Below are 60,948 nucleotides of genomic sequence, written 5' to 3' on the forward strand. Positions count from 1 at the left end.
CAATCTGAAATTTCAATGAAGAATAACTATAATATATATCCAATCTATTACAAGGCTTGTGGTAAATGATGCCAAGAATAGCCAAGAGGCTTTACAAGGCTCAAATAAAGTGCACAATAGCAAAAAAATAGCCAATAGGCTTTACAATGGTGGTGTGGGCTACTGTTTAGAATTTTGGGAGCACGTTAGCTGCTGTAGGTGCGCCTTTAGTTACACATAGGTCGAGTCTATAAGCTTGTTGTAGTTGAGCTTACCTAGTAGCCAAAGAAAGCAAAGTCTTTGCTTCCTTAGTTGCTAATAGCCTCTAAGGAGATCTCTGTTACTCAGAGGAAAGAGACCGAAATCCTCTCACACAAAACACCAAAGAGACTCTCTCTCACAATAGAAGAGATGAAGCCTCTTCTCTCAAAAATCATTATAGAGCATAAATCTCTCTATCTCTCTCAAAGCTCAGACTCTCTCTCACAATACAAGAATGATGAAAAATTATTTCATCAATAGAATGAAAGAATAGAAACCTCTCAAAAGACTGAATGGAAGTGAAAGGACTTGCAAGAACTTGAGAACTCTCAATCTCTCCTATGAATCACAATGTCTCAACGGAAGGCAAGGAAGCTCTAATACCATGAACAAATATTGAGAGAGGAGAGGAGAAGAGTGGAGATGAGGAGAGAGAGCATAACTAGAGAGCACACCATAAATGACTAACTGTACACAGGATTTAGTTGAAAATAATGAACATATACAAACCGCTTTAGGGTTAGGATTAGGGATTCTAACCCTTTCCTTTATAGCACTCTTTTGGGTTAGTGCTATGCACATATCGAACATGATGTTGAGGTGAATCCTCAACATGCACTACTTGCATAAAGAATTTAGAGATTCCATATGATATGAAGGGCCTGCACAATAATTATTTTTCATTCTTTAGAAGCTCCACCTTTTTAGTCGTACCTCATTGCCTTCCACCCTTTACTTTAGCATTGATTCTATCCTCCTTAATAGAGTCAATTTGGTTTCTATGCTCAAGTGTCTACTCATCTAGACTTCTTGCTCTAATAAATTGCATATTCACAACAACCTAAAATCTTAATGAAGAAAAGAAAAGACTTTTATACTAAAAATTCGTCAATTTTCAAGCTTTTTTATGCTCAATTTCACTATATGGGCATTTGCATGGCTAATTTTGGCCACCATTTCTATTGTTCATGACCATGGCTGGGTGATCTCGTGTTCCGAGATTCAATTCTTGTGTGAGTTTTGGAACTAACTGTTCAATTTTGAGATTCAATTCTAGTGTGTATCACCGGGTTGAAAATTTGTTGCCCGTGGCTAACTTATCAAGTTGTTTTCTCCTTATGGTAATGTGTCAAGCTTACACATTCTCCATTTTGGTGTATTAAGCTTACTTCCTTACAATATAAATAGTTGATGAGGAATCAAGTTTCAATATTAAATATAATTAATTTACATACAAAATTCCAAGTAGGTGAACCCATTTCACTAGGAGTAAATCACACCCCCACTAGAACCATTGACGTGTGTAGGTAGCTTATCAGCATTTTGTAACTCTTGATAGAGATCTCAATGGTGTATCCCTCTAGCACAGAGCCTATGTGTGACGGTTTTCAAGAGGTGTGTCACGTGGGATCACGGCTTACATTAAAGCTTAATGCAAGACCTTAATCAGGTCTTAATTCCTATAATATGAGCACCATTCAGCCAACATTAAAGAACCTAATGGCATATGGAAAGAGAAAAGGCCTCTAAACAAGAGCCGAGTGCTTACCTCACCTAATGCAAAGGGAAATTTTTTGGGGCCGAGCAGGTAACATACATTATCGGATCATACCGAGAAATGTTCGACCAACGTTTCCGATGGGGGGGACGTCGTGGCATTGTCCTAGCATGAGAGTCATCAGCAGCACGGTGGGCTCACTGGGCTGGCGTGAGAACGTGGCCAGCAAAGAGCTATTGCAGGCCACCGCGCTTTTAGTGTCTGGAGGGCATGAGGATATAAATTTTATAGATCCTGGAAAATCTGAGTATGCAAATCCCTACTGCAGCAGCGGTTTTGCCTCAATGAATGGGCACGCCTGCTTTTTATTGCGGTTTTGCCTTCTTGCCCTGCCATGCAGTTTTAGAATTTTGGCTTTACTCATGCGCCTTCAATCCATGGGCTCCGCCTCCCTGCAGAAAGACTCGCCCAACCTTCCCCGATATTCCTCATTCCAGCTTTCCATATTCTGGAATCTGCAATATATTGGTTTCTTATTTACACCGCTACACTACTCATCATTCTGATTACGTCGCTTCTTATTACATCCTTATTATTACATCACCGATCTGATCCGCAGATGATGGATCCTTTGCAAATCAGTACTCTCGCTGCCTGGATCAAATGCCTAGTCACTAGAGCTCCACTTTGGGAATTCTGTGTGGCTCCCACTGTCCCACGCAGTTGTTGCTGCATTTTTACTCTTAAGGAGGACAAGGTGACCAAGCTGAACGACTTATAATTTGCCACGTTTTGTCTACCTGCAGGTCACAGACGCGCAGTCACAGTTCCAAAGGAATCCAACCGTCTCTGCAAGTACAGACTCTAGAAAACCAGCCATACTCGTAGAGAAGACTTATGAAATGTATTTTCTTTGTAGACTGTACGTAAGGCATCACTTGTAGCTAGGCTGTAGCTTCTCAACAGATTTTCCACCGCTTCTATAATTGCCATGAAGTTACAACTAGAACGATAAAGGCAAAGGCAAAGCTAATGTGCAGCCCAAGAAGGAAGAGAAATCCACGGTCAATATAGAGGAAGTGAATGCCATAAGTAACAATAGTGATGAGGGTGACATTCTTTATGCCAGCATGCTTTTCTTGTGACTAGGTGACTAGTGATGATGCATTGTCATAGAATTGGATACTAGACTCAAGAGCATCTTTCCATGTCACTCCACATAGGGAGTGGTTTACCATTTATGATGTAGGAAGGAAAGGAACCATGAGACTTGGAAATGATTATCCATGTGACATTGTTGGAGTGGGAGATATCCACTTGTCTCTTCCTAATGGTTCTACATTTGTATTCAAGAATGTTAGGCATGTTCCAAATCTGAAAAAGAGCTTGATAAGTACAGGATAGCTTGATGATGATGGCTATCATGTGTTTTTGGCAACAATACATGGAAAATTAGCACCCGTGTTTAAATTTTCAGATTTTAGCATGTGTGAGCATTGCATGTATGGGAAGCAAACACGGTCTTCACATAAAAAATCTTTGGGCAAGAAGAGGCTTAAACCATTAGAGTTGGTTCACAGCACTTGATGTGTGTGGACCTATGCCTACTGTCTCATTGGGTGGTGCTTCTTACTTTGCTACTTTCATTGATGATGCTACATGGAAAGTGTGGGTCTATCCTCTCCGGAAGAAGAGTGATGTCTTTGATGCATTTCAAAAGTTCTTAGCATTTGCTGAAAATCAATCGGGCAAGAAGCTCAAATGCTTGCGCACTGATAATGGAGAAGAGTATACCTCTCATGCATTTAAGAATTTTTGTGAGCTACGTGGCATCAAGCGGGAGTTGACTACTCCTGAGAATCCTTCTTAGAATGGGGTTGCTGAGAAGATGAATAGAACTATTCAAGAAAGGAATATAAGCATGCTTTCTAATGCCGGTCTACCTCATGGCTTTTGGGCTGAGTCTATCAAGATAGTAGTACATCTTATCAATAGATTGCCTAGCAAGGCACTAGATGGGAAAGTGCCAGAAGAGGTTTGGTTAGGCAAGCCACCATCTTATGGGCATCTTCGTGTATTCGGCTGTGAAGCTTATGTCCATATCCCTAAGGAAAAACGTAGCAAGCTTGATCCAAAGTCAATGAAGTGCATTTTTCTTGGATATGGTGATTCAGGCGAGATGGGATACCGATTGTGGAGAAGCCAGAAAAGAGTGTTGAGATACGCAGAGTGGTGTTTCAAGGGAATGGACAACCACCATATGAGAGGCATGCACAACTTGTTCCACGTGATGTAGAGCATGGACAACCCATAGTTCGTGAGGTGGGAGAGCCACATCTAGGTGGATAACCTCAGGTTATGTAGGAAAATCAGTTGGGATAGCAAGATGCTCATGGTGAGCAAGTGTTGAGATGTTCCACTAGAGTCTCACGACCTCCACAGAGATATGCTCCATCTCTAGATTATGTCATGTTGACAGATTGTGGTGAGCCTTCATGCTTTGAGGATGCTATATCTAGGAATGACAAGCATAAGTGGGAGAAGGCTATGCAGTCAAAGATGGATTCTTTGATGAAGAATGCTACTTGGGATTTGGTTTATTTGCCCAAAGGAAAGCATGCATTGCCATGCAAATGGGTTTACAAGTTAAAGATGTCTCTAGGAGATGCATTGCCTAAGTATAAGGCAAGGTTGGTAGCCAAGGGTTTTAAGCAAGAGAAGGGTATTGACTTTGATGAGATCTTTTCCCTAGTGGTGAAGATGACTACCCTTCGTATAGTGCTTGCATTGGTTGCCAGAGAGGACATGGAGCTTGTCCAAATAGATGTAAAAACAGCTTTTCTATATGGAGATCTTCATGAGAACATCTATATGCAATAGCTAGAGGGGTTTGTTGTGTAGGGCAAAGAATGGATGGTATGCAATCTTCTGAAAAGTCTTTATGGGCTGAAGCAGGCTCCTAGGGAGTGCTACCATAAGTTTGATGCATTTATGCGATCCCAAGGATACACACGGAGTGAGACATATCATTCCCTTTACATAAAGAAGGCATCAGATGGCAGCCTTCTTATTTTGATTTTATATGTTGATGACATGCTTATTGCTGGGAAATCTACTTTGGATGTGGATGCCTTGAAGAGGTTGCATGAGACCTTTGACATGAATGATTTGGGTGATGCCAGTCACATACTTGGCATGAGGATTGTTCGGGATAGGAACAAGAAACTCCTTCATTTGTCACAGAAAGAGTACATTAGCAAGGTACTTGAGCGTTTCAATATGGAGAGGGGGAAGTCCATAAGTACTCCTGGGCATCCTAATGTCATCCGACACCCATCAATACTCTGCAATGTGCAAACTGCTTTGAGGAAAGACTCTTTGTAAGGAGATCTGCAGGGTTCTCATCTATGTGAACCTTGACAAGCTAGATGCGCTTGTCCTTAATCATTAAGTGCCCTGAGTTCTTTGTGTCCCTAGTAATAGAAAATGTAATCTCTGATTTGGTAGCATTCTATTCTCTATCTTTTGAGATTACTCTCCCTACCAAACCTACTTTTCTCTATCTTATGGGGACTTACAAGATACATAAAAATGCTTTTAGGTGGCTAACCAATGCCCATATTTGCATGTTCTCCAAGGTTACTAACCTTATCACCAAGCTACTTAGAGCACTTGATTGTGGTATTCGAGAATATTCAAAAACACTTTACAAAGATATTTGGGTTTTTACAAGATTGCATACTAATGCCTAGTATTCGATTATCCAAAATCAGTATGACTTGCTGATTAATTTACCTAAACACATCTTCTCTGTTTCTACCTTTGACATCAAATCCTGTTATGAAGGGATTCCACACCAAGGAGATAAAAGCCTTATTGACTCGATTCAAAATTTTATCAAACTCTTACAATCTTCTGGCTATCTTGGGTTTAAAAAGTTTAAGAAAGGTTTTGTGCTTACTACAAAAAATAAAGGATGTTCTATTGATTTTAAAGATTTTATTAATCTCAACATCTTTATTTTAGAAAATTGTTATACGAAACTTGGGGAAACTGTCTTTCTACAAACCAAAGGCATCCCCATGGGTTACTCTTGCTCACCTCTATGGTGCAACATATGCCTAGCATGGTTTGAGTTGCAATTTATCATTATAGAGAAGTGGAAATGCTTAAAGCTTTTTATTTATCTGCGTGTTTCATGGATGATCTAATTTTTATTAATAATGACTTTGTGGTAAATTGTATTTCCCTTAATAGATCTAGTGACCTTACTGATCCACTGAGTATCTACCCATTGGAGATCATTACTATCAAACCCACTTATGACACTTATCATACTACTTTTCTCAACACTTCAATTACAATTTTGAGACCTTTTATTGGTGATTATGATACACACACTTTTGAGAAAAATATAAATTACCTTGTCCTAATGTCTCTTTCATCCATGTTGCAGGTAATCGATCCAGAAACTGTGCATATAAAGTGTGTGTGTCACAAGTTCTTCCACTCATTTATAATGCGTCACAATGTTCTTGGGCTTATATTGATTTAACTAGACTAATTAACTTATTTGCTAAAAATGGATTTGATTCTAACTTAATCACCAAAAATATCCTGAACTTCTTGAAAAGAAACAAGTATCCTGGGTTACACTTTGACATTTCTACTCTTTTATTGCTCTTTGGTAAGGAGTAAGTTCCACATGGTGGGCTTACTCCTCACCATGTGGTCTTATCCTCTGGGTTGGGGGTGCCCCCCCCCCCCCCTTCACCCGCCACCCACACACCCCCACCCCCCCACCCACCCACACCCACACCCACACTTACAAGTTTACTACTCCTCACACAAACATACACACATGCACTAGCATTTGATACACTCACACAATGGTTATAAAAACCTTTTTAAGAGTTCTTTTTCAACCTCTTATTGTTATATGTGTAGGGAACTATTTCTCCCGGGGGATTCACTCTTCATGAAAGGGGGACATCACCTGCGTGCATGAACTTCAAGAAAACCCCCTATTTAAGATCCATGTAGGATGATAAAACACCCCTATTTAAGCTTATAAGATACCACCAAAATTCTATTATGTCCCCCCTTTCCTTAAATCTATGTTCTTTCTCAAGCATTTAGATCACACAATAAGAAAATTTAGATTACTTTCCCTATGACTTTTTAAAACCATACACAAAACCAAACTTGTTTGGACTATTTATCCAAGGTAGTCTATACTATGTCCCCCCCTCTTAAATATGGCATGGGCCCCCTAACTTAAATTCAATATTGGGAAAAAATAAAAGGCCCCCCACCCCTAATGTATAAGCTTATGCCTCATTTAAAAAAACCTCCCTATTGTACACTCACGTGATATCATAAGTTTCCTCTTGTGAATTCCCCGGGCTATTTCTTTGATGGATGATTGACATTTAATGGCTATCATGATCATGGTTTCTACTTTTTTGGTAGTTATGGGAACTTGTGCTTTGATGGAAGATTGAAAGCTTGTACTTGAAAAAAAAAAAACAAGTAATTCAATTCCTCTAGCATACTGATGTACACAACTTTTTTTTGCTCTACCTTGGCTTGGCAATAATATAATGATTCTTACCCCTTGGCCTTTCTTGTAGTTTATTAAAATTAAATATATCTATCCCTGTAATTTGTTGAGTAATTAATTTGGATTGTGAAAATAATAATTGACCCTTCTTATGTTCGATCCCTCTTTTAGTTTCTTTCTTAGCTAAGTTCTCCCTCAGTATACATTCACTTTTTCGTTCGATAAGTTTATGTTTATAAATGGACAATTTTTATGTCAATATAAGTAGTACCTACATGAAAGTTTTCCATGTATACATACTCCTACGTACCCTCAACACTCACAATGATGTTTTCAAATAGGAATATTGATCTAAACTTTTTTTAACTACCCCTAATTACCTTGTTTATTAGGCTATGTCAATATAAGTAGTACCTACATGAAAGTTTTCCATGTATACATACTCCTACGTACCCTCAACACTCACAATGATGTTTTCAAATAGGAATATTGATCTAAACTTTTTTTAACTACCCCTAATTACCTTGTTTATTAGGCTTATAACCCCCTACCCTTTCTCTATTCATGATAACCTTTATATTATAGTTTTTTTGCTAGCTTCCTAACAATTTTTATAATGCTCTCTTGTTAGCAACGTTCATTCTACTTACACACAACTACTATTTATATCTATCGTGACTTACCCTTACCTGCACTCTGTTCTCCTTACCTTCTTGCTTGCCTGATCGTCCAGTTTTGCAAGGCCTAGTTATGGCGACTCCTAGCGCACATGTCCCTCCTCCTTTACTTTTTGTTTCTTGCTCAACGTTATGTACTTTGTGTTTCGTCCCCCTGCTTCGCTGGCTATTGCTACTCTGCAAGTTTCTTCCGGCGTGATCGTTTCCACTTGATTAGTATAACCTTTTTTTACCTTTTTCGCTTGAATGCATACTCCGTAGTTAGTTATTGTGTTTCACTTCGCCTTGGTAGATGAGAGAGGCGGCGTTTGTTGATCGTCTCTTGCTCTTAGCTGCTTATAGTTAATAGATTCTTTGAAAGCGTCCGTAGCTTTTTACGGAGGTACTTCAACTCTTCTCTATAACTGTCCGACGCCTAATATACTGACCGTAAGCCTTTGACTCTCTCTATGACTGTCTTTTACTTTCGGTGGCAGCGCAAGATGTCTTCTCGTATTGCCAAGCTCTTACTACTTATCCTTACTGGCCTCTTAGCTAGCCAGCACCGTAGTTGCTTGTCTGCATGCCAGTTTTTACGTGTTGCCATTAGTTGTGGGTTTCAAGTTACCACCTTTGCTTGTTGTGTTCGTTACGCGTTTTTGCCTACTGCATGCTTGCTTAAAATTTGACACTGCTCTAAGTTCTTGACTCCAAGTTCTTTGCAACCTCGGCTGGTTGCCAGTGTCCCTTTCTCTGATTCTTTTTCTTTTGATGGTACTTCTCTTTACGTTATGGTTTTTACGCCTCCGTTTAAGTTGCGATAGACTTCCGTTTCGTCTTGTCACGCCACGCTTACTACGTGTTTTCAAACCTTATAGTTTGACCTTAGTCCTTAATCCTTTTAACCTCCTCTTTTGGGTTAAATTAAAAATAATTAACCCCTTGCTCCCTTTACTTTGGCATTACCTAACTAGTATAAATTTCCCTTAAAAAATTGTTTTTAGGTAACGTTAATGTAAGGGTACTTATAACCGAAATAGTCTTATAGAAAGCTTTGTAAATAGGATTAAATAAACAGTTTGTACGTTAGCACATTATTACACTATTAGGAAAGTTAGGTTTTTCTATGAATTGTCTTTTTAAACTAGTTTATTTTTTTCATTTAATAGTAATTGTTAATTACTCTACTACTTTTTGTAACTAACCTTAGTTTTTAACTGTGACTAAAACATTTTTAAAACCTAACTCCTTAATTTATGCTTGTTTTTGTGTTTTTCTCTAGCATGTTTTTCATTAAAACATGTGATATTTAATCAAGTAATAATTTGCAACACACACATTTGCACAGTTATTTAGTTTAGCCTCACAACAATTTTGCATATATGTGCCCCTAGTTATGCTATATTAATCCCTTTTAAGTTTTTACATTAACTAATGATATTTTAATTACTAAATGCATAAAATAAAAATTTATTTAGGACATGGGTGTGGATTACCCCCCTGGATCTTAAGATTTTTTTGTTTATACTTTTGTTGTTACTAATGATGTTTTGATAAAAAATGTTTTTTTAATTTTGGGTGTGGAATACCCCCCATTTCTTTAATAGTTTCTCAAGTACGGGAGCGGAATACCCCCCTAATATTTTTATAACATAAATAACCCCCATTAATCTTGATTCATTTTCTTTAATGCACTTAGTTACTAAGGGAAATTGTATAACAGTTTCTTTTCTTCACATGAGGGTGGATGACCCCCCTTAATTGAATTCTTTTCCCAGGTTACTTAGATTCTTAACTCGTTCTTTTGTTCTCTTAAATTTGGTTATGAAGTAACCCCCCATTGTTAGTGAATCATTTTGATTACTACACTTAGTTACAAAGGTTAATCTCCAAAGGTGTATTTTTCACAAGGGAGTGGATGACTCCCCTTTTTCCGATTTTATTTGATTTAAACCTCCAGAATACACTGTTATATAAAGAATTTTTTTGGTCTCTTAAGCTTGACTATGATTTATTGACCCCTTTTTTTTGTATGTACCATAGTATTAGACCACCCCCCTCCACCCCCCTAATTTGGTTGATAACTGAATTTTATAGGAAATTTCAGTGAAGAACTCAAACAAATTCCGCAAGACCACTAGGATGTCTGCATGTTGTGACCTTGCCAAAATTACCTTTATTTGTCAAAAGTTAGCGGAGGGACGAAGGGAAATGGAAACTATTGGACCAAAAACTAGAACTAGACCTTTGTGAAATGCAAGAAACAATAGATTACTTTTGCCTTCCAAGCTTTCTTTTTGTGGTACTCTTTTTGAATCTTTCTAATGTTCTATGTTTCTTTCATATAAGCGATAACAAGCTGGGAAACATAGGCATTACCTGTCTTCCTACATGATACCAATTTTGTTCTTTCTGTGGATGGTGGCAGGTAAGTGATCCCCAACCAAGGTGCCTGGAACTTCGGAGAGATTCGGCACTTTAAGATATTCTTGTATTAGTTTCTCAAAGGCATTTGGAAATTTTAATAAAATTATTTTTGGATATCTCTATAGTGTCTTTAATGATCCATATATCAATATATAAGTCTTGATTATCATGGTTTAAATTTCAAAAATCATCCTATGGATGGATTTAATTGTATGACTTAGTAAATGATAGGGCTTTTTAAATTTAAAAAAACACACAGACACACAGACACACAGACACACACACATAGACACACACACACACACACACACACAGACACACACACACAGACACACACACACACACAGACACACACAGACACACACACACACACACACACACACACAGACACACACACACACACACACACACACACACACACACACACACACACATACACATACACACACATAGAGCTATGGAAAACACAAAGGGGTGATCATGTTCGTGTAGTTAGACCTTCCTCCAACTCTTTTTAGATTCAATTTTTTAATTTTGCAGTATGTAATAATGCACATCTTTCATTGATAAGAACTTCTTATCAATTGATCCTCATTGTATGCCTGAGAAGAATGGTATTGAGCCAGTTTATCATCTTATTTAGACTTGTCTAATTGTTAATAAAGTGTTGTATAAGATCACATTTAGGTGTCCGAGTTAATGGCATGATTTTGGCCTAAGAGGTAGATTGAGAATCTAGTTGATATATATAGTTGCCCCCATCAAAGCAAGTGACTTGGTAGTGGGCTCAATTACTTCTCTAATATTTTTGTGGACAAAAGAAGCTCTTGGGTAGGGAGGTGGGATTCATGTGGCTCACATGGTTTGTGGGATAAAGCATGCCTCATTGTCATAAGGGAGAAATTTTGTGATGTGGTGACACCTATGAGTTTCAATCTTCTAGTAGCTAAGCTTGTTAAGAGTTTCTTCCCTCTTTTACTTGGATTACCTAATCTCATGCTCTTGAGCGCTTTTAGGGCAAACCCCACCCTTTTCATATATATTATAATACATATAGAATCTTCTAACAAAATAATAGTTGTAATAGCACAAGAGCACTTCTAGGGCAAAGGCCACCCATTTCATATTATAAAACATATAGAATCTTCTAACAAAAATAATAGAAGCATTCCAAATCCTTTTTGGCATGGGATTTTCCTCTAGATTTTCTTCTAGACTTGCTTGTATTTCTATCATGGTATTTCCCCCTAGAATATGGCCTCCCTCTCACATTGATAGCACTTGAATTTTTAGTTCCAGCATTGTTCTTTCTATTTCCCTCCTCAGTGAAAAGGCTACTCTCAACATCACTGCTTGTCAGGCCTCCTACATAGACTGAATTGCTTATAGCAGTCCCTAAAGTGTCCCAACTTTTAGGAAGGGTGACCAATAAGAACATTGCCTTAACTGAGTCATCAAAGGTAATTTTCTGCGTTGAAAGTTGACTGAAAATTGTGTTAAACTCATTTAAATGGCTAGACATTGAAGTCCCTTCTTCCATGCGAAGATCTATGAGTTTCTTTTCAGCTAATACACTTGACAAGCGGCACTCTGCTTCTCATAAAGATCATGCAACTTTGTCCACACACCATAGGCACCACTTGTAGTATCTTTCACATTGAAATACACCGATTTTGAAAGTGTGAGCATGATCGTGGGGCATGCAAGCTCATCCAATTCCTTCCACTCTTCATCATCTTCCCAATCCTTTGCTTTATGCCTTTGCGTTTTATAGGCTTTACTTGCTTCTTCTGCTCCAGAACATTGTAGATTTGTTCCTTCTAATAGGAGAAGTTTGTGCCATCCAACTTCTCAATGTTAAATAATGCATTCTCTGATGCCGAAGCCATCATAATGGATGACAGAACAACCAGGATACGTTGCACCAATGTACCAAACTCAAGCCCAAAAAATATCAACCGCAATGACAACAGCCACACTGTCACTGTCACAAATACATGTTCTATTGTAAGTGACCTCAGGGCATACAACTTCTCAGTTTATAGTAGGTCCAAAATCCTTATTGATTTTTTAAAATTTTCTGTTGAAAATAGCCACTTGCTCACTTTGTACTGCTGTCACAAGCTGCAGACCGCAACTCTGCTGTATTGCAGGTCTGATAACTTTTGATAGATAATCCAGATCAAAAAACTTTCAAAAGCAAAGTTGTAGCCTTGAAAAATCTACAACTTCTCCATTCAACTTAGATTCTAAATCCTAACAGTTTGAGAGATATTCTCTTCTGAAAGTGACTTGTAGAGCATAAACCATGCATTGACTGTTACATCAAGAGCATAAACCACTCTATAATTGCACACCAGAGAATAAAAAATGCCTTGCAAGTGCCCCCAAAATGCATTTACTGCATGTACTTGGCCTCACTACATAAGAGCATCCATTTAGGCATCAAATATATGCATTTGCCACTCACCAAGCATCCAACTTAGTGCCCAAAAATGCCTGCACAAGTCAAAAAATTGCTTTTGTTGCTCCAAAAGTTGCATTACCTCCCAAATATGATAGGCAATGATGTAGTATTCACATCCAAGATTTGTGGTGCTTCCACACGCTATAGGTGACCTTCCAAAATGACAAAGCAAGGCTTCCTGCAACAATTCCAGCCACTATAGATGGCAATGTAGCAACTATGGCTTGTTCCCAAATGAACTTCTAGCTCCGTGGAAGGCTAGAATATATAGAAAACAATTTTTAGAGCCTAATAGAGCTCAATTTAGAGCTTCCAATGTTGAAAAATAACACTTTTACTGTATCAAACTGTCAAAAAACTACTTGAAGAAATTTCCGGCCTACTAGTGTGTGCTTAAAATTACCATTTATAACTCCTCCAAGCTTGCTACAATGCTCTGAATTGTCGATCAGGTGTCCAACTAGTATCCAAAGTTTGGGAAAATCTCAAAGAAGATTCTAGATGCAGGAAAGAAGCCCGCAACCATGTGTACCTGAGTTTTATTGCAGTTTTGTAGGAACAGCCTGTAGCATAGATAAGTCACAGAACACAACTCATTACAGCCTGGTTTTGGATCATTCTAGGCTGGAGTTACTACAAAAACTCTTCCTGTAGCAAGGCAAGCTGAAGAACATCTTGTTTGCAGTAGAAAAGCTTGAGAACTCCTTGTCTAGAGCTCAATTTTGTCCCTTGAGAGTTGAGAAGCAGTTCAACAAGCTTGTGGGAAGATAGAACAGGATCCCGAGAGCTTTTCTAAAGCTTCTATAGTGAAAAACGAGTTGTTCTTGAAGAGGAGAAACTGTCCTATGCTTCGCATTACTCTTCAAGAAAACTGCTACGTAATAAAGATGAAGCTGCAGCTCACGAACGAAAACTCCACAAGGTTGTGGATGAGATCTCCACCAATGCACGAAAGTCTCTTGCCAATCTCCATGGTGGCAATGTCCTCACCGACCTCGTTTTGCAAATGCCTCTCCCTCGGAGATCACCAAGTACATTGAAGGCAAAGAATGTTTTGCACCACCTATTGTAATCTCTTCTCCATCTCTAGGATCTCCATACACTATGAGCTCTGATACCCAGGTGATGGAGAGGAGGTCTTATCGGAGAGCAAAAAAGAAAGGGAGAACATCAAAATTGTGGGTGCTAACTCACCCAGATCAAGGTAAGCTCTTATTATGTATGTATGGTACAAAGGGGTATATACTAGACCATTGGCCTTTACCCCAACAACCTCCCACTTAAAGGCCAATGCACCTTTAAGGGAGAAGATGGGCATCCTAATGTCATCTGACACCCATCAATACTCTGCAATGTGCAAACCACTCTGAGGAAAGACTCTTTGTAAGGAGATCTGTAGGGTTCTCATCTATGTGAATCTTGACAAGCTAGATGCGCTTGTCCTCAATCACCTTTTTGATGAAGTGATACTTCACATCAATATGCTTTGTCTTCGCATGGAAGATAGGATTCCCTCTGCTAACTATCACTTTGCCAAACTGGAACCTCTCCTGCAATGCTCAAGTCTCCCACTAGACGAGTAAGCCATATAGCTTCCTTGCATGCCTCAAACTCTGCCTTAGTGGTAGACAAAGCCGTACATGGCTGCAAATGAGAGACCCATGAAACTGCACCTCCAGTGAATGAGAAAACATATCCTGTAGTAGACCTCCTAGTGTCTACATTCCTTGCAAAATCAGCATCTGCATATCCAACAATAGATGTGTCCTTCCTCCCAAAGAAAATGCACATGTTCTTTGTACCATTCAAGCATCTCATGATACCTTTCACTGCCTCCCAATGCTTCTTTCTAGGATTTACCATATACCTACTAACAGCTCCCACTGTAAAAGCAATATCTGGACGTGTAGCAACCATGGCATACATCAAGCTTCCCTAAGGAAGAAGAAGGGGGAGTCCATTCTCTAAGGAAAGTAGCCCTCCTAGCAGAAGCTACTCAATAGGACCCTGCATGCCTATCTAGGTGGCCATCAGTGTGTATAGTATATGTCCATATATAGGCCATAATCTGAGAGGGGTGAACTTGGGATCCATCCGATACCTTTGTGCACCTGGCTCTCCATATATGACACACTGATATGCTCGCTAGTATCTCCCAAGAAGAGTCCATCGATGAATGCACATGCTTGAAGGGTGACACAAGAACATCGTCCAAAGAACATGTCTCAATCATGTGTCCTCTAATAGCTATAGCCCATGATGAGTCATGCCTCTCAAAGAAGACCTGAGGTCTCAAAAGGGAAAGCCAAGCAACTGAGCCCCAAGCATACATCAAGCTTCCTACTTCGGATGCATAAGATATCTTTGCCATTTCAGCGTGCTCCTCATCTGACTTAGGGCTGTCCACCTAGATCAAGGTAAGCTCTTATTATGTATGTATGGTACAAAGGGGTATATACTAGGCCATTGGCCTTTATCCCAACACTTAACTCTTTGCAAAGCAGCAAGTCTCATTAGTTTTTTGCACATAAAATTCGGGGTTTGTGTGTATTTATCTAGCCCAGAAATATAGAGGTGTTGAGTAAGAAACTCCACTTCATCCATAATATGTAGGTCAAAGAACCAAGGTTTTTTATTAAATCTATGGTTAGGAAAAAGTGAATTGAAGTCTCTAAGGACAATTTCCTTGATGAAAATCTCATGGTCTAAAATGGCGTTGAAGCACATCCAAATACCGAGTTTGGACCAAGCCAAACATAATTCCTTTATAAGTGGATAAGGATTAACTAGGACAGAGGGAATATGGTTAAGCCCCTTTAAATTTTCAAGAAGTCTTGAAGAATCAGGTGTCTAAAAAGGTGTGGGTCTATTGATAAAACATGAGCCCCAAAGTCATCAAAGTTTTGTAAAAAAGGTTTAAACCTTTTAGAAGAAGCACAAATGCACGATAAGGAATTTGTTGAAAAATTACAAAACGTATCAACGGGTTTGTAGAAACATGACATTGAAAAGCACACATAAAATTATGAATATACCTAGTCTAGGATGGTGCTTAACCACAACCCCAGCAGAGTCAATTCCATTGTCTTTTCTTGTTGGCCTTTACTCTTATCTTTTTGATCTGGCAAGAAAACATATTTCAAAAGCATAAACAACCAAATAGAGAGCAGAACCACAACAGAAATTGTGTTTAAAGGAGTAATTTGACAGCAGCTAGAGACCTTATGAGGGCACCAAATGTATATGACTAAAAAATGCAAACATCTACTTACGAAAGAACAAATTCCAGATTTGTGCCGAAGAAAGTGATTTGGCCTGTTCGACAGTACTCCAACAACCAAAATTGCTTTCTTAAGCACATTTTAACAATGCTTTGCATCCACATTTAATAGAGGCCCCACACTTCTTAAGGACACATGACATTAAAAAGCACACATAAAAAGATGAACGTACCTGGTCTAGGACACACATGACATTAAAAAGCACACATAAAAAGATGAACGTACCTGGTCCTTGACCACAACCTCAGCAGTCAACTCCATTGTCTTTTCTTGTTGGCCTTTTACCTCCCTTTTACCCTTAGATTTTTGATCTAGCAAGCAAACATATTTCAAAAGCATAAACAACCAAATAGAGAGCAAAACCACAACATAAATTGTGTTAAAGAAGTAATTTAACACACTTCAAGAATTAAGCTCAAGAAAACAATTTGGCTTATTGGACAAAATCCCAACAGGCAAAATCGCTTTCTTAAGCACACTTTTGCTTTACATAGTATCTACATTTAGTCAAAATAAAACCAGTGAAAAGGAATAGGACTCTTGACACAAAGAGTGATGATTCTACCTGGTATAGGATTTTGCCTGGACACAATCTGGGAGGTGAAAATTAGCCTCCTTTTTTGGGATACTCTACTTGGATCCCTTTGATTTGAAAGGAAATAGAATAGTTTAGATTGCTGAACCTATGAAATAATCTAATCCAAGGGATACTCAAGAATGTGCTTAACAAAGCAATTTTGATTGTTGGCCATGTCTCTAGATTCCAAAATTGCTTTCTTAAACACATTTTTAGGATTTTTCTTAAGAAAGCAATTTCATGCAGTGGGGGCGTGGCCAATAGGCCAAAATGCTTTCTTAAGCACAATCTTGAAAATGTGCTTAAGAAAGCGATTTGGCCTATTAGCTAGGCCTCCACTACATGAAATCGCTTTCTTAAGCACAATCCTAGGATTGTGCTAAAGAAAAGGATATGGCCTGTTGGCCAAGCATTAAAAAAAATTTTGCATTCTTCCAAACATTTGGTCAGTGCATACCTCTTGGGTTCCGCTCCATTCCAAGCACAGTCAAAGCTGTTGCTACTAAAGTCTTAGAGTCGAGGTGGAAGAGCATACATTGTGGGAAAGAGTAGAGTACAATAGTGTTGTAGGAGGTCGAAAGGGAGAACAAAAGTAGGGAAGTGAGAATTGGAGAGTAGGAGACGTGAAGTAAACCTATCCAGCCTTGTATACCCATGGGCACTACTCCGTATTATAGCCATTGATGGGGCACGATTCTTGGTGATGATGCCTTTATTTTGACATGCTTTTATTTATGGAATGTAATATGATAGTCGTATCTAGGGCCTAAATTCCTTTTATTTATGGCACACACATGTACACGCATTCCCAACAATTCATAATAATGGTCATAGAAGAAAATACCTGTCTACGCTAATTGGGTTGTAGATCTGCTTGATATTGTAATTCTCCTATTGCTCCATGCAAGACATCCAAGAATCCCAAAGTGCACTCTACCTACTGCCATTCTTCATATGATGATGGATACTGATTGAAAACCTGAACACGTTTTATTTTACATAGAAAATAGCAATGTTCAAAACTACCCTTCCGAAACTCCAAGGGTTTGAAATTCACAATTGGGCCTGTGTCGTGGAAGTTAACTTGGATAATCATATATCACAAGTTCAAATTGTGCATATATACATGCTCGACTAGTATTTCCTTAATACTTTTCTTACCATCTATTGTACTGAAATCTTTGACCCTGCCTTTCAAAGAGGCTAGAAATATATTATTCGACTATGGTTTTTTCCTCCTCATTGGTTGCATTAGCACCCAACTACCTTTTGACACAACCATCTTTTGCGAGTGACCATCTACATTCACCCTATTGGCAAACTCTGTAGATGATATCATGTTGTACGTTACCGAGAAACAACTCTCACATCTATGTCTTGGTCTTCTGCATTCTGAGTTACACACCGCTTCGCATTGGGATGACTTGGGTTCCCTGTTGCCATGGATGATTCATGAAAGAGAACCAACCTTACAAATGGGTGAAATGCAATCATAGGAGGAAAAGTAGGAATGCAAGCAACAAAGCCCGTTTAAGCAAGGAAGATGCCCTAGGGTGCCTATTGCCATGAATAGAAAGTGCAAGCAGGAAAGCACATTTAAATCTTTGATTTGTACAAGTGGGAAAACTTGTTAGGAGGGAAATCATATTTGAGTCCATTATCTTTTTTGAAATGACTCCGTGTAGGGTTTATATAGTTGTACATCCGTATAGTTTTGTTTCTTTCTCTTATTATGCGAAACTATTTTGTATTATCTAAACATTATGTTGGCCTTCTTGTGATTGGTGGAGAAGGATTTTTCATTTTGTCCAAAAGGCCCCAAAATGAGTTCCCTTTTTTCCTAATGCATAAATCCTAGCAATATTCATTTTCTCTCTCGAAGTCTACATTATCATGTCTATCACGTCTATCAAAGTTTCCATTATCATGTCTATTGTTGTCAAAAATGAAGAGGGATTGTTGTTTATTGTTTGTTAGTTTCTTTATTTTATCCTTTCCCCTACATGCCATCCTCTAAAATGTTCCCCATATCCACTTCTCCTTTCCCTCATTTAGCCTCCCCCTTTCCCCTCTTTCTCTCCTCCTTTTCAACTAGCTCTCTCATGAAGTTAAACTCAACATCATCTTTAGTACTAGAATCGGAGGTCCTACCATATGACCTCTCTAATATCTTTCTCAGTCTACATGTGGAAAACAACCAAGGAAAGATAATGACCTATAAAGCAAGTACATATTGTGCATTTTGTAAGCTATACTTGATCTCACTTGATCTAGGCAGACTATATAAAAAATGTATTATGTGTGGAACTTTTTCAAATGGAAATGCTATAAATCATTCGCTATATATCCTTAAATGCTATCAATCATTAGCAATATATCCTTAAATATCTCAAAAGCAATTACACCCTTAGCAATAGGTACATACGGAGGAGTTCAATATTAGACAACCCATTAATATGTTGGGGTCACTAGCAGAGGTTCTGCAAAACCCAATAACGCTATTGTCCACAACGAAGCATATACATCCTTTAATTCTAGAATGAATTGAAGAAATACTTAATGATGAATGAGTGACCACATCTAAAACTAGGAGTAAGGACCCTTTCCTCAAAATCCCTTTTTGATATGCTAAAAGGAACTTTGCAAACTACCCCTTCAATCTTATGAGAGTTGCATACGAGGCAATTGCTTATTACTAGAGCATGCTGATATGTTGCACATAGCTCATCAACTCGAGAAGCATAAAGTTGGCATGATTGCACTTTGTGATTATCGAGAAGCATGAAGTTGGCATGATTGTACTTTGTGATTATCAAGAATTATCAAGCATCGATCAATCGCATTCATGGATGCTCTATCTAATCACTCTAACGCGCTAACAGTCAAGATTGCATTGTTCCTGTTCCTCTACTCTTTTGGATACAATGTCCATGATGGCAAAGTTTTGTTTAACCTCTACTTAAAACAAGTGGAGAGCTTCTGACCAACAACGATGTCAAGATCCAAGAATCTCAAAGCATGAGAATCAAGCGAGTTCTTGAGTTTGAGATACCGAGGTCGATCTTTGGATCTCCTTTGTGGCACTGTAGAAACTTGAAAGATCTACTAGTGATGGTTGATAAATGGGGCCTTCTTAATATATTCCTCACACTCAAGCTACAGATGAGGTATCAAGCATAAGATAGTGTGAGAGTCCTCACTACTACAGATGGGGTCTTCTTAATATATTTCTCACTACCACAAATGAGGTATCAAGCATAAGATAATGTGAGATTGACAGGGTAGAAATGATCACAAAAATAGTTCAATCCAAATTCCACATGGAGGGACTATCAGATTGAATGCACGATATTGTTCCATGTCAGATTGTAGCGGTTCTTATCTAGATATATTCTATGTGAGAAATGGGTGTTGGGTAGAGTCAAGCATCATATAATCAAGTACGAGGAGTAGAACCAAGGATAATGCATGCTTACATAATGCTATGGATCGATGAGCAAGAAAGCAAAATCATAACAAGCTAGATTGATGCACACATCCTTCATGTGAATGTCTTGGATAGCTAGCCTGAGGATATATTCTAAAAGAAGCTTCACCATGTGATAAAAAGAAAGCAAATGGATACATACAGGCTAGCATATCATTTGTTTGACTTGGCTGCTCTAACGAGCCAGATTGATTCCCACATCCTTATGTGAACAACTTGGATAGCTAGCCTAAGGATTCATTCTAAAAGAGTCTTTACCATGTGGTAAAAAGAAAGCAGATGCATACATGTAGGTTGGCATATCATTTGTTTGACACAATTGATCTAACGAGCCAGATCGATGCGCACATCCTTTATGTGAACGACTTGGATAGCTAGCCTAAGGATTCGTTCTAAAAGAAGCTTCACCATGTGGTAAAAAGAAAGCAAATGCATACATGTAGTTTGGCGTATCATTTGTTTGACTCAACTGCTCTAACAAGCCAGATCGATGTGCACATTGTTTATGTGAACGACTTGGATTGCTAGCCTAATGATTCATTCCAAAAGAACCTTCACCATGTGGTTAAAACGAAAGCAAATTCATATATGTAGGCTGGCATATAATTTGTTTGACTCGATTGCTCTACACAGATGCAAACATGGATTTTCATTCCCTCCTATCAGTACAGAGACAATGCGTACATGAGGTCATCTCACACAAAGATGGCTCTATTATCTCTAAATTTTGCAATTGTCTTCATATCCCAATGTGACAAAGAAACCCCTATAATTTAAAAAGTGTGTAACAAAATATTGTCTGGTTTTTGAGATTTGGTTTTACACAACCTTGTTTGTACATCTATATGCACTTCATACCATTTCTTTCAACACAAAATATCATGACAATTGTTGGCCCGGATCTACCGGCTCAGATCTAGATAGATAGTTAACTCTTTGAAGAGCTCCAATAATCCACAAAAAAACATCTTATGTATTCATAGTTTAATGGCACCAAATGAGAGGATTAGGGTGAATCCTTTGTGCAAGTGAAGCCATAGTCTTTTGTCTTTTATCCAAAATTTACTAAATTTGCTACCACTTTTTATGACGCATGAATGAAGGTTTTTTTATTCTTGACTGCTCGTGTTTTGATATGCTTTGATGGGTTCTTAATTAAAGCTCTTCTGACGAGGGTATTGCCCTTATACAGAGAGAGAGAGAGAGAGAGAGAGAGAGAGAGAGAGAGAGAGAGAGAGAGAGAGGGAGAGAGGGAGAGAGGGAGAGAGGGAGAGAGAGAGGGGGGGAGAGAGAGAGGGGGGGAGAGAGAGAGAGAGGGGGGGAGAGAGAGAGAGAGAGAGAGAGAGAGAGAGAGAGAGAGAGAGAGAGAGAGAGAGAGAGAAATATTCACAAAGAAGTGTGTGTATGTAATATTCATCGACCATTTAAAGAAGTATCTCTACACAGATTTTATGTACCACTTCCTTTCCAAATCAAAATACTTAGAGTGTGTGCATGTGTTTGGGATTTGTTGTCATATATAAATGATATTGTTCTCTCTCTAGAACTCGAAGTGCTCTCTTTACACATGTCACCTTCACAAAGCTCCCAAAAATAAGATTAAAAATAAAAAAAGAAACAATGAAAGAAGTTGTGCAAAGGGCTTGCCACATGGCACCCTCTCTAGCCTAGGCTTGCTCAACACATTCCCATCCACTCACCACTCTATGTAATGCACATGGTTTGTTGTTGCTTCTAGGTCCGTTGCTTCCACGAACTAGGTACAACCATATTTTACCGCCGCAACAACACGTCGATGCCCTACTAGTGTTATGAAAGTACCATGGTAGTGGTAATGGGTGGCTACAATCATATTATGAGGGCTCGTGCACATGGGACAAGGGATGCACGGCTGGGGACACTACAAACCAAGCTACATGTACCCTCAAGTGGTGGTTTTGCACCTCCATTTCGCAGGGTGCTCAGTTGGGCATTGCAGCGTGAAGCAAGCTCACTGGCATCGTTCAGTCAAGACTGTACACCTCACCAGTGCAGAGGGGAGGCAGAGTGGACACTAGAGCTATATACAACAAAGCATCTTCTGGTGAACCTCATGATTGCTAATCGAGGAAGATAAATGCGCATGAATCAATTTTCTCCATTAAAGGAGTCCCCGAAGATTGTTCGAGTGCACATCTGGTGTGCAAACCAACTGTGATGAAATGGGTGCATGCGCAAGTTAGGTTGGGCATATGTGTCATTCTGATTGTAGTCTATCATGAAAGTTGCATGCTGAATTGAATTGAAATCAGGGGCACATGACAACCTGAAGTCAGCTAGACCCTATCGGAGTTACAGGCACATGTTCACATTGAAATCCGAGGAGTGTCCTTGGATACCCCCTTCTTGCTAGCGCTTGCATGTATGTGTAGTTCTTTTGCATCTGCCAATTCCCTTCCATCATGAAAGTTATTTATTAGATTGTGTCGAAATCAAGGGCACACGACAACCTAAAGTTTGCCAGATCCTATCAGAGTTAAAGGCATAGTCTGAAATTCGAGGAGTGCTCCTCATTTCTATTGGATACCCCCCTCCTACGGGCCCGTGCGTACCTATGGACTTTGATTGCATCCATGAAGCATCTGATTGCGCCTTTTGTGAAACATTTAATTGCTTCAATTGCCTGAACCATGCCATGTGGCGAGGGTGAGATGTGGAGTGAGTTTTTAGCACAACCTTCCATGCATTGCACCAAACGGCGCTCAAGGTTGCGCTGCTGTTTGGACCAATAGAAAGCCACGGTTTAAGTTTAGGCATGCACTACAGTGCCCAAGCTTAGACCTTTTAATCCAATGTGGAGTCCACACCATGTCCTAATAATTGTATTCTTCATACTTATCTCTTTGGTTTTGTTTCTCTTCCAGCGCCTCGCCTTCTCTCATTCCGAGAAAGGCATCCGTTGGGCAGCCAAGCTTGGCTGCCCACCAATTGGCAGGGCTGGATTTAGCCAATCACCATCACAATTTGGGTCCCCCAGCTCCACACCCATCCGGGCCCTCACTTTTACAAAAGGGGTTTATACTTGGGCGGTGTGTAAAAGGGTTGCCCATCCGTGGGCACCCATTTTTTAATGATCTCACAATGGGCGGTTGTTGTGTAATGGGGAGTGCCCATTCTAGCTCGTCCATGAATGTTTTTGGGTGCCCATACTTTGGAGCACCCTTTGCCGATGTGTAAACAGCTTTAATCTCTCTCTCTCTCTCTCTCATACACACACACACACACACACACTCACGCGCGCAAGCACACACACATAGAGTTTGCAAATCTCTTTGCATTCGCAAGCAGCTGCATTACGGCATTCCAACATTTGAGATGGTTCTATGCACGGGCTTCGACCAAACGTGTTGCAGATTGATCCTCCAACAATCGTGAGCGTGCGGCAAAACCGAATGGTGACGGAGCACGTGTGGGGGAGTGTGCATGGTTGGTTGGGGTGAATTAAAAGCGAAGCAAAGCAAGCCGTACAGCTCCCGCCATCAAAAGCACTCAAATGACAATTGTCTCAGGCAAAGCGTAAATAAGTGTACTTTCTAAAGCTCCTCACTTTTTCTTTTTTTTCTTCTTCTTCCCCCCGTCTTCCTTCCCACCTTCCCGATCTCACTCTCCCTCTCTTCAAACATGCCTCGTCGATCTGATGATGAGTATGACTACCTTTTCAAAATCGTCTTAATCGGTGACTCCGGTGTTGGCAAGTCCAACCTCCTCTCCCGATTCACTCGCAATGAGTTTTGCCTCGAATCCAAATCTACCATCGGCGTGGAGTTCGCAACTCGAACGATTCAGGTATTCCCTTACTTGCTGATGCAACGCAAGCCCGCATGGCTGGATTTGAGCAGATGGTTGCGCCTGCATTGATGTGAAACGTTTACATGTATTGATTGGATAGTAAGTGGTAGATCTTATCTCAGCTAGCTTCTCTTGATCTCTGCACTTGGCACTTAATGTCTCTCCTTATTTTGCATTTCCCCCGTTCTGCATTTTGCATGAACGTGAAACCTCATATTTTACATATTACCTTCTTTCGGCGTGCGAGATCAGCTCAAGCTTGCGCAGTAACGGGTGCGCATATGAAATCCAACCTTGTTCGCTTTACTTTCTATTCGACGCAACCTTGATTTCAAGAGATCGAGGCGGAATGAAATGCAATACTGCCAGTGTTCAGCTTATCTCTACTTAGACGTAAAGCTAGACTGTTCCATGTTCTGCTGGTGCAACCTAAGATCACACTCCTTTACATGAAAGTTTGGAATCGTGCGGGTGGTAGAAATGTAATGCCAATTGTTTTGGGTATTTTATGTATTTATGCTCATCAAGGCCTAGCTCAAAATTGATCTACGTACTACTCATCCATGGCATCCTTTGGTAACCCTGCGACTTATCTTCTAGCCCTTGAGAGGCCCTTGACTGCATTGCTTTTAAATAACGAGGTGGTTGGGTAGGCTCCCGGAATGAAGGTGTGTAATGTTAGTAGTGGTCATCAGTCGCTCGCACTCACAGATGTTATAATCGAAGGTTGCTTAACAACTTAGTGGCATCGGTTCCAACCTTAAGTCTACTAAAATGAAATCGTACAGTCTGTACAAACAGTTGTAGCTTTGAATAAAGTGAATGTGGACTACTTTTTGATTAGCCTTCTTCTTTAGTGCTAGCCTTTGTCACACCTGAGTTTGCCCTTCACCTCCGAGTGTCGATAGGAACTTAGTACAAAAGCCTTTGTATTAATGGATGCTCAAGTATGTGGGTGTGTGGATTTGTATGTGCGAGCATATGTTTATACTATGGTTTACACTTAGTGTTCGGCTTTGATGATATAAGCAGGGATGTCATAGTAGCTAGTGCTTGCTATGTGTGGTGGAGTTTATGGTCTTCAACCTTATGAGTGACTATCATGAGATTGAAATAGTGCCATGTCTTGTGTTTTTCGAGGATGAATTTGGGTATGTTCCTGAATTCATCTAGATGTATGCTTTTGCTGTATTAGCGGACATGCAAATTTCACCTTGTGAAGTTTTCATCCATGTTGTAGCTTGTTGATATTGCTATAAAATCTTTCTATCTTAATTGGTGCGTTGCCCTATTAGCTAGATGGTCTAAGAATTTGTTTTTTGCTTGCATGCTTCACACTTGTTTGGGAGGGACTAAAATGAAACGTATAGTCTTCACAAGCAGTTGTAACTTGAATGAAGAGAATGTGGACTACTTATGGATTAGCCTTCTTCTTTAGTTCTAACTTTTGTCACAGTTGAGTTTGCTCTTCACCTCCGGAGTGTGGATAGAAACTCAGGATGAAAACCTTTGTGTAAATGGATGCTTAATTATGTGTGGGTATGTGGATTTGTATGTGTGACAACATATGTTAATACTATGGTTTATACCCATTGTTGGGCATTTATGATGTCAGTGGGGATGTTATAGTAGCTAGCCCCTGCCATCGTGATGGAGTTTATGGCTTTCAACCTTATGATTGAGATTGAAATTGCACTATGTGTTGTGTTTTTAGAGGATGAATTTGGACATGTTCTTGGATTCATCTAGATATATACTTTTTGATTAGGCTTCTCCTTTAGTGCTAGCCTTTGTCACGTCTGAGTCTGCCCTTTATCTCTTGAGTGTTGACAGAAACTCAGTACACAGACCTTTGTATAAATGGATGCTCAAGTATGTGTGGGTGTGGATTTATATGTATGGGAGGATATGTTTATACTATGGTCTACACCAACTATTGGGTGTTGATGATGCCGGTGGGAATGTCATAGTAGCTAGTCCTTGCTGTGGGTGATGGAGTTTATGGTTCTCAACCTTATGAATGACTGTCATGAGATCGAAATTGCACTATGTTGTTTTTAGTGGATGAGTTTGGGCATGTTCTTGGATTCATCTAGATATATGCTTCTGCCGTATTAACAGACATGCAAATTTCACCTTGTGAAAATTTCGTCCATGTTATGGCTTGTTGATATTGCAATCAATTCTTTCTATCTTAATTGGTGCATTGTCCTATTGGCTAGATTGCCTAAGCAGTTTTTTTTGCTTTGATGCTCATTTGGGAGAGACTTAAATGAAATTGTAAAGTCTTTAGAAGTAGTTGTAGCTTGAATGAAGAGAATGTGGACTACTTTTTTATTAGCCTTCTCCTTTAGTGCTAGCCTTTGTCACGGCTGAGTCTGCTCTTCACCTTCGGAGTGCTGATAGAAACTCAATACAGAGACCTTTGTATAAATGTATGTTTGTGTTTGTGGATTTGTATGTGTGAGGGCATATGTTTATACTATGGTCTACACTCACTGTTGGGCACTGATGCCGTCAGTGGGGATCTCATAGTAGCTAGTCCTTGGTACACGCGATGAAGTTTATGGTTCTCAATGTTATGATTGACTATCATGAGATTGAAACTGCACTATGTTGTTTTTAGAGGATGAGTTTGGGCATTTTTTTGGATTCATCTAGATATATGCTTCTAGCGTATTAGTAGACATTCAAATTTCACCTTGTGAAGTTTTCATCCATGTTGCGGCTTGTTAATATTGCCATTAATTCTTCTGTCTTAAGTGGTTCCTTGCCCTATCAGCTAGATTGTCTAAGTACTTTTTTTTGCTTAGATGCTTATTTGGGAGAGACTAAAATGAATTCATATAGTCTTCACAAGCAATTGTAGCTTAAATGAAGAGAATGTGGACTGCTTTTGATTAGCCTTCTCCTTTAGTGCCAGCCTTTGTCATGGCTGAGTCTGCTTTTCTCCTTTGGAGTATCTCGACAGAAACCAAATGCGAGGACCTCTGTATAAATAAATGCTCAAGTATGTGTGGGTGTGTGGATTTGTATGTATGAGAGCATATGTTTTTACTGTGGTCTACACCCACTGTTGTGTGCTGATGATGTGAGTGGGGATGTCATAGTGTCTAGTCCCTGCTACGCATGATGGAGTTTATGGTTCTCCACCTTATGAGTGACTATTAGGAGATTGAAATTGCATTATGTTGTTTGTAGACGATGAGTTTGGGCCATAGTTACCCTAAAACACGTTTTAGAAAAAGCCCTAGCCAGAAACGCGGTTTCAGGGCTGAAACATTTCAGCCCCCTGAAACAGCTGGCTGAAAAGTTTCAGCCACTCAGAAATGGGTTTCAAGACCTTGAAACGGGCCATTTCAAGTAATACAAGCTCCCTCTAAATTGTGATTTCCGCCGGCGGGTGTTCTCTCTCTCTCTCTACATCTCACGGCAGAACTTATTAAGTGGACCAACGAACACACGCAAAGGCACATACTAATGGCATTGAACCAAGCATTGGTATATGGCTTCCCGATAGAATGACAAGAGAACTGGATCAAACCAATTTACAAGGGGGGTGACTGCGATCAATTATCAAACTATAGAACCATTATGGTATGTTCCACTCTAGCCAAGCTATATAGTACAATAGTAGAGGCAAAGTTGAGTATTTAGGCAGAAAAGAAAAAGAAGAGGGCAGTGGGACAAGCGGGTTTCAGGCCCAAACACTCTACGGTGGATCACCTAGTCACCCTCAGAGTTTTGATGGAGGAAAGCTGCCTCAAGGGGAAGCCACTGTTTTGTTGTTTTATTGACTTTAAAAAGGCATTTGATATAGTGCCCAGAGACGTGTTATGGGAGAGAATGCAATGCATAGAAGTGCTTGAGGAGATAAGGTTTGCTGTCTTTAGACTTTATGAGAAAGTAAAATGCCATCTGAAATGTAAGGATGGGATGTCACAAGAATTCTACAGTAATATGGGGGTCAAACAAGGATGCCTGCTCTCACCCACCTTGTTTGGTTTGTGCATTGATAGACTTGAGGAATTGGTGCACAAAGAAGCATGTAAAAGAGAATTGTCCAGTCTTAACTTGGCAGGTTTTGGGATTTGGTTGCTTCTTTATGCAGATGATGTGGTTGTTTTCACTGATAGTGAGAGCAAGATGCAACAAATAATGGATATACTCGGCATATTCTGCTCGGAAAGTGGGCTGGCTGTTAATGTTACCAAAAGTAAACTCATGATAGTCAAAACTATACAGCCAAGCAACCCCCCCTCAATCTCATACATGGGTCAACCAGTTGATACAGTGCACTCATTCAAATACCTAGGCATTGAAATTCCAGCCAATAATAAATGGAGCAGCTGTGTGCAACGGAGACTTGATGCAGGATGGGGAAAGTATTACCAATTTGAAAATGACTACAATCATAGCAATACAAGAAGATGGCATGTACGAAACATGATTTTTGGAGCATATGTGATACAGACAGTGCTCTATGGAGTAGAGGTGTGGGGTGGGAGTATATCATCCTCGAAATGGAATGATTTGGAAAAAATGCAGAAATCTTTTATTAGGAGACACCTTGGCATCAAGGCTACTACATCCTACTCTCTGCTACTTCTAGAGACAGGATGCTTACCCATAGAGTTACATGCTTTAAAGAAGGTACTCAGATACATTACAAAGGTCAAAGGCATGGATGCTGAAAGGCTGCCAAAGAGGGCATGGGGAGAAAGTCAAAAGCCCCAAAAGACAAACAAGAGCAAGATTTTGGCATTTGGATGGGCACTAGATCTGAGAAATTGGTTCAGGAAGTGGGAGATAGAGGAGTACTTGAACTACTCACCAGAGGAGGTAGATGAAGATGCTTTTCGTCGTGACCTGCTGAATGCACTACACAGGAAATGGCAAACAGCTAAAAATAGAGATAAGTTCGAGTACTATTGCACATTTATCAACCCCCAATATTGGCCCACTTATACGGCAGAGGAGTCAGCCACGCAGAAGTACATTTGCACACCTATGGCAATGCATAGGCGGAGGGTTTTGGCTTCACTTCGCACCCGATCACACCAGCTGCAAATTGAAATAGGAGGATGGAAAGACATGCCAAGAGAGAGCAGAATATGCCAATTATGTGACTCGGGTATGCCAGAAACAGAAGAACACATGGTAATGATATGTCCTTACTATGCACACATTAGGCAAAAGTTCAGCTCTCTTCTTGAGGGACATAACAGAGTGGCTGATTTGCTACATAAGGCGTCACCCTCAGCTTTAGGAACATTTGTATCTAAGCTTTTCAAGCACAGAAACTCACCTAGACATTAAGGTAGTTTCTCTTATTACCCTCCCCTTTGAGGGAGGAGTCTTTATGTAAGGTTTTGTATCGTTTCAGGTCCCATAGGCCGATTTTTGGTCTTCAGAGGACGATAATATATTCTTATTCTTCTTCTTCTTCTCTCTCTCTCTCTCTCTGTGCGTTTTCGTTTTTGGCCTCCATTGCAATCTCTCACGCCCTCCATCCCTTTAGCCTCAATATCGGCATTTTGTAACTCGTGAGATCTTTACTATAGCCTTTCTCATTGATTTCAGATTTGTCATTTATTCCTCACTGCTCTAACTTCTAAGGTGAGAGGTCTAAGTTCTATACCATGATCTATCTTCAAAGTTGTAATTTTGTAGATTGTGGTATGTGTTATGCACCATGTCTTAAGTTCGGGTAGGTTGTAGGCTGTAGCATTCTAAATCTATGTGTGCTCAGCTCAAAATCCTTTTTGATAAACCCCCCCTTAATGTGGCATTTCCTCATTTCAGCCCTCCTAGAAACCCCGAAACGTTTCTGTATCCCGTTTTCGTTTCTTTTAACTATGGTTTGGGCATGTTCTTGGATTCATCTAGATATATATTGGCTTTGTTATCAAAAATAGATTTTCATGTTTCTTAAATATCCTTGCGCTCCCCTTCTTAATCCATATGGCATTCGGCATAAAGTGGCTCTTGTGGACTATATCTTCTAGAAAAGAAGGAAACCTACACGATGGCTCAATGCTAACACATAGATTGACTTTTAGAAAAAATTTCCCCTCTTTTGTGAATTTATTTGCTAATCACTTGTATGTGTGGAATGTTCACGTAGGCAAATGTTAATTTATCAATCCGTTCAATCAAAGACATGTTGTCATGTTTGGAAATATAGTATACATCTCTTGAATATCACCAAAAACCAAGGGCTTCAAGATTGTGCATTTAGACACAACAACAGTCGTCATTAACTTTGAGACATTTCTAAAAGGAAAACAGTGCAAGAAAAGAAAAAAGATTGATGATTCATACTTCAGAGGCAGTCTTCATAATTTTAGTCAAGGTAGTAGTTGATGTATTTGTCTTGGGCTCTTCCAAATTTCCAGAATTGAACATATGAGGTTCCAAATTTATTTTGAGAAGGGATTTCTCCTTGTGATTTTCATGAGATTTTTATTTGGTTCTTAATGCTCCTTACTTAAATTTAGGTTTGCAGCTTGATATCTATGACAAATGTAAACAACATAAATATGGTAAGTTAAATATAAAAACAATGCTTGACTTGTTATGAGGTTAAATATGGCTATACTTTCTTGCCTTTGCATGTTTTCTCTGTCGTTTGGACATTCTATTTGTCTTGTGAAGAAGTTCGCATTGTTGTAGATTGTATCTGTTACTATCTTTAAAAATTTGGCTCTTAGTATAAAGCTGTGGCCTGAACTATGGGATATATGGCATTTTACTAGTAAACTTTATGTTGACCTTTACAACATGAGATTACATTAAAGAGCTTATCTTTGTCTACAAGAAAAGATAATATGCAAAATAAAATAAAGCTGTATGATCTCAGAGTGGAATTGGTCAAGTAGAAAGGTGAAAGTGAATTTGCAAAGTCTTAAGTGAGAGAAGACTGGATTGCAAAATATGCCAAAGTAAAGAGAAAACAGACCCTTCTCTGCTGTAAATATGAGCGAATCGGGGAGAAACATAGCATCTGTAACTAACATAGCCATTTTGGTCAGCCAGCCAAGCAGCTACATTCTTCCCTGAACAAAGATTGGAATACTGATTTTGGTGAAGAGAAGTCTTAACTAGGTAGACAGTGTATCACATCTCTTTTCTTTTGGAACATATATGTGTATTCATCGACTATTCCAGAGAACAGTGGTAGTGTAAATTTAATGGTAATGCATTTTGACATCCGTCCCATACGTCCTATTGAGTCCTCACTGGACACTAATATAATCATATCATTTCATATATATCCCCCCCCCCCCCCCCCCACCACCAACACACACTTTTTTTTTTTTTTGGTTGAAATCTTTGATTGATTATATTATATGAGTAGCAACCTCAAAACAAGGTGCTACAATTACATCAACTGAAAATTTCAGTATATGCCAAAAAGACCTCATGATCTATGCAGCGGTCTACAAGCAATCAAAGAAAGATTGTTGCAAAGAACGCCTATAAAAGCCAAACAGAGAGAAAGTAGGATCACCAAAGACTTTACAATTCCTATATGTCCATAAAGTCCATAGTGCCTAGTAGCGAACCCAAACGAAGAAAAGATGAAACTCCGATCTGGATGGATGAAATCCAAATAGCCAGAAGAACTTCCCAAACGGAACAGATGGGAATCTCGCTCGCAGGCGGTGTCGAAGCAGATAAAAAATTCACGAGCACGAACAATGCCAAAACAAGTGAGGCACAGTCTCTGAAGAAGCAGAACATCTGTGGCAAAGTGCAGGAGCAATGTGTCGATGAGCTAATAGCTGTCTAGATGGAAACACTTCCAAAAGAACTCGCCAAAAGAAAACTTGTTGCCAAAGTGGTACTTTATAGGCCCAAAGTTGTTGTAATGTTTTCCTCCACCACTTGACTAGGCGATGCATTCGCCAAACATAATCACCTCTCTCTGAAACCCAAGGTTGAGGCAAAAGGATTTTATACAATGTAGGTACAGTAATCTGAGATAGCCTCAAAGGGCGAGAAGAGGACCTTGGAGAAGTCAAAGTCCAATCTTCCAGTTGGTCTTGGAGTTCCAAAGAAGGAATCGGAACAAAAGGCGAAAGCATAGAAGTAATTTGTTGCTAGAAAGGACGATAATGAGAGCCCAATCCATATGTAGTGGCTGCTAGAGAAAAGGGGAGCACAGTACCAGCATCATCTGTAACATCAGCAACTGAGGTGATGCCTTTAAACGACCAACACACACACACACACACACCCTCCCCCAACCAGCCCGTCCTTTTTTCGTCTCACAGTAATATTCAATTTGGAAGACTATATGTAGTATAGCCTAATGATCTTATGCATGTAGATAATATTTGGAGGCTTTGTTTTAAACATGAAGCCTTTTTTATGAACGATTCCAGATTGAAGGGGCTGCAGCAAGTTTTATTGTTTCACTAACTTGCTGCATCATGTTTAAAATAAACATGTTAAATTATTCTTGATCATTGTGTGCCAGCAAATTCTGGAAGTTGTATTTAGATGGCCTATCTGCATAGTTGTGGACCTTATAGTATCAAAAGAATATTAAGGGTTTAAGCTTCTGCTAAAGATGGGCTGCAAAAGTTATTAGGAATATGGTGATCCTAGAGAGGCCTGTTGGGATAGTCTAACTAGCATGAGAAAAAGAATATAACTGATACTGCTTGCTTATCAGAGACATACTACAGGGAGGATGCTATTTAGGGTTAGGAAGGCATCTTCTCACATCAAATAGATGACACATAGGGCCATAAGTAGTTTACATTGGTTGTACTGAGCTACCATGCGAGCAGGGTTTTGGGATTTTATGTTTGAACTACATTTACGGCGTTTTCAGTCAAGCATCCTAGATGCCATGAGTCTCTATTGTAGTGCTCTTGTTATCAGCTTTGAGGCAGCAGCTGTGATACCATTGTAGCATTGTGGCACCTCTTTTGTAGTTTAGAAGCACCAGCTCCAGGCAAGAAGCTTGCCATCACATGATAGTAGAGGTAGTCAAAGAAGTCCTTGTGGGTGAGAACCCGGGAAAAAAGTACCATCAAAATTGAGGTTTGTTGCAAGGTTAATCTGATAAAATGATGGGGAAGATACAATTCTCATGCCTTTCAACATTTTTTGAATTGAGATGTTGATTCAACGCTGAAATGCTATGCAAAAAAAATTCGAACTCCTTTCAAAATGGGAACCCCTCAAATCTCAATGAAACCAAGCTTTCTAAGTTGGTAGCCGCTTGTAAAGCATTATTTTTGGACCATTTCTTTGTAGTGAGCATTTTCGGCCTGGCTAGATGGGCTCAACTCGTGGAAGCTCCGTCAATTCCCACCGCTTTGGTTGGAGGGGCTAAACAGGTGGCAGCTCCCTCCCTTCCTACAGCTGTCAATATCCTGCATTGTTCACAGGCTGGACAGCAGCCTTGTAGAGTCTACAAAGCTTTGTAGTTGTAGACTGTAGAGTGCATTGTGGATCTCACTCCCACTTATAACCAAGTGCAAGCTTGGTTTGAGGCAAGTCTTACTTTCGAGTGCTGTCACATTAAAAAGCCACTTTATGGACGGGGAGTCTTCCTTGTCCAACTCATCTCAATGCAGGCCACTCAGCTGTTGCTCTAGTATCTTGGTTCTCGTTTGATATAATAGTACGCCCTTGGTTCAGATATTCAATATGAAGACTATGGAGAAGAACCAACATATCCCACACTTCCTAGGGACTTTTGGCTTCTAGGGCTACCTTGAGAATTGAGAAAGTATGAACTTCCCTTTGCTACAGACTTTGGCCCAGTTCTTGATCTGGGCTTTGATTCCATTAAAGGATGGAGTATTGAAAGGGGGAGAGCATATTGGATGGGTTAGGTATTAACCAAACGCTAAGTGGAAGATGGCCCGGGGCTGCCCAGCTAATTGTAGCCTGAGGTTGAGGCTATATTAGCTAGGGGCAGCACTCAGTTAAGGCTCAGGATCATTTAGCCTAGATTGGCTGTATGGTTGGGTGGTGAATTTGATGTCGACACCATGTGTGGTGTAATATCTTGGTTAGCTTGAACCTGCAAGGGGCTACCAATAGACCCCAGAACAAGGACTTTATATTGTTATGAGGTGTACCACTTCGGGCTAGATATGAGTTCTTCATTCTAGGATTTGGATTCACAAATGCTTCTGCAAGTTTCCCGCAAACAATATAGGATTTGGTTCGTCCATATCTGAGAAAGTTTATTATGGTTTCCCTGGATTATACACCAATCCGTTTTAAGTCATTAGGAAGAGGACGAGTAACGTCTCAGGATTGTCTGGATATACTAAGACATGAGAAGTTATATGCATAAGAGTCCAAATGTGAAATTTTAAAGAAAGACTCCTCTACCTTGGTCATATCATTTCAGCAGATGGTTTGCATATTACTATGACAAGCTAAAGAAATGCCTAGAAATCTTTGGCAAGTAAAATCATTTCTTGGTTTTATGGGCTTCTTCTGGAAATTCATTTAGGACTATGCTAAAACTGCAGCTCACTTAACTTAGCTCCAAAAGAGGATGAGCAGCAAGAGAGGGAAGCCTAGTCCTTCTATTGTGGACAGAGGAACTAGATCACTGCTTTCAAGCACTAAAGGATCTAGTTACCACAGCCCCTAGTCTTGTTTTAGGATGGTAGACCTGTTGGCTTCAAGAGTAAGAAGATCCAGCTGATTACGGATGGCCCGTTATAGAGAGCGCGTCCATATCTTTAATGCATGAACCACTGCAAGGAGATCCTTTTCTTGTGGAATGGTCAGACTGAGCAAACTAATCAAATGTGGAAGATATTGTTTGAGCATATGTTTCCAAAAGGCCATCTGAGTGGAAGCATCTGTCACAATCTGAGTTCGCCCATGCCAGCTGTTGCACGGCACCCATCGACTGAGAGGAGATCACCCTGTAGTCAGATTACAATGCTTTGTAATCAATTTCCCCTCATGAGCTGCATGTGATAGTTAAATATACTACATCCCCTTTTGAGTCGTGCATGTAAAAGCTCGTGTTTGTGAGAACGTTACAAGCATTGTGTATTTATATGTAGAAACATCTCTAAAGGATGAGCGAACACCTGCCAGAATTTTCTGAGGCTCAAATAGTTGAGCAGTACTAGAAATGGAGTGAGAATGCTGAATGCATTCTTGAGTTCTAGTCTGCAGTAATGAGAACATAAAATTCCAATGTAAAACCCTTAATCCATTTGCCTATTGTTGGAAGTTGCAGTTCTTCTCCAAGAAAGCCATGCAGCAACTGGCCCTGAGCCTCTCAGGTCCTCCTTCCTGGGCAGGCATCAGAAATACCTGCAGGGAAGTCTAGCGATGCCCTTCATACATTGTCCCAAGTGTATGTGTCTGTGATAAAGCTACATGGACTTCACAAAAAAATTTCTCTCTCTCTCTCTCTCTCTCTCTCTATATATATATATATATATATATTCTTTGCATACATAGGATAAATGCATGTCTCATTCCTGCTTGCATACGCATGCCTGCATGCGCAGGCATATATTTAGATGCAAATGTACAAATATGCATATGTAAATACTGAGGCATGTGTATTCAAATGTTGCGATTTGAACAATACAGGCATGTGCAGGCATATATTTAGATGCAAATGCACAAATATGCAAATGTAAGCACTGAGACGTGTATTCAAACGTTGAGATTTGAACAATATGGATCATACACTTTACACACTTGCCCTGTTTATTAGATTTTTTGTTTTTGACATCCAGATAAGTGCTGTTTGTAGGTTGATGGGAAGACTATAAAGGCTCAAATCTGGGATACTGCGGGCCAAGAAAGATACAGGGCTATAACTAGTGCATATTATAGAGGGGCTGTTGGTGCTCTTCTGATTTATGATATCACAAAGCAAGCTACTTATGACCACGTTGGAAAGTGGCTAAAAGAGCTTAGAGACCATGCTGATGCAAATATTGTTATCATATTGGTTGGGAACAAATCTGACCTGGTTCATCTAAGGGTTGTTTCAACGGAAGATGCCCAGATATTAGCAGAGAAAGAAGGGCTTTCTTTTATCGAAACATCAGCGCTGAATGCAACCAACGTAGAAACAGCATTCCAGACAATCTTAACTGAAATTTACCATATTGTCAGCAAGAAGGCTCTTGCGCTAGAGGAAGATTCTTTCTCCATGGGTCCCAAAGAGGGAAAGGCTATTCTTGTTGAAGATGCACAGGGTGGCAATAAAAAGGGGTCCTGTTGTTATTAGTACAAGAGGGTTCTATGGATGTTTCTTAAAATTGAATTTTTATAAAAAATCAGAAATCTACTGCAATGGCCGTTGTTGTATTGGAAACATACAGGTCTTAGGGAGTTTTGTTGATTTTTCAAATTCTCTTCGACTATCAGGTGTGTACATAAAAGTGTTTAATGAGGAGTTCCGGATGCTTCTTGTACGGCGATTTTATGTAATTAACCAAGACATGTCTTTGCTCTCTGAGGGACCAGGTCCACTGGCTGGTTACACTTTTTTGTAAAAGAAGCTTTCTGGTTACACACCTTTTTTTTTTGTAATTTTCCATAATAGGATCTTCCTGTTAAACTTGTTTTTTTGGGTAAAAGAAACTTTTCCGTAATAGGATCTTACGGTTACAAGTGTCTAGAGAGGGAAGACACACATTTGTGTATTTTTAATCTAGTCATATAAATTTGCTCTATAAAAACATGCAAAGTTAACCACATGCTCAACGCTCAATTAAGTAAAAATTTCAGTTTTAAAGAGGCTTACACATTGGTGCTTTTAATATTATTTTGAACTTAAAATTTTTCTTCACCGACTAGAAAATGACTCTATTCAATATTCTAATCCAAGTAGGCAATCTAAACGTAATATTCTAATCCAAGTAGGCAATCTAAACGTCATGTTGAGATTTATGATGATACTGTCCATAGTTACCAAAAACAAATTATGTCTCCCCTTCTAAGGGATTTGACTTCTGAATATTAAGGCATTCTCATACAAAGGCTATAAATTGAAAAGCTCTTATTTCAATGTAAATTATTCGGAATTTGTTATTTACAGTAGTTAAAATAATGATGCAATATGAACGGATAGACATTGGATCGTTTATTACTCCATTATTCTCATTGCCAATACTAGTTCTTTTCATGTCACAAAGGAATATGAGACTCACTTATCAACGCATGGGTTCAAAATCACAGTCTCTCCTAAAAGTACATAACTAGATAAATCCAAAAACATGCCAATCCTCATCCTCTAAACGTTGATAGACATTGGGAGTTTAACCTCATGATAGTCACCCATGAGGTTGAAAGCCATCAACTCTTGCAGCATGAAGTGGAGGAAGAAAAGCAAAAAACCATCAGTCCCTCAAGTTGCAGCAAAAAACCATCAGTTATGCATAACATGCACTAGCTACTATGACATCCCCACTTAGATCATTTGTAGTGTAGGCCATTGCTAAGTATTTCCTCATATCAAACCCACACAAGCATCGATTTGTAAAAGTCTTTGCATTGAATTTTTGACTTGAGGTAAAGGGCAAAATTGACCATGACAAAGGCCATAGTAATAATGGGTGTGTGGATTTGTATGTGTGAGCATATTTTTATACTATGGTCTACACCCATTGTTGGGCGTTGATGATGTCAGTGGGGATGTCATAGTTGCTAGTCCTTGCTATGCGAGATGGAGTTTATGGTTTTCAATCTAATGAATGACTATCGTGAGCAAGGGAATTTACAATACTATTTGAGTATTAAGTACAGATTTTAAAACTAGTTGACCTATTTATTTTTTGAGAAAAGATGGGAAGAAAAATTCAGCTGCAAGGAATGAGCTCTTATAAATATTGATGCATAGGCTATCTATGCAATTGAAACTACAGGTTGCGTGTTGAAATTACGTCTCTTAGCAAGAAACAAAAGCATAGCCAACTTAGCTAGTCGAAATAAGACAATTTTCCTTGAGTTCAATATTTTAACCACTTAGAAATTCGAGGTCATATTTTGTGCTTTGACACAAGACTAATCGATAGAAACTTGACTTAGTCTTCATTCCCTCATGCGCACATACATGCATGTTATTTTTCTTGATTTTGATAGCAAGCTCTCTTATTTTGATGCATGTTTTATTTCCCGTCCTAGAATGTAGTTGATAAAGGTTCCTTGGCCCCAAAATATAGACCCAATCTTACTATCAATTTTTTTCCTTCCTTGTTCCATTAGGGACCAACCACATCTCTAATGTAAGGTAGGTTCTATTGTCTATTATCATTGTTCTCTAAGGCACAATGTTACCATGGATGAAATTGGATTGTTGTAAGAAGAGTGTATAGATGCATCACATGCTCTATACCATATATACATAATCCATGTCCACCCTAGTCCTCTACATTTTCCACAAATTGTGCCTTGAACCACGTTCCCCATTGAGCCCCGGGAGTATATTTTTTAATGTACATCCATTATAATCATGCACTTGGGAGCATGCTTTGAGACTCACAAATTCTAAGCAACTTTTGAGCCTTCAATTTTCTAGTTTTTTACTTTCAACAAGGTTATCTTCCCAACAACTAATATAGCCTTTCTTGACTTCCCAACATCCTTTATCAATGATAAGATGAAAATTGGAGTAGCTAGTAAATACTTTAGGGCCATGTTAGCTAGTAAATACTTTAGAACCATGATTGCGAAACCTAATAACCTTATAGGACAACATCCTCTCTTCTCATTCATTCCTTTCTAGAAGACTTTAAAATTAGTTTTTGTTTATTTACATCAATCCTTAAGGAGTGGCAATGTATAGTAATATCTCATCCACTTCAAGTAGTAATTGTTTTACATATCCACTTCTCTTTGTCAAGTATCCCAAGATCTTGCATTCCTGACACATCTCATTCGCACACAACAAGCATAGGATTGTCTTAGCAGACAAAATCCTACTGATCCAAGGAGGACTTCTATACAAAGTATGGGCTGAGTTTGGTTCAACAAAATCCTCACTATTTGTCAAACCTTGATGTTCCTGAAATGGTGTTGCTCTCTATATTCACACAAAACCTCATTTTGGATAGGGTAAGGTTGACTTAAGGACTCTGAGGCCAAATTTTGTATAAGAAGCTAGTATTGCTACACCATTGGGTATATCAGTGCCCACTCTCCAACAATGAAGTCTCAATTGCTTTTGCACATGGTTACACATTGGAGTAATGCAAAATGGCAAAAAATATTTCCAAGAAGAAAAATTGCACATAGGCATTGGCACAGTTTATAGAGAGTGTTGTGAAAACCATGGAGAGATAGGGTATGCTCCACAAGTAGATGGATCATTGGACATAGAATAATGGTGCATCAACATTTTTTCTCATAGCAATACATCTACTATGAGAAAAGGTTATGAGTAGTTTAGAGGGTGGAGTGTAATAAAATAAGGTAGCAGCTATGCTTAATGTGGAAAGATCTATTTTGAATGAAAAGAAGCAAGATTAACAAAATGTGGCTATTACATTAAAGGATGCAAAGAATAGGAAACCTCAACTCGAAAGGGTGTCTCATCATGTTCATGATCTACAAAAGAAATTGGGTGTGTGTGTGTGTGTGTGTGTGTGTTATTAGCCGAAAAAGAAATTAAGACCAGAGGCTAGAGGCTAAGCATGGCGACGCTCGAGGGCCATAGAGGAAAGGAGATCATGAGGGCGGAACGTTTCATGGGAGGGGAAAAAGGAATTAGAAGGGGAGGGAATGAAGAGGGAGACTATGACACAAGGGGAAAGGGAGAGGGGGAGGAGAAGCATGTACATGATAGGAGGAGGAATGTAAAGATGGAGACATCAAGGGAAGAGGACCATACTTTATTTGAAAGAAAGGATGAGAGGGAAATATCAAAGTACTAGCTAGGTGGCTTTACAAGAATGAGCGTGTCTCATCAAGGAATAGCCCCCTCCTTTTATAGCCAAAAGAGGGGGTCTCTCCCAATTAATGCATCCTCCCACATGCAGGGTGTGTGTGGAAAAGTCTCTCATGTGGGTTAGGCGGTTACGCACTCTCAATTGTGTGTGATAATCCTTTGCCTCAATTTTCCACATAAATCAAGCCCCATATCTCAAGTCTATGATACTCCCTTGGTCTCTTCCCAATTTTATAATATGTTCAAACCTCTAGGAGGACAAGTGTAGGGTTGGCACAAGGAATCTTGCCACCTCATCCTACTTTCCCCATTATTTAACTTGCTCTCTTAGACCTTTTATACCTCCCCCACATGGGTTTATCCAATATGGAGGGAATAACCCAATATAATATCCATCTCCACCTATTTTATATTACTTCTCCCATGGACTTTGAGCCATAACTCACTAAATGCAGCCTAGGTGGAGGGGTGGCACATGGAGGAGCCATGCCACCTTACATTTTATAATATTACTACCATGGATTATGTACAACACACCTTATGGGTCCTCTTACATGGAAGGGTGGCACATGGTCATGCCCTACCACCTCAACCCTGGGCCCTATGCACACCATATTTTATTATACTATTGCCACATATACAAATACACACACATATTAATGCCTTTTTCCTTAGACAATTTTATCCATAATAGTTCCCCCCCTCAGGCAGGGAATGCACAGCATTTCCATGCGTGGGTCCATCACACATAAAGAAAGGCTTGAGGTAACGCTTGTTGATCACCATCTTGCCATATGGTTCATGCAGCTCCTGAACTTGTACAGACCCATTGCTACATTCCTTGATGACTTTGTATGGACCAGTCCACAGTGGCAGAAACTTCTTATCCATTTGGTGGTCCAATCTATTATCAAAGCATAGCACAACATCCCCCTCAGCAAAGTGTCTTTCCCATCCCTTGTGAATCTTAGCATCCAAGCGGGCCTTTTGTCGATTCTTTTGGATCTCTGTTTGGTGTAGTGCAAGGCGTCGGGTTTCATCTAACTTCTCAAGTTGTACCAATCTGGCCTCTACATGTTCATCTTCTGTCATCCTCTATTCTTGTGCCAATCTCAAAGCTGGAATCTCTATCTCTAGTGGTAAAACGACCTCAGTACCATACACCAAGTCAAAAGGAGTGTGACTTGTAGATGTTTTATGAGTGATGTTGTAAGCCCACACGGCTTCAGTGACCTTTTGATCCCACTGGCTCCTGTTCCCTGTGGCCATTTTTCCCATGGTTTTACAAAGGAGGCCATTGGTCCACTCTGTTTGACCCATGGATGCCGGATTATAGATACTAGAAGTGTGATGATCAATACCCATGCGATCCATGAGTAACTCCACTGCTTCATTTAAGAATGGACTCCCATGGTCAGAGACAATCTCCATGGGTGTCCCAAACCTTGTGCAGATACGTTCAAATATGAGATTTGCAACTGCCTTACCATTTGTAGCGGGGACGGCGATAGCTTCAGCCCACTTAGTGACATACTGAGTGGCTACCAAAAGATACTTCTTTTTGCGGGCAATCATGGGCAAGGGCCCGAAAAAATCTATTCCCCACTTTTGAAACGGATGGATGGACATCATTGGGTGATGTTGCCCAAGACACAAATCCTTCCTACCAAAGAATTGGCATGGTTCACAGGTTTTGCAATACAAAGTGACATCCATGAACAAGGTGTGAAGATAGTGGGAGAGAGGGAAGGAGTCTCACTTGAGGCTTTCTCACAATCACAATGGGGGAATACACACAAAGGTGGAGGCTGAAAATAGTTTTTCTCCACTTAGTTGTGAAAGCCAAAAGAACTCTAGTACAAAGAAATAGAAGAACCCTATATGTGGGTCTCAAACCAAACTCAACTAACTAAGGTGGCATACTAACTGAGCCACGAACTAGTGTAGATAAGGATAGCTGTCATCCAGCTATTATTCGTAGGCGGTGTACCAACCACATCTGTAGCTAACAAGTCAGTGACATAAATGCACAACGGTCACCCTAGCATATCGCGAGTGGAGCTCGATATCTCAACACTCCCCCTCGAGCTCAATCCCAATTCCTGCACACCAAGCAAGTCTCTGAACTTGCGCAGCTTCTCTGTGCCCAATGCCTTCGTGAATATGTCAGCTACCTGATTCTCTGTGCTGACATAAACTAGATCAATAAGACCTAGTAAAACCTTCTCCCGCACATAGTGATAATGCACCTCAATGTGTTTTGTTCTAACATGATAGACTGGGTTATTTGCCAAGTGTATAATGCTCATGTTGTCACAATAAATGACAACTGGCCCATCTATAGACTGATGCATATCATAGAGTAGCTTATGCAACCAAGCTACCTCACATGTAGCCATTGCTGCACCCCTGTACTCAGCCTCTGTGCTCGACAAGGCAACTGTAGGTTGTTTCTTGCTGCTCCAAGTGACTGCAGCACTCCCAAAAGAGCACACATATCCACTGGTAGATCGTCTATCAGAAATACTACCAGCCCAATCAGCATCAGTGTATCCATGCAACTGTATCTGAACCCCAGCCTCATAAAATAGTCCATACTGCAATGTGGACTTCACATACCTGAGTATGCGTCTAGCCGCATCCAAATGCGGTTTCCTTGGAGCCTGCATAAACTGACTTACCAACCTAACAGCATAGCTCAAATCTGGCTTGGTAATAGTAATGTAAATCAAACTTCCTACTATGCGTCTGTACATAGTAGGGTCTTCCAGAAGCTCACCTGCATCTGCGCTCAGCTTCACAATCTGCTCCAAAGGAAGTGAAATAGGCTTACAGCCTATCATCCCATATTTGAACAGCATGTCCAATCCATACTGCCTCTGCAAGAGCTGTATCCCACTTGGCAATCTAATCACCTCAATGCCCAAGAAATAACGCAGCTCTCCCAAATCCTTCATCTCAAACTTCTGTCTCAATAGCATTTTCACATGAAGGATATCTTCATCACTATCACCTGTGATGATCAAATCATCAACATAAATGACAAGTAGCATAATCCCTTTCTCTGTTTTTCTCACATAGAGTGAGAAATCTGCCTTGGAAATCTGAAAGCCAATAGTGACAAGATATTGTCCTATCTTGTCAGACCATGCTCTAGGTGCTTGCTTCAAGCCATACAAGGCTTTCTTCAACCTGCAAACAAACTCAGGATGAATAGCATGAACATAACCTGCTGGCTGCTCCATAAAGACCTCTTCTTGCAAATCACCATGCAAGAAGGCATTCTTTACATCCATCTGATGTAAAGACCATCCCTTTGATGCAGCCATAACAATGGCTGCTCTTACGGTTGCCATCCTTGCAACCGGGCTGAAAGTTTCTTCATAATCAATGCCATATGTCTGTGCATACCCCTTGACAACTAATCTTGCCTTGTATCTATTCATAGAACCATCTGCATTGTGCTTGATCTTATAAACCCACTTACAGCCAATTGCATTCTTGTCTTTAGGCAAAGGCACCAATTCCCATGTAGCATTTGCATCCAAGGCATCCATTTCTTCATCCATGGCTTTCTCCCATTTTTCATTTCCCATGGCTTGCTCAAAAGAAGTGGGTTCTGGTTCCTATATCACTTTGACCATATAGGCATAGTGAATGGCTGTAAATCCATCATATTTCAGCCTATCGACAGGATACCTAACCCTGGTAGACCTGCGCAAAATAGGCTCACTTCCAGGTGCTCTCAAAACATCCCATTAGGAAAAAAGGGAGCTCATCTTGGGGCCCTGTAAGAAATTCACTATTTTCTCTTTTCTCTCTCTACAAAAGCAAGAAAATATGGATACTTGCATGAGAAATGTCAGTGTGAAAAGGAATAAATATATTCTTTTACATGCTTTACGTTCAATGTTCATATAAGAGCAACACTTTTCTATGCAGAATTTGATGATTCTGACACCGCAGACGCGTCCGAAACGGCCCAAAACCCCAAAAACGGCACTGGAAACGTTGGAATCGGACATCCGGAGGCCCGGAAATGGCCAAAAAAGGCCGAAAAGTGGGATTTGCAGCAAAACGCGATCTGGCACCTTTTGAGATTGATGTCCGATTCCAGCGTTTCCAGTGCCGTTTTTTGGGTTTTGGGCCGTTCCGGACGCGTCTGCGGTGTCAGAATCATCAAATTCTGCACAGAAAATAAATTTTTAAAAGATTCAAATTAGATCACCTCATTAATGTGACATGCTTCTACGAACATATAGAAGGAATACCCAACTCATCATCAATGCTCTGCTCTGAGCCACTGGATTCACCATCCACATAAGAGTGACCTGCATTCACATCAGACATGGGCTGATCTACCTTCTCTTTTCCTTTTTGTGATACCTACGTACCACTATCTGCATTGCTTTGAGGAGATTCTCCTGATCTCAATCTACTTGTCCATGGCGAAGTATGTGAACCACTGCTAGAGGACACTGCAGGTCCACTGATATTTTGTGATTGCTGCTGTGAATTTTGTGCAGCATTACCATTTTGTGCATCTACATCAATCATCACATTTACTGGTTTATACCAGCTGCTTATCTCATCAAAAACAACATCTCTGCTCACTGTGAACTTACGTGTAGAAGGGTTATAGCATCTATACCCTTTCTGCTGTAGAGAATAACCAATAAAGATGCACTTCTCAGCCTTTGGATCCAACTTGGACCTCAACTCATCTGGCACATGAACATAGGCAATGCAACAAAAAATTTTCAAATGAGAAATGTCTGGTTTCCTACCAGTATACATCTCCTTTGGCGTCATGCCATGTACTGTTGCAGTGGGAGTCCTGTTCATTATATAAACTGCTATAGCAACTGCTTCAGCCCAATAATAATCTGGTAGATCTTTTTCATTTAGCATGGCTCGAGATACCTCTCCAATATGCCTGTTTTTCCTTTCTGCAATTCCATTTTGCTGTGGGGTATGACTGCATGAATATTGCTGCTTTATACCATGCTCCTGCAAGAACCTTGCAAACTCATTTGAGAGGTACTCTCCCCCTCCATCTGACCTTAGGCATTTTATTTGTAGGCATGTTTCTTTTTCAACCATAGCTTTAAAAGCTTTGAAGTGCCCAAACACTTCACTTTTCTTTTTCATAAAATACACCCAAAGTTTTCTGCTGAAGTCATCAATAAATGTGACAAAATAGTGACAGCCTCCAATAGATGCAGCTTTAGTAGTCCACACATCAGAGTGGATTAATTCCAATGGCTTTTTACTCTCTTGAACATGCCTAGGAAAAGGTTTCCTTGCTTGTTTCCCAAATTGACAGGCTTCACAAACCTTGTGCATTTCTGCAACCTTGAATTTAGGCAATCCTGCAATAATATTTTGGGCTTGCATTGATTTAAGTCGTTGTATATTAACATGACCAATGCGTTTGTGCCAGATATCAATATCTACAACTACACCGGTCCCATGTGCAAACATTGCTGCACTCAATTCAGGCATGTCCGCATCCAACGTAAACATCCTGCCCTTCTTCTTTCCTTTTGCTATCAAGCGACCATTATTTTTCATATCCTCAACAAAGCATCCATGAGGATTAAATCTGACCTGCAAGCCCTGCTCAACAATCTGACCAACAGAAACCAGGTTCTTGGTGATGTTCGGGACATGAAATACATCAAACAAGTATTTCTTTTTCCCATCCTGCATAGACAAAGGAATTTTGCCAATCTGCACAATAGGATGTGCAGTATCATCACCAGTCTTCACAAATCCTGGTTTTTCTATTTTCCTTGCATCCTGCATCCATTCAGCATGACCTGTCATGTGGTTTGACGCACCTGAGTCAACATACCACACATCATTGCTTTCTTCTGCACTTGTCACAGAATTTGTCATATGTTGCACCATAAACAAATGCTCATTTCTGTCATCACCCTGTCTACTAGAGGATGCATAATTGCCTTGCTGCAATTTTCCATTCATAATGTCATTCTGCTTTTTGTAGCAGTCTTTAGCCATATACCCCATTTTACCACAGTAGTAGCATTCAACATTGCTGTTTGCATTTTGGCCTCTCTGCCATCCACCATGACCTCTTTGGCTCCCCCTGCCTCTAGAGTTACCACATCCTCCTGCATAGGACTGGTTTTCTTGCATTTGCTGCATATTCTGATTTCTACCACGGCCTGTAGATCGGCCTCCTCTACCTCTGCCTCTACCTCTGCCAGCATTTGAGTAGAAGAGAGTTTCTTTTGAGGTTCCTGCTGAAGAAGATGCACCACCATTTCTCTGCTCTTCAGAAATTAGAAGAGCAATCAACTCCTCAAAATCAGGAAATTTTTCACGGACGGCAATGGATGTCCGGAACTGTGCATAATCCTTTCCTAGACCATTCAAGGTCACAGAAACTAAATCATCATCATCCACTGGCGACCCAATGGAAGCAAGTGCATCCGAAATTTTCTTCACCTTCATGTGGTAGTCATTGATGCTCATATTTTCTCTCTGCACATTGTGCAGCTCCTGCTTGAGCTGCATTTTCCTGGCTTGCGTATTTGTGCTGTACATTTTTGCCAAAGTATCCCATGCCTCCTTTGGCGTACTTGCATCCTGAATATGCACAATCATGGAGTCCAAAATACTGATAGACAGCCAGTACATAACTTTCCTGGCTCTCTCATGCCATCCTTTAAATGCCTGCATTTCCTGTTGATTGGGAACATTAGGAAGAATAGGTTCTTCTTCATTTCCTGTAATGAACTCCCAATACCCTTTTCCCATAAGGGAATTCGTCATTCTAAACTTCCATGCCTGGAAGTTGTTCTTGTCAAGCTTTTCAGTGACAATCTGTGAAAGAGAATCAGAGGCCATTTCAGAACACCACAAAATATTCTGTCACTGCAAAAAACACAGCTTTTGCCTCACACGGGCAGATCTGCAAAACTGACGAAAGTGGTATTTCACCACACAGTCACTTCCTAGTGATGATTTTGCATCAACAGGTAACAAGCATGAATCTGCAACTCCCAATATCTCTGCACATAGGCATACGATGCAAATTTTACGGCAACTTTTCACCGACTAGCCGAGCAGTGGTCGCACAGCCAAAACAGGGCCTTTTTCTGAGTGCCTGCGAAGAACTTCTGCCTTCAAAACGGGCCCCAAAATGACCTCGAATCAGAAAAATAAAGTCACCAAGGGATTTGCCCTTGCCCGCAACATATAATGCCCTCTCGCCACACCGCGAAGGGCGTCTCAATCTGAGACAGTGCACTCTTGCACTTCTGGCTGTGCTACCTGTAGAGATTTGCTCCTAAACTCGAAAAAGGAAAGCAACACTGGTCCTCTTACCAGGACACTGTGAACTTGGTTTGCTTTCTTGAGCTCCTTACCACGAACAAGGCTCTGATACCATGTGAAGATAGTGGGAGAGAGGGAAGGAGTCTCACTTGAGGCTTTCTCACAATCACAATGGGGGAATACACACAAAGGTGGAGGCTGAAAACAGTTTTCCTCTTCTTAGTTGTGAAAGCCAAAAGAACTCTAGTACAAAGAAATAGAAGAACCCTATATGTGGGTCTCAAACCAAACTCAACTAACTAAGGTGGCATACTAATTGAGCCACGAACTAGTGTAGATAAGGATAGCTGTCATCCAGCTATTATTCGTGGGCGGTGTACCAACCGCATCTGTAGCTAACAAGTCGGTGACATAAATGCACAACGGTCACCCTAGCATATCGCGAGTGGAGCTCGATATCTCAACACAAGGTCGGCCAATAGTATCCAGCATGCAAAATCTTCTTAGCTATATAGTCACTGGCATAGTGGCCTCCACAAAATCCATCATGATAATGCTTCAATACCTTAGGCACTTCATCTGCATCAATGGCCCGTCTTAGTACCCCATCCATGCCTTCACGGTACAACACCCCATCAAGGAGGGTGTAGCGCCTACTATCTCTACGGAAAGGAAAGGAGAAAGCAATCAAAAACTTGTAGATACCACCATACCATGGATCCCCAACTTCTATGGCTGCTACAAGGGTTACATCAAGGAACTCCTCTAAATCAATCAAAGCATTCTTCAAGTTGGAACAATCCCCTTTTACAATTTTGAAAGAAAAATCATATACCATTTGGCCAACCAGCCCATGGGATTTGGTGATTGAAGAACCTGCTTTGCAAGACTAGTGCTAGTGAGTATAATGAAGGACTTTCCAGCCACATAATGCTTAAATTTCTCAATGCAAACCACCAAAGACAAGGCATGCTTGTCAGTCTCTGAATAGCGTCGCTCAGTGTCGAGCAATTGTCAAGAAGCAAATCGAACGGGATACATGAACCAGTTCTCCCCTTGCTGAAGAAGAATACCTGCGAGTGTGCTTACCAAACCCAGGATTGATATAGAAAGTCATTGACCAATCTGGATTGCGTAGAATGGGTTGTGAAGCTAGAGCATTCTTGATTTGTGCAAACCCATGATCACAATCCTCATCCCAAGAGAAATCAACCCCATCTTTTAATATCATAGTCATGGGTCGTGTCAAAGCAACATATTGATCAATGAAGCAGTGATAGTGTCCTGCTAGATTGACAGATGAGCGTACCTGACATTTGGTTGTTGGTGGGGAGAGCTTGAGGATAGGTTCTACCTTCTCGGGGTCAGGCTTGACACCCTCGAATGAGACAATATGTCCCAATAACCTCCCTTGAGTGGCTCCAATGGTGCATTTCTCAGGGTTGAGACTGCCGTTTGCATCATTGACCCTTTGGAAGGCCAACCTAACCTCCATGACATGCTCCTTACGTGACGAGAATATACAGAAATCATCTAGAAACACCTCCAAGAAATCCCCCAAATAAGGAGCAAAAACCATCTACATAAATCTTTGAAAGGTATCAGGAGCATTGGTGAGGCCAAATGGCATGACTTTGAATGCAAATGTCCCCTAGGGTGTGGCAAATGTGGTTTTAAGCACATATTCTTCGGCAATTCTGATTTGATAAAACCCAGAGTAATCATCACAGAAAGTATACATCTCATGACCACTTACCTTCTCAAGAATGAGGTCTTGAAAGGGTAGAGGATGATGATCTTTCTTGGTGGCTGCATTGAGTTTCTTATAGTCGATGCAGACTCGCCACTTGTTTTTTTTCTTTGGGGTGACTACCACTGGTGAAACCCATTCAGTATTGTGAACCGGAACAATAAACCCAGCCTCTACAAGTTTTTGCAACTCTGAGCGTAAAGCATCCGTCTGTAGGGGCCCTAATCTTTGATACTTTTGAGCCACAGGCTTCGCATCAGGCTTCAGCTCTATCTTGTGCTCTATGTGGCAGTCACATGGCAAAGGTGGTGGTAGCTAGTTGCAAAGAGGTCAGGGAAATCTTTGAACATTTCTAGGAACTCGTCTTTCTCACTTGGAGTGAGGTTTGGGGAAAGCATAGATTCAAGCTGTTGAGGACTAGCTATTACCTTTTTGGTAGGTGGCGGGGTCAGAGACACCTCCATCATGTAAACTTCCTCCTCTGAGAATTCCTCCCCCCCGTCTGATTCTTCCATTGATTCAGACATCGAGGATGAGAGAGTATCACTGTCTTGCTCCTCTTCTTCTTCCGGTTCCATGGTGCACTCGGGATCTTCTCCTTAGAAGCACCAAAAGACATGTGTCCTGTCTTCCAATAGTTGACTGCATCACTCTTTCTCAACCATGTTCTCCCAAGTATGGCTGGGTAACTCCTACCTGTATCTTCAATGTCCACTACATAGAAATTGACAGTGGTGGTCAACACATTAACAGTGATGGGCAAATCCTCAATGACTCCCAGGGTGGCGAGTCGTCGACCATCTACTACCTTGATTCGAGTGGAGGAATGCCTTGTACATTTCAAATTCAATTTCTTCATGATTCGGGGCACCATGATATTACATGCAGCTCCCCCATCAACACACACATTTTTGACATGGCAATTATCTATGATGACGTCGACTATATGTGGGTGCCGATCAATTTCTTCAGAGATAGAGGATACCTCTCTTGCCTTTCCCTTTTTCTTGTTCCTCCTTGTTGAGAGCCCTTGCTGCAGCTCACGTCTCACCTTAGGGCTTAATGCTATTAGTTGAGGGAGCGTGATGCTCAAAGAATGATGAGCAAGGTCCTGAATGACCGAATAGTCTTCTTGCCCCGAGCCGATGGGAAAATCTGAGGGTGACCACTTACTCCTGTGGGATCTTTTAGTCTTCTCTGTTGGTGGGTCTACCATCTCAGCATCAGAGGGCTCTGAGAAGGACACCTTCTTCCTGGGGCGGCCTGGTCCATGGTTTGGAGAGGGGTCTGAGATGGTACGACTTCTTTTCCCGAGGTCAAGGATCTCTACATCAGAATCCTCAGTGCCAAGCTCACTTAGAAGATTCACCCTTGGAATATTGGGGCATTCCATGTGATAATGACCCTTTTGGTGGCACTCATAGCATACAACATTAGCATGGTCTCTTGGAGGTGATGCCCACCATCTCAAGCTGAAGATCATTCAAGGCCTTGGCTAGGTCATTGACTCCAGGTTCTCTTGCAGGGGGGCCTCTTTAGGTGGAGGGGCCGAGGGAGTAGAAAGGAGGGGGGCTCGTGGGCGAGGCTAGGGAAATATTCGAGGTGGAGGGTGAGAGTATACACCTTGTTGAGAGTAAGCATCTAAGGGAGGACCATACACTTGAGGTGGAGGCAGTGGATACAGCCCTGATGAGGGGTGGGGGTATGCCCCTGAGTTAGACCCCCCAGGTTGTTGTTGCAGGGATTGAGGGGGTTGCAAAGGGACAATCATCTTCTCTGAAGCGGGGTCAGACTGAACTTTATCAAACTTTTGACCAATCTCTTGTGCTAGCACCATAATTTCTGGATTCTCCCATTTAAGCTTAAGGCAGAATTCATCACTTGCTCCTACTACAAGGTAGCCTAGCACATGATGCTGAGTCATTCCAGCTCGAAATCCGACATTGTCCTCCTGTGTGGCAATTAAACGGTTCAGGAGCACGGCCACTCGATCCACATATCGACGTGCCGAATGTAAAGATGGAGACATCAAGGGAAGAGGACCATACTTTATTTGAAAGAAGGGATGAGAGGGAAATATCAAAGTACTAGCTAGGTGGCTTTACAAGAATGAGCGTGTCTCATCAAGGAATAGCCCCCTCCTTTTATAGCCAAAAGAGGGGGTCTCTCCCAATTAATGCATCCTCCCACATGCATGGTGTGTGTGGAAAAGTCTCCCATGTGGGCTAGGCAGTTATGCACTCTCAATTGTGTGCGACAACCCTTTGCCTCAATTTTTCACATAAATCAAGCCCCATATCTCAAGTCTATGATACTCCCTTGGTCTCTTCCCAATTTTATAATATGTTCAAACCTCTAGGAGGACAAGTGGAGGGTTGGCACAAGGAATCTTGCCACCTCATCCTACTTTTCCCATTATTTAACTTGCTCTCTTGGACCTTCTATACCTCCCCCACATGGGCCTATCCTATATGGAGTAAATAACCCAATATAATATCCATCTCCACCTATTTTATATTATTCTCCCATGGACTTTGAGCCATAACTCACTAAATGCAGCCTAGGTGGAGGGGTGGCACATGGAGGAGCCATGCCACCTTACATTTTATAATATTACTACCATGGATTATGTATAGGGTCCTCTTACGTGGAAGGGTGGCACATGGTCATGCCCTGCCACCTCAACCCTGGGCCCTATGCACACCATATTTTATTATACTATTGCCACATATACAAACACACACACATATTAATGCCTTTTTCCTTAGACAAATTTATCCATAACAGTGTGTGTGTGTGTGTGTGAGTGAGTGTGCGTGCATGCACGCACATGTGTGTGTGTGTGTGTGTGAGTGTGCTTGCATGCACGCACATTTGTGTGTGTGTGCGCGTGTGTGTGTGTGTGTGTGTGTGTGTGTGTGTGTGTGAGAGAGAGAGAGAGAGAGAGAGAGAGAGAGAGAGAGAGAGAGAGAGAGAGAGAGAGAGAGAGAGAGAACCAACTTGGTGGTTAAAGTAGAAACCACCGTGTTGCTGCCACTGTGTTGGTTGCAACTATCGGGTTGGTTTACTCGAATCAGCTGATTCTCAATGTATTCTTTATAGTGGCCGCCTTGATGGTTGAAATAATGATCACAATCAGACTTCTATGTAGGGCTCCAATATGATCATATAAATACACTCGTTACTCTATCACTTAGAATGTTAAAAATGAACTCTATTTTAGTAGTTAAACATAGGGTTGGGAGTTATGTTCGATTCATCTTCATATATAATACCATCATTCGAGCCAATGGTTTTTGTGATAAAGCAAATAAATAGATACTATAATCTTCATAATAATACCATTATTCGGGCCAATGGTTTTTGTGATAAAGCAAATAAATAAATACTATACTTCATAAATTCTTATAATGTTTTCACCTTCAATCTACAATACTTTAGGGAGTGAATGGTTTCTATACATCTTGGGGATATTAAATAATGTGTGGTTTTTCTTGTACAAGGTGACATCCCAAGCCAAACGGGTGATGTCACCAATGAGACCTTGAATGGATTGGATGTCGATACTATTATCACTCTATGACTAGATATTTTTAAATTCAATTGGATACTCCTGATTCTTATATAAGCTTGTATGGTTAAACATATCTTTGAATACTTGAATTAGATGTAAACTTCTATACTTAAATAGATCTTTGAATCCCACATTTAGTCTACAGTTGTATTCATATGGATCTTATAATGGCAAGTGAGAACACTTAATCTATACAGATGTATACAGTTGTTTGAATACATGTAATGCATGCTACTACATTAATATAAGTGCTTTCATTTTTTCTTATTATTTTCCAACTCGCGTGGTGGTTTGAAACGACCATGGTGGCTACAACTAGCATAACCAGTGCGATGGCTACAACCAACATGGTGATCATTTCATCCACCATGCTGGTCACTATAAAGAGTACATCAAAATCCTATGCATTCAAGAATGACCACTGTGGTTGGCTTATGCAACTAGCATGGTGGTTATTATTTTAACCATCGAGATGGTCAATTTCAAAAGAACATTTCCTTTCTCTCCATCTCTCTCTCTCTCTCTCTCTCTCTCTCTCTCTCTCTCTCTCTCTCTCTCTCTCTCATTCCCCTTCTGTGTGTGTGTGTGTGTGTGTGTGTGTGTTTATACCCCAGTTTCATAAGATGCAAATGAAAATTGTTGGAAACCTTATATATAATTGCATGCAACTTTACTTCATGTAAGCAGGGACAACCAGAAAGTAGTATAGAAGATGTCAACTTTATTAAGAGCACTCACTCAAAATCACACCTAAAAGAATATCTCTATGGATCTTGTTGCGTCTCTATACAAAAGTTTCCTATCACTTAGCCACAAAGGGTAACACCACAAAATATCACCTGAAATGAAGGAGACAGCCACACAAGTCAATCACAGCTTGAAGCCACATAGACTCACTACAAGGCTGTCTCTTCAAAAGATGAGAGGCTCTCCACATGAGAAACTCCTTCAACTTAGTGTCCATGAACCGCCTACTACATGATCCTCCACCGTTACGTGCTATCTACCTATTAAATCATGTCGCCATAACTTCTCATATCATGACCAGGCAGCCAAGATGCCAAAGGTTGCCTTATGGTTGTAGGCAACCTCGACTCTCATGGAGGAGTTCCTTTAGAATAGAAGGGAAAGAAGAGCGTTGATCTAGACAACTGATCAGAGAATAACCACATCGAGCTTGCCATGCATAGAAGCCATGTGTCTACGAAGACCTAGGACTCCCATGAGGTTTACTACTAGCCACTTCTAACAAAAATTAACCACCATAATACCAACAAAGTGGCTACAACTAGCATGGTAGTGGTTATTTGAAAAAAGACAAATTTGATGTGATAATTTTGTTATTTCATAAGACTTATCAAGTGGAATGGCTTCTTTGATGAGTTTTCTTAATGGTAATGATTGCTTTTGCCTTGAAGTATAAGGGATTGTGTGCATGATGTGTATGTTGCATCCTAGGACCATTGCAAAAAAATGATCAAATATTTTTGAAAACAAGATTCAAGTCTGTGTTCAAACCAATTTTCGGTAGAATTTAATATCTCAAATCACAAGTATTCCTAAAATGACATGTTAGCAAAATGATAACAAGATTTAAAAAAAGTTTTATTGCAATATAAAGGAAAAGTTCTTACTACAAGATAACAAAAATGTTCTTATTACAAGACAAAATAGACTAACTTGCCAGACATGCACTATGGATGTGTATGTGCCTCCCTGAACTCAAGATCCATGTAGTACAATGACTCAATAGGCCTATAGGGGTTGGTGTGGCAGGGGGGAGTTGAGGGCCTGAGGGCTCCTAGGGTAGGTGGGTGGAGGGATCTAGGAATCAATTTGTGCCTTTGAACTTGGATCTTTACTCCATTACTTAATGGCATCCTCTAGGATGTCAAGATTACTCTCTCCTTGGTCCTCTAGATCCATGTCAGAATCATGTAGAGTAGGAACATGGTGTAATCTAGGGAGGATCCAGTCTACTTTACCATTCTTAATCCACCCATATAGACGGTATAGTTCCTCCAACCGCACTGTCAGTTGTGCTTGGGTAGGGGCCCTTGTAGTCATGTCTAATGACATTGTTGGAATAGTGCCTCTTATCATGCCATATTGCTAGTATAATGAGTCCAAATCATGCCATTGTAGCCACGTCTAAAAGGAGAAGATTATAAGTTATATGTAAGTCTTTTTTATGACTTGAACTTATATAGGATTCCTCTCAAGACTATGATAGAAACTAGGAAAAAATCAAAATAACAATGAAGTAATTTGAGACATGGGATAGAGGAAGTCGACTAGAACACTCCAATACAATAAGCAACTCATGCAATGAAGGGCGACTATGGTGAGAAAGGTAGAGGGGTGAGAGGAGAAGAGGGTAAGAGATAGGAGGATAAGGGACTCAAAGTGGGAGAGGAGGAGAGAGAGAAGAAGGGCGGCTAGGAGAATGGAAAACCCAAGATGTCTCACTCCTGTAGAAGCAACATTTGACCAACTTCACATCCAAATCCATGTAGCACAAAGCAATCCAAGCCTGCCACCATGAGGAGAGAGGGGGAGGGAGGTGGTGAGGGGGTGGAATAATAAGGGGCAGGGGCCCAAATGTGGAGAGGAGGGTTTTCAGGGGGAGTAGAAAACATGGGGGCAAGTGGTAGTACATAGGAACGACATACGTCTCCATGGAGGACGCACATCTTCATGCAATAGGTGACCTAGCTTAAGTTGGGATTGGGCATGTTTGCCACATGTGGTAGTTCACGTCATAGTTTGTCTCATTCTAGAACTATTTAGGGGCTGCAACTAATAAGTGAAACAAGCAATTCACTATGACCAAAATTGGCCCCTTAAGCCTCATGGATGCATGATTTGCATGATTTCTCAGATTGCTTTTCTAACTTTGAGTATAATGGATAGAGTGCATGATGTGTATCCTTTATCTTGGTGTGATTGGCATTCGGATGAATATTTTTGTAGGTCAAGAAGATTCAATTTTGTATCAAAGTTAACATTACGTAAACATATAATATGTCACATTACAAGTACTCAACGTGTAACCTCACAACAACTGCTACAAATCAAAGAGCAAGCTATTCTAGATGGCTTTGCATATCTTGTGTGAGAAAAAATAGGTTTGAGGCACCTTCAACCTAGTCCATGGCAATACTAGATGTGAGCACACTAAAACAATTGGTTTATGATCAAGAAATGCATACTTGTCTTCCTTTGCTTTAGCATAGTAGTATCCCAAAAGAATATAGGATCCTTTTGAAATGTAGTAGCCCCATGCATCATTTTGAGATTTGACTATCAGCTCCTTTGCCACTTTGCATTAGAGAATATAAAATTTGTTCCTTGTTCATTATTCTCATCTACGATGATGGCTACAAATTAAAATGCAACTGAGATAGCTGAGAGTGCTCTCAATGGAAGCGGAATAGAAGAGGGTGAGAGAGAGAAAGAGCCATACAAGTTTTGGTGGGTGCAAAACACCCTAATCTTCTATGTTATCCATATATATATGTATTTGAGTATTGTACATAACTCGGGTTAAGGAACAATGGCCTTTAACCCCCATAACCTCCCACTTAAAGGCCAATGTGCGTTTAAGGGAGAACAACTAGTGGACATACTATGCAATGCCCATCAATACATGATAGTTCTCAAACCGTTGACTAGGTAAACTCTTCGTCATCATATCTGTAGGGTTATCATCTATATGAACCTTGACAAGCTCTATGCGCTTGTCCTCAAGTACCTCCTTGATGAAATGGTACTAGACCTCAATGTTTTTGGTCTTTGTATGAAAGATTGGATTTTGTGTTAGTTGAGTAGCACTCATGGAATCACTATGCAATGTCGGTACACCTGTATGAATCCCTAAATCTCCCACTAGCTGATCAAGCCATATAGCCTCCTTGCAACATATTCAGCCTCTGTGGTAGACAAAAAAAAACACTTATGTGTGTGAGACATCCACGACATTGCACCACCTACAAAGGTGAACACATAACCAGAAGTGGATCTTTTGCTATCCACATGCCTTGCATAGTTTGACTTTGTGTACCCAAGTACATGCATCTCTCCTCTCCCAAAGAAGAAGCACATATCCTTGGTACCATTAATGTGCCTCATGATGCAATTAACTACCTCCCAATGTGTCTTTCTTGGATTAGCCATATACCGGCAGCTAACAACTCCCACTGCAAATTAAATGTCCAATCTAGTAGCTATCATAGCATACATAAGACTCCCAACTATTGGTGATGCATAAAGAACCTGGCCCTCTCCTCATCTAATTTGGGATTAATTGCTTGACTTAGTTTCACATATGGAGGAAATACCCCCCCTGCATATTGAACTGCTGCAATAATTTTGTAACATACTCGTTCTGTGAAAGCCAAAGGAGTTTCCTACTCCGGTCATGCATGATGCGCATACCAAGAATATGACATGCATGTCTCAAATCCTTCATGTCAAAGCCCTCATGAAACTTGTCCTTCAATGCATCTAGGTCATAAGTGTTCTTGCTAGCCAATAGCATATCATCCACACAAAATGCGAGGATTATCAGGCTATTATCCTTAGCCCTTTTAGTGTAGAAGCAGTGATCAACCTCACTTCTTCTAAAACCCTAGGACCAAATGAAAGCATCAAACTTCTGATACCATTCTATAGGAGCTTGCTTAAGGCCATAGAGACTCTTTTTCAGCTTGTAAACCAAATGATCTTTTCCCTTTTATTCAAAGCCTTTAGGCTGTATGATGTAAATTTCCTCATGTAGATCCCCATGCAAGAAATCTATCTTGACATCCATCTACATAATCTCCATATCCTTTGCTCCTACAAGTCCAAGTACACATCTATGGTCATATTCACGAGCGGCAAGAAGATGTCATCAAAGTCCACACCCTTATCTTGCTGGAATCCTTTAGAAACCAAAAGGGCCTTGTACTTAGACACATCATCACCTATGACCATGTTGTAGACCCATTTACATGGTAATGCTTTCTTTCCATGTGGTAAGAAACCAAGTCCCAATTCTTATTATTCATGAGTGAATTCACTCTGATTGCACAACATACTCCCACTTGCACTAATCCTTGCGCATCATAGCTTGCCTTTAGCAAGAAGGCTCCCTGCAAATAGTAAGCATCACATAGTCTGCCCCTAGAACAAATTTCTCAAGTGGTTTAGATGCTCTAGTTGATCTTCTCAAGGGCATTTTAGCTTGCTGTATAGCCAGCATATCAGCCACATTTGGCTCATCATTTCCACCAATAGATGATCCATTATCAACTCTTGATTGTGCACCTATGGGAGTACCTAGTGGCACCATTTCTTGCACATTTGGTGCATGGACAACTTGATGTCTATAAACATATGCGGGTGGATTCACATCTTGGAAAGTGATTCTCTTTATTTCCACATCTCTCATGGGTGTCTTATGCATCTTCTTCTCATTGAAGACCACATCATGGCTTCGTATGATATTCTTTCCTTTCGGATCCCAGAGACGGTAGCCCATCTCTCCACTTTGACCATAACCTAGAAAGATGCATTTCCTCGACTTAGGATCTAGCTTTTGCCGAAGCTCTTTTGGAACAGGTGCATATGTCTCACACCCAAATATATGCAACTGAGAGTAAGAGAGATTCTTGCCACTCCATGACTCTTCAGGGATACCACAATCCAAACTCTTAGTAGGTGATCTATTGATCACATCCACTGCAATCTTCATTGCCCTTGCCCAAAAACCACAAAAAAGACTTGCATTAGAAAGCATACATTGGAACCTTTCCTGAATGGTGCAGTTCATCTTTTTTGCAAATAGATTTTTCTTTGGAGTACGAGGGGACGTGAGCTCCCTCTTGATCCCACATGTATCATAGAAATGCTAAAAGTCATGACAAGGATACTCTCCACCATTGTCAGCCATATGTATTTAAGCACTTTACTTGACTGATTTTCAATCAAAGTGAACCATTTTTGAAATACCTCGAATCTTTCTAGCTATAGCATAAGCCCACACTTTCCTTGTTACATCATCAATGAATGTCACGTAGTATTCTAACGACCATGTAGGCATGGAACCACATACCTTTGAATGCACTAAATCAAGCCTTTCAAGCTCTTTCTTTCCCCTCCTTTTATGGGATGATTTTGTTTTCTTCCCATAGAGAGAGTGCTCACAAAATTCAAACTTAGAAAAACTCAAATGCGGTACATAATCCAAATGGCATAAGAGTTTCATTCCATTCTGGCTCACGTGCCCCAATTGGCAATGCCACAAAGAAGTACTTGGCTACTCAATTATTGCAACAACGTGATCAAACACCCTTAATACACATAAGGGATACAATGTCCCACACGTGGCACCCCTTGCAAAAACCATAGCGCCCTTATGAATTTTCCAACTTTGAAAGCCAAAGGTGGTCTGAAAACTAGCATCATCTAGCTGACCCACTGTAATGAGACTCTTGCTCAACTTAGGCACATGTTTCCCCTTTTTAAAACAAATTCAAACCCATTTGCAAAAGAAAACTTTAAGTCACTTGCTCCCACTATGTCACATGCATAGTTATTCATAAGCAGAGAATCATTCCCTATGGGGTGTAACATGGAATGAAGCACTAGAATGCAAAATCCAATCCTAGGCGAGTAAAAATTAGGGACGAATTTTAGCCCAAGGGCTAATTTAGAGGCTTTTTCAAATTGGATAGGCTAATATTTAGTCCTTTACATTTGATATATTCGCCCAAGAATACATGTGGACTAATATTTAGGGCCTCAAATTTGATAAATTTACCTTAAAAATGGTAACAAGGCTAATATTTGTAATTCTTTATGGAAAACGATTCGCCCATTGATCTACACTTCCATAACTATGTTTTCCCCTTAATTTTTACCCTGATCCTAGGAATATGCATCATCTGAAGTGGTTAGAAACTCTGTAGGTAGACTAGACATGACGAGAATGTCATTGTCACTATCCTTAGTAATTGCATTGATCTCTTTGATCTTCACTATTCCTTTTTCCTACCTTGGACTCTCTTCCTTCTTATTTGCACCCTAATTTGCATTCTTTTTCTTATTCTTTTGCTCTCTTTTCAACTTGTAGCAATCCTTTTTCATGTGGCCCTTCTTGCCACAATGGTAACACTCAATGTTTTGTGTCCTAGATTTGCTACAAAACTTCCCTCTTTCTTGGGACATCTCGCTAAAGTGTGATCTTCCCCTTTGCACATTTAAGGCTGCATCTTTCTTGTTGCCATCCATAGACTTTTGTCTAATCTCCTAGGCCAACAAGCTACCCACAACATCATCAAACTTCCGTACTCCACTAGATAAAGAGTTACAGATAGCTCAGAAGATATCCCATGAGGATGAACACAAGAGGAATATTGCCTTAGTCTCTGCATCAAAATTCAGCTTCTAAGCCTAAAGCTAGCTAAAAATAATAGCGAATTCATTCAAGTGAGAAGTAATGGAGATCCCTTCTTTCATCTGTAGCTCAAACAACCTCTTCATGAGGTAAACTTTATTAGAGGAAGTTTCCTTCTCATAAGTGGCACATACTTTCTTCTACAAATCTTCCGTAGTCTGCTCATTTACTATTATGAAATAAACTACTTTGCAAGATGAAGTCTAATAGTAGACTTTGCTAATGCATCCAACTCATTTCAATCATCTTCAGACATAGTTGTAGGCTTAGCTGTAATCCCTTCCAAGGGTTTAATTTGGTTCTTTTGAATAAGAACATCCCTTATCAATTCTTTCCATAGAGAAAAGTCTGTCCCATCAAACTTTTAATACCAAAAAACTCCTTTTCAAACATCGAAGAGGATGCCATGATGAAAATAAAGCAAAATACCAAATGCTACTGCCTATAAGAGAGAAATCCCACCAAATACCAGGTGCACCCAAATATGTATGCCATAATCAAAGGTAGTATCACCAAGCCTCAAAGGCTCAAAGCATCAAAAAATGCAGCTAACTCATGTGCGTATACTATGCATCCATATGAGCAAATCTGGCCCAAAAGAAAATATCAACCTACAATGACAAAAAAATGGCAAACCCAATGCCAATAAGAGCCAAAGGCCTCAAGCATAAACATTGTCCATGGGCATAAGCATCAATAATGTCTCATCCAATAGAGCATAGCATTGTTAGTGCATCAACTACAATGTGTCAAAGCTATCTATCAGCATAAAATAGCATCCATGTGCAAAGTGTCCCATTAAAATAGCATCCCACAAGGCAATCTGGGCCTATCAATGCATCCAACAAGGATCGCAATGTATCTAAATGGCCTATAAAGCATCAATGCAACCAATGCAATCCATGAATGAGTGCACATGGCTCAGATAATGCAACCAGAGTGATCTG

At 40.3% G+C, this 60,948-nt stretch overlaps 1 protein-coding gene across 1 annotated transcript; it reads left to right on the top strand.

The window, feature by feature from the left end:
* Nucleotides 1-23,738: 23,738 nt before the first annotated feature.
* Nucleotides 23,739-36,499, top strand: LOC147887378 (ras-related protein Rab2BV-like). Its single transcript, XM_087394885.1, has 2 exons — nt 23,739-24,021; nt 35,789-36,499. The coding sequence occupies exons 1-2, from the start codon at nt 23,857-23,859 to the stop codon at nt 36,269-36,271; spliced, it is 648 nt and encodes a 215-aa protein (XP_087251011.1). The 5' UTR covers nt 23,739-23,856; the 3' UTR covers nt 36,272-36,499.
* The last annotated feature ends 24,449 nt before the right edge of the window (nt 36,500-60,948 follow it).

This window comes from Dipteris shenzhenensis, chromosome 23 (genome assembly GCF_047967505.1).
Source record: "Dipteris shenzhenensis isolate YYH24624 ecotype China chromosome 23, Dip_SZ_1.0, whole genome shotgun sequence".
In the NCBI taxonomy this organism is placed as follows: domain Eukaryota; kingdom Viridiplantae; phylum Streptophyta; class Polypodiopsida; order Gleicheniales; family Dipteridaceae; genus Dipteris; species Dipteris shenzhenensis.

Excerpts from the sequence above, each read along its gene's own strand:
- LOC147887378 (XM_087394885.1), top strand. The coding sequence starts at position 23,857 with ATGCCTCGTCGATCTGATGATGAGTATGACTACCTTTTCAAAATCGTC. Across the intron at positions 24,022-35,788 it reads TCGCAACTCGAACGATTCAG|GTTGATGGGAAGACTATAAA; the intron begins GTATTCCCTTAC and ends TGCTGTTTGTAG.